A 72089-nucleotide genomic window follows, 5' to 3' on the forward strand; every position below is an offset into this window, starting at 1 on the left:
ATTTCTAGGATGTTATCTTTATTTTTAAAAATTGCTTAATGTTTATTTATTTTTGAAAGAGAGAGGAAGGCGACAGAGAGACAGAGATGGAGACACAGAATCCTAAGCAGGCTCCAGGCTCTGAGCTGTCAGCACAGAGCCTGATGTGCAGGGCTCAAACCCACAAACTGGGACCTCATGACCTGAGCTGAAGTCCGGTGTTTAACCAACTGAGCCACACAGGTGCCCCTGTTATCTTTATTTTAAAACAAAAGTCAGGGGGCGCCTGGGTGGCTTAGTCGGTTAAGCGTCCGACTTTCGCTTAGGTCATGATCTCGCGGTTCGTGGGTTCGGGCCTGGCGTCGGGCTTTGTGCTGACTGCCAGCTCAGAGCCTGGAGCCTGTTTCAGTCTGTGACTCCTTCTCTCTCTGACCCTCCCCTGATCACGCTGTCTCTCTCTCTCTCCTAGAAATAAATAAAACATTAAAAAAAAATAAAACAAAAGTCGGAGTATTCTTTTGTTTTTCTCTACTGCAGAAAATAACATTTTTACTTATCATGAAATCTATGCCTCTTCCAGTGTTTTTTTCTTTACTGTTCTAGTCAGCATACTAGTTTCTGTAACACCGCTCAGTTCTCCATCTGTACCATGCCTTTGTTTTATTGTTTAAAATTATTTTCTTATATTTTAAACTTGGATGTCATTTTATCATATAGTTAAAATAATATATATTTCAAGTTACTTACAAATTATAATTTACATAGGCTTCACTGTAACTCATGCAAGATTTTAGAATATTCAAGTAAACACATTCTAATAGAACATCTGTGTGTGTGGGGGGGAACATTTGAACTGAACCAAACTGTTGGCAGTAGCTAATTTATGATGCATTTATATGTAACTTCAGAAGGATGCACTCATCCCAAACACACAACACTAAAATGTGATATAATGGACACAGTGAAATGTAATCCTACTAAAACAAAGTTTTGTTTAATGGAAAAAAAGTATTTCACACTGTCTCAATGTTTAATATGTTAGTTCCATTAAAATTAAATTTAAAAATTTGCTCCTCAGCCACACTATTCATATTTCAACTACTCAAAAGCCATATGTGCCTAAGGGACTATTTTCTTATAGGTAGCTATAGAATCTTTTCACAGAATTATGTAATACATGTAACATGTGATGAAGAGTTCTGGGATTGAGAGGTATTTAAAAAGTGCAGGAAGAGACTGCAAACTTATCTCATTATTCAGGGCCATTTTTATATAGCTCATTATTTATGATTCCTTATACATTTTATCTCAATACTGTTTCTTTTATAATTCATTATTTTGAAATAGAAATGACCACAGAACAAAATAGGAGGGAGAGTGGAACATTAAGTTATTTAACTCCGCTTTAAAATTTTGTTTAATGTTTATTTATTGTTGAGAGAGAGAAAGTAAAGGAGGGGCAGATAAAGAGGGAGACACAGAAGCCAAAGTAGACTACAGACTCTGAGCTGTCAGCACAGAGCCTGACACAGGGCTCCAACTCAAGAACCATGAGATTATGACCTGAGCTGATGTTGGACACCCAACCGACTGAGCCACGCAGGCGCTCCTCTAAATTTGGTTTTATTTTTATTTTTTTAAATGTTTTTTATTTATTTCTAGGAGAGAGAGAGAGAGAGACAGCATGAGCAGGGGAGGGTCAGAGAGAGAGGGAGTGACAGACTCTGAAACAGGCTCCAGGCTCTGAGCTGGCAGTCAGCACAGAGCCTGACGCGGGGCCCGAACCCACGAACCGCGAGGTCATGACCTAAGTGAAAGCCGGACGCTTAACCGACTAAGCCACCCAGGCGCCCCTCTAAATTTGGTTTTAAATTGAATATTTCATTAAAAAAATTCAAGAGTCAGATTTTAAAGAATAAATTCCAGGGACTTTAATATGGAGGTAAAATCCTTCTATACCCAATTTGTTGAGAGTTTTTACATGTAAGGATATAAAGTGTTATCAAATTCTTTTCCTGAACTTATCAAGATGATATGATTTTTATCCTTTTTATTTTAATATGATATATCACATTTATGGATCTACATATATTGTGCCATTCTTGCATCCCAGGGTTAAACTCCACTTGACAATTGTGTATGATCCTTTTAATGTGCTATTGAGTTTGGTTTGAATTTTCTTTCCCTGTAATGTCCTCTTACTTTGGTGTAAGGGTTCATTTTGGCCTTATAAAATGATTTTGGGAATATCCCTTCCTTTCCAATTTTTTGTAAGAAAGTGAACAATATGGCATTACTTTAAAAAAAAAAAAGGTTTGGTAGAATTCACCAATGAGACAATACTGTTCCTAAGTTTTAGGTTTTTCTTGGTTAAGAACATTTTTATTATGACTTCAATCTCATTACTCATTATTGATCTGTTAAGATTTCCTATTTCTTCAAGGTTCCATCTTAATAGGTTACATGTTTGTAAGAATTCATTTCTTCTATATTGTCCAATTCATTGGTGTATAATTGTTCATAGTAGTATCATGATTCTTAGTATTTCTATGGTATCAACTGTCATGTCTCTTCTTTCATGTATAATTTTATTTGTGTATTCTTCTTTCCTATTCAAAATAGTACTTGAAGTCTTAATGAGACAATTAGGCAAAAAAAAAAATTAAAAAAGAAAAGAAAAGAAAAGAAAAACCACACATAGAAAATATCCAAATCATTTAAAAAGTCTAGTTAAAATGTTAACTAACAAATATCAGACAATTACATTGGATATCTGCAATGAATAAAATGCTGTATGTCTATTACACATCAACAAAAAGTAGAAATAAAATGAAAGGAGAAAATAAACTTGTTTCCATTTGCAGGTGACATGATCATATACTTAGAAAACCTAAGGACTCCACCAAAAATATTAGGAATAATGAACGATTTAGGTAGTTTCAAGATATAAAAGTAACATCCAAAAATCACTTTTTTTCCTATACACTAACAATGAATTATCTAAAAAAGAAATAAAGAAAATTATCATTTCAATAGCATCAATATCAATAAAACACGTTGGAATAAATTTAACCAAACAGGTGAAAGATCTATACATTCAAAATTTTTGAGACATTTTAGAAAGAAATTGAAGAAGACAAATAAGTGGAAAGATATCCTTGGTCATGGATTTGAACAATACTCTTAAAATGTCGATATTTCCTAATGCCCTCTAAAGATTCAGGGCAATCTTTATCAAAGACTCGATGACATTTTTCATGGAAATAGAAGAAAAATCCTAAAATTTATATAGAACCACAAAAGACCAGAAATAGCCAAAGCAATCTTGATAAAGAACAATAAAGCCAGAGACATCATACTTATTAATATTAAGCTAGATTACAAAGCCATAGTAATCAAAATTACATGGTTCTGGCATAAAAATAGACACATAATCCAATGGAATAGAATTGAGAGCCCAGAAATAAATCCAAGCACATATGACCAATTAGTATTTGACCAAGGATTTAATATTGTTATTTGACAATGTTAATAAATATTAATATAATTAAATATTTTAATAACATAAGTATGGTTAAATAAAATTTAAGATTAATATAGCCCATATATACAGATGATGCCTGACTTACAATGTTTGACTTGCAATTTTTCAATTTTGATAGTATAAAAGCTACACATATTCAGTAGAAATCATACTTTGAATTTTGATCTTTGCTGAGCTAGTAATATGCAGTGCAGTATTCACTAAAGATGGGTAGTGAGCCATAGCTCCTAACCAGCCATGCAGTCACAAGGGTAAACAACCAGTATACTTACAATCATTGTTTACCCATATAATCTTTCTATTTTTCATTTTCAGTACAGTATTTAAAAAATTACATGAGATATTCAATACTATATTATGAATTAGGCTTAGTGGTAGATAATTTTGCCCAAATGTAAGTGTCCTGAGCATGTTTAAGTAGGCCAGACTAAGCTATGATGTTCAATAGAGTAGGGTATGAAATGCATTTTTTATTCAGCATATTCTCAACTTATAATGGGTTTAATGGGTAATAACCACATCAACATTTTTATTTTCAAAACTTGCTGTATTTTGTTTCTCAGTAAGATATTTGTTATATGAAGATTTTGTATCCCTAGTTTCTACTTATTATGTAGCCCAGTTTATATAATATGTAATCCTGTCTACATAATCATAATGCATATGTGGAGCCCTTATCTTCTTTTGACATTTGTGTTTTTGGGTTATTGTGGAGAAGAAAAATCAATCCAGTTAATTCAGTTAGCTATATGAGCATAATATGAAAACAATAAAAACACTGTTTTGCTTTGCTCAAAATTCTATCTTGATGCAGGTTTAATACGAAATACAATCTCCTTTTTTAAAACATAATCCCATCCCTCAGAGAGGCACCATTCTTACAACATGATTTTGAGAATGTTACCAGTAATAAGCTTTAATACAGTACACCTGTTTATCTAGGAAAGAACTTAATGAAATGAAGGCTATGGGAAAGTTTAACTGAAAGGATTTCAGTCATAAAAACTAACAACTAAACTTAAAGAAATAAAAGACAAAAAATAGTTTGAGGATTAGGTATCACATACAAAGTAGAAAAAAAAAAAAAGATGATCTTGGCTAAACTGTGAGTTTGCCAAAGGAAAGAAGGATCTTCCTAAATAACAATGTTGTATTCCAAAAATGTGCGTACAAATTCAATTATTTAAAATTAAGTAGCAATTTTCTCCTATTTTATTTTTTTTAAATTGAAGTATAACAGATATACAAGAAACTGCACATATTTAAAGTACTTTGTAAAGTTTATTTTATTTATTTTAAGATGGAGAAGGCATGGGCAAGGTGGAAACAGAAGGAAAGACAGATAGACAGAGAAACAGAGAGAGAGAGAGAGAGAGAGTCAGTCCTAATCAGGCTCCATGCTATCAGCACAAAGCCGGACACAGGACTTGATTTCACGAATTATGAGATCATGACCTGAGCCAAATCAAGAGTCATATGCTTAACTAACTGAGCCAACCTAAAGTGGTGTCTCTAAATTATTTAGGTGCCTTTAAATTATTTTTTTCGTGAGTTTTCATAGACACACACACACAAACACACACAAAGCATTCACTACAATCAAGGTAATAAGCCATATCATACGTACCATCTCTCAAAGCTTCCTTCTGATTCCTGCTCTATTTTGTTATACTGTGGTAAGAATATTTAACATGCGATCTACCCTCTTATATTTTTAAGTGCACCATACAATACTGTTAGCATTACGTACAGTGCTGTACGTTAGATCTTTAAAACGTGTTCATCTTGCATAGCTGAAATTTCTTAATCATTGAAAGTCAAGCACCCACTCCCCTTCCCATTTCCTAGAAACTTCGATTCTAGTATCCACTACTATAGTTCAATTATTTTAGACACAACATATAAGCGAAATTGTGCAGTTGCTGTCTTTCTGGGTTATTTCCATTAACATATTGTTACCCAGGTTCATCTATGCTTTTGCATAAGGCAGTATTTCCTTTATTTAAAGGTCATAATAATATTTCATTGTACTTATATATCACATTTTCTTTATCCATTCGTCTGTTGATGTACATTTAGGTTGATTCCATATATTGGCTATTGTGAATAATGGTGCAAAAAACATGGGGGTGCAGATATCCTTTAAGATCCTAATTTTATCAGTTGCATCTTTATACATCAACAATGAACTATCTGAAAAACCAATTAAGAAAACAATTCCCTTTACAATGTTATCAAAAATAATAAAAAACTTAGGAATTAATCTTAACCAAAAAGATAAAACAGATTTGTACACTGAAAACTATAAGACATTGATAAATGAAATTAAAGATGATACAACTAAATGGGAAAACATCCCATGTTTATGGGTTGGAAGGCAATATTATATTAAAATTTTTAATGGCTATTTAGTTTTTAGAGAGAGAGAGACAGAGTGTGAGCAGGGGAGGGGAAGGAAGAGGGGGAGACAGAGAAACTGAAGCAGGTTCTAGGCTCTGAGCTCTCAGCACAGAGCCTGATGCAGGGTTCAAAACCACAAACTGCAAGATCATGACCTGAGCCCAAGTTGGAAACTTACCTGACTGAACTACCCAGGCACTGTTGGAAGACAATATTATTAAGATGCTTATACTACCCAAATCAAGCAACAAATTCAATATAACTCCTATCAAAATCCCAATGGCATTTTTTTATAGAATTAGGAGAAAACAATTCTAAAATTCATATGGAACCATGAAATACCTCAACTAGTCAAAGTGATCTTCAGAAAGAAAAATAAAGCAGAAGACATTATATTTACTGATTTAAGAATACATTACAAAGCTACGGATATTAAAACAGTTTAGTACTGACATAAAAACAGGCATAGAGACCATTGGAAAACTTACAGAGGACTTCTGATTCATTGTGGGACAGTCTGTCTCACTGGGTCTCAACTCTTTCCATTCTAATTTCCAGTTAGTACTACAGAGCATCAGGGCTGGTCTTCCAGTTTCTTTTGCTGACAAAGTGGTATGTCTCTCTGCTGTCACCCCATTGGGATGGAGTAAAAATATATACAGAAAATAGAATAAAATAAGAATAGAATATCCAGCAATAAATGTAGAGGATCAACTGATCTTCAATAACAGTGCCAAGAAAACACAATGGAAACAGACAGTTTTGTCAACAAACGGTGGAAGGAAAACTATATCCATACACAACAGAACTGAATTGGACCCTTATCTCATGCCATTCACAAAAATCTACTCAAAATAGACTTGAACAAAAACTTGAAACTACAAAACTCCTAGAAGGAATCTTGGGAAAAACCTTCTTAATATTGGTCTTGGCAATAATTTCTTGGATATGAACCAAAAGTACAGTTATCAAAGACAAATATAGGCAAGTGGGACTACATCAAACTAAAATACTTGTGCACAGCAAAGAAAACAAAGGACAGGATGAAAAGAAAACCTATGAAGTGGGAGAAAATATTTATAAACAGTTGTAAAACATATATAAGGCATTAATATCCAAAATATATAAATGACTCCTAAAATTCAATAGCAAAAACAAAACAAACAAAAACAAACAAACAAGTAACCCCAAATAATCTGATTTTAAGAATGGGCAAGAGACTTGAACAGACGTTTCTTCCAAGAATACATAGAAATTGCCAACAGGTATATAAAAAGATGCTCAATATCGCTAGTCTCTTGGGAAATGCAAATCAAGACCACAATGAGATATCAACTTAGAACTTTTAGGATGGTTTATTATCAAAGAAGCAACAAGAGTCAGTGAGGATGTGGAGAAATGTAAATTGGCACAGACATTATGTAAAACGGTATGGAAATGCTTCAAAAAATTAAAAATAGAACTACCATATGATCTAGCAATACCACTTCTGGGTATATATACAAAAGAATTAAAATCAGCATATCCAAGCGTTATCTGAAATTATTCCTTACAGGAGATATTATTAATAGAGATCAAGCTGTGCTCTTGAAAGAAATCTTGCCAAAACTTCCAATTATGAATATTTATACTTATTTTTCCTCAAGAAATCACAAAATGGTTTAAATATGGGGAACAAATGAAAAGGCATGAGAAAGAACAAAATGTTTTCTGTATTATTATTTTTCAAATTGAAGTACACTGTAACAATCACAAAAAAAATAATTCATGTTTTAGCCCTAAGAAGATGGCAAAATTATTTTTGATATGTTTATTTTTTTTCTTTCACCCAATATTCTATTCTTGAATGCCATGACAAAGGAAATAGTAGTGCTATCCTGATCGTATTTTGATGTACTTTGCAATGAAATGAAGGCTGTATAAATATATAAAATACGTATGCCAAGTCATTGCTTTGAAGTTCAACTCTAATGCACATAACAACAATCAAACAACAAAAGTTCTGGAAAGCCAATTCTGTGTGTGTGTGTGTGTGTGTGTGTGTGTGTGTGTGTGTTTATGCTCCTAGTAGTATAGGGGACATTTGGCGAAACTTTCCAAAGAATAAATTTTGTCCTGAACACTTTTAGCCAGTAATTAACAGGAGCTTGGCCTTAAATTGCCAAAAGCCAAAATAATCTGTATAGCTTTCTCCACAAGTTATACACATTTTGCCAAGATTTGAAGAAGAAAAGTATTCACAGTGTCTGCAAAGATCTGAGTACATGTTGCTGAGAGAAATGGAATTAGAAAGTTGTTTTGTTAAGCAAAGTTATGCAGACACTGAGCATTTGTTGCGATTAGTACACCAGCATAAACAAGCAAACAAACAAATAAATACATAAATAAATAGTATGACAGGGACCAGTATAGCTCAATGTGGAGCATAAAATTAGCTCATAGAAGTGTTTCATTAATTAGTCATTTGATCAATGCTACTGTGAACTTCATTTAGTACTAGCAATGCTCAGGCAAATAAATAGTTCCTCTTCTCAAGGTATTTTTACAATCAACAATGGTCCCCATCTTTTCTTCAGTGGGAACTAATACTCACATATGTTAGTCCATGGTTGTGAGCATAACCAAATTGGCTATAATCCAACATAATGGGGTAGGGATGTGTTATGTACTGAATTGTGTCCCTTAAAATTGCATATATTGAAACCCTAACCCTCAAATGGCTATAGTTGAAGATAGAGCCTTTAAGGAAGTAATTAAAGGTTAAATGACTTCACCATCAAGGGTGAAGCCCTAAACCAATAGAAATGGTATCTTTATAAAAGAAAGAGAAATTAGAGTGTGGTCTTTATCCCTACCGCTAAACAGAAAAAAAAAAAAAAAAGTGACAATATAATAAAAAGGTGGTCATCTGCAAGCCAAGGAGCAAGGTTTCACCTTAAACCAACTAGAATATATTAACCCCGATAGCATCAGGGTGCTGGACTTGTGACCTCCAGAAATCTGAGAAAAATACATTTCTGTCATTTAAGCCATCCATTCTGTGGTACCTTGCTATGGCATCCCTAGTAAATTAATGCAGGATATTTGTATCACAGCATCTCAATAATTTAAAACTTCCATGACTATGAATATTAAGTCATCATAGGTTGCTCACTACCAGATATATAATCAGTTATATGTCATATACAATTTCATATACTAGCTATAACCCCAACTTTCTGTTTCATACTGAGATGAACATTTCTGAAAAGTGAGTCAGTATTACTAAAGTTGATTTTCAATCTGTTGTTTTTACTATCAACTAATTTTTACAGATTAGAAAGAAAGAACATTAAAAAAACATTAAACAGAAAGAACATTTCAAGATACCTCAAATGCAAACCATGAGAGACTCTTGAATACTGAGAACAAACTGAAGACTAATGGGTGTGGGGGGGGAGGGGGTAGATGGGCATGGAGGAGGGTGCTTGTGGGGATGAGCACTGGGTGTTATATGGAAACCAACTTGACAATAAACTATTTGTAAAAATAATAATAGTAATAATAATAAATTTAAAAAATAAAAAAATTAAATGCACTAAAAAACCCCACCAATAAACCTTATAATATATACCCTAAATATTAATACCCTAAAAAATGATATGCCTTAATGACTGAAAATAAATAAATAAGCGTGTAGACAGAACCAGACCAAAAAAGCAAAGAATACATGGAGAAATATGTTAATAGATATGCTAAGCCTGTCCAAACTTACATAATAAAAAAATATAAACAACCACCTTTTAATTATACCTCTGTATTATGTTTGTTACACATTTTTAGACAGAAGGTCTCTCTTTTGTTCATGATATACAGATAATTATATAATCATAATTTAGTTGTTTGCAAAAATTTTTGATACTACAAATAATAACTAGGACCTGACTTACAAAGTATACAGTTACTGTACTGTAAATGTAACAGATAGTGGCCCCTCATCCATACAAGGGTTTAAAGCAAATAAAATATATTTTTGGTGTATCTCTTTGCTGTACTTATTTTTGTGTTTTTGCTGTACTATTTCATAATTCATTAGTAAAAAAAAAAAAAAAGTAAACTTTACTTTTAGAGATCCTCATTTTCCTGATCCCATGAACTTGCCATAAGTACTTTGCAAGATTGTTGTGATTAGGTGAGTCAGTACCTAAAATAATTTTTAGTCCAGAGCATCACTCAAAACAATAATTATCCTTTCTGTACTTTCACGGACGTTTTTTGCTGTAGAAGTCTAGAATTCCAATCCTCTTTTTCCTCTCCACATTCATTCATATAAAACTAATGCATAATATGGTATAAAGGACCAAATTTACCATCAGCTCTTACAAAATGTGAGGAAGATTTTGCTTTAGAGAGACAAGACACTTTCCTTGCCAAAGCAAATATGTAGTAGCTCATTGGGGATTTCTAACATCAATATAATAATGGAGGAGATTGAGGAGATAAGAAAGGAAGAAGGGCTCCTCGTATCTTTTTAACGTATATTAATTGTACTTCACAAATAGAGGGTTAGTTGCCCTAATCCAAAAATGTGTCATATTTATATTATAAAGAACACAGTAGTTGAAGCCAGTTGGCTGGCTGAATTCTCAGAATATTAACTGCTAAAACTGATTAAATCAAAACAAGAATAAACTACTACACAATTTTGTAAATACTAAATGGGAATATTAAAGAGGGGACCATATTAGTAATAGTTTCTCAGATTTGACAAATATACAAAAAAGCCTTCTTGTCATCATATTTGGATTTTTATTAAAGGAAATTAATGCTATTCTTAACTTTGCACAGCTGTCTGTTCACCAAGTTCTGGTCTCATTTTGGATTATGCTCTCTGATTTTCTTTATTTAAGTGTATGCCAAATGCTTTATCAGTTCCCAATTCTTCACTAGATACCTGCCCCTCCACCAATTTCATTTTCTTTTACACCTTGCATTTTCTGGTCTCCCTGATGTCTGTTTATTTTTATGCATTGAAATAATATGAAATCATTTGCAGATAATACAGAAAATAACACACGGTTATCAGACAACTACCAAATATAACCTATCATATTCATAGCTTTGTTTCATTCCCATTCCCCAGGAATACACACATGTATGTGCATGTCTGTGTGGGTGTATAGGCATGTGCACATATGCCAGTGTGCACACACATATGCACACAAAAGTCCCATTATCAAATGAAAGCTTTGCCATCTGGTTCATATGAAATACAGTAGATAAGCCCATTATTCTATCTGTAAAAGAGTTTCAATTTAGTTTTTGTTTTTTGTTTTGAGGAGTTATGGAACAAAGTAGCAAAACAAAGACCTTCTTTGGAGGTGAGATGTAATAGTTTTTTTTGTTTTTTTTTTTTTAGCTTTCTTGTGAAAAATAATGCTATTTAGAATTCTAGCCCCCACCAAAAATTCACAGAATTTCAAAATTTTATTAAATTTCATTGTACAAATTATTCTGCCCTAGTAAGACAATATGGTATAAGCACAAATCAATGCTAGTTCACTAAAAATGGTGGCTAAAGACATGAAGCCATCAAAATAATTATCTTAACTGTGGATTTTACTCTCAGAGTGGAACTGATCTTAGGCAAAATGATGAAGTCTGTCTTCAGAGACACCTTCCACACTCCAGATCTTCTCACCAGTTCTGTTTTCTGATCCCCAGAAGCAATCCCCTGGCAAAGACTCTCAGTGGAGACATCATGATGCTCCTCAGTTGTTTATCTGTAGACATTTCCCGGGCTCTTCTCCAAATCAGAAGTTATCTACCCAGTGCTCAGTCATCTGTCTGCTCTCTCAAGGTAAAAAAGGAAAAGAACAAAAAGACAACTTATGATAAAACATTAGTGTTAACTTCCTTTCATACTATCATACATTCATTTTAACATAGTGCTTCTAAAAATAAATGTGACAGTAATAGACATTTGAAAAAAGCTTTTTTGGACGGTCACCTATTCATCCAATATTCACCAACTATCTTACATAGGAGGTTTCCTACTCCCCCTGTGGTATGAGTAGATATATAATCTCATTAGCCGCAGTGGTAATATGGGGGTGAATGATATCAATATAAATTGAAAAAAGAAGGGTGCTGCAGAATGGGGCATATTGGCATAGTGATGAATCACATGGATTTTAAAATAAGTTGAATTAGAAACTGTCAGCTGGGTAAAGTATCTATAATGTTGGGGGACTTATTTGATCTCTTTAAGATGCAGAAAATGGGGAAAATTAAGGCATCCACACACATGATGGCTCTGAGGATTAAGTGGTATGATGCATTAGAAATCCTTCAAAATGTATTAACTAACAAGATACTTATCATTTTAGTTATAATCATTTTAAAACAGAATTCTGGAGCAAATAAAAATCTAGAGTAAACACTCTATTGGGCAATTTATAAATGTAGTATTGGTATATCACAATTATTAACCTTATTGTTTTTATGAATATCTTTTCTATCTGATCTATTATTATTAATTTAAAGTGTCCTTTAGCTTAATAAAGCCATACAGAGTGATTCAAAGAAATAGCTAAATATTTGTTGGGAAAAATAAATAAATGCATTTTTCCTTAGCAGTACTTTTTTTCTTTTCCTTAAAACTATGTTAGACTAGGACAGAGGAAAACAAGAAAGGTTAAGGGACTCAGAGAACACAGTATGGAGGGAACCAAATTTCTGATATGGGAACAGGAGGTAGGTATACCTGTGGTGAAGTTCATGTACTGCAGAGAAAACCAGCACCAAATTAATTTTGAGTATGTACCTCCTGCTGAAGCACCATCTGTGAATAACCTACCATTTAACTGTCCTTTACCATTGGAAGTCCAAAGGTTTTAGTCACACTGTGTGGACATAAAAGCTAATGGATAAACTTCAATCAAGACAGAATTAAACATATAATGTACAAATATTCCATTACTTGAGGAACTAGTGTATACCCATCACTTATGTATATATTACCTAATTTTATCTCCATAACAATATTAAGCAATAGATATTATTAACCTAATTACACAAATAAGTAACTGAGGCTTAATTTTCTTCATTTTAAGTATTTTGCTCGATGTCATTATGTAGTTTAGGTGGAGTAGACCTATGTGTCTAAATGATTCCTTGATGTGCTCAGGATTAATCCTGCATTATTGTTATTTTTTATCTTCAGAGAGGTAATGGTGACAAAAACCCTGGACATAAGTAGAGGGACAAAAAGAAAGATTTGGAAATTCAGTAGGATAATGATATAAATTCATATTAAAAAATATCTCAGACACATGAAGACTAATATTTCATGATTTCACTTACATGTGGAATCTAAAATAGTCAAACTCAGGCAGAAAGTAGATGGTGGTTGCTAGGCACACCTGGGGGTGTGGGAGAAGGATAGGGTTCAAATTTCAGCTATGCAAGTTGAATAAGTTCCGGAGATCTAATGTGTAGCATGGTGACTATAACTAACAATATCATATTGTAGACTTGAAGTTTGTTTAGAGAGTCAATATTTCAAAAAATGAAAGAAAATATTAAGTGTCTGATTTTATAGATATGATAATTAGCTTGATTATGGTGATGTCGACACAATGTACATGTATATAAAAATATCAAGTTGTACACCTTAAATACATACAAATTTTATTTGTCAATTATACCTCAATAAACATAATAAAATACTCCATGCTCCAAATGCATGGCTATTTTAATATGATATATATAAACTTATATTTCTAAAGGCATGAAAAGCCAAAGGCAAAAAGAATGGGAAATAAGACTACAGCAAAGAAAAACAAAAATAAAAATATAAGAATGAGAAAGCACATCTGAAAGAAACTAATCCTAAGATAACTTTTGATAGCAAGAAATCATCTCTCAAGGAATTGGTGACATCAGGTATGTCCTGAGTGATGCAGGGGTAAAGATGACAGTAGAGCCAAAAAGATTTTGGTACACATTTTAAGAAAAAATTCACCCCCTAGTTAATGATCTATTTTCCTTCTTTGCAGAGACAATTGACTCTATACTGAGTGACTTATAAATAAATAGCAGTATACACACACACACACACACACACACACACACACACACACACATTTCTCACAGTTCTGTAGGCTGGGAAGTCCCAGATGAAGGCATGGTCAGTCTGGTGAGAGCTCTCAACTTGGTTCACAGATGGCCATCTTTTCATTTTGTCCAGGCATGGTAAAAGGGACAGAGAAGCCCTCCAGGTCTCTTTCATGAGGGAGCTAATTCTGTTCATGAGGGCACTACCCTTATGATCTCATCACCTACCAAGGAACACACTTCCTAATACCATCACTTTGAAGATTGAATATCAACTTAGGAATTTTAAAGGGACACAAACCTTCAGTCTATAGTATTCTCCCTCTTTATTACTGGTATAAAACTAGGAAAACTATAAAATAGAGACTATGTAAATGAAGGAAATAAGATCCATTTGAAAGTGGAGATTAAATAATACTTTATATACTAAACATTGTGATGCCTAGGCATACTTTCTCACAAATCACAAATTGCTGGAAGTCAAGTAAGAGTTTGAAAGATTCTTCTCTGGTGAATATAGCTAGTTCAAGAGAAGATGTTGTATGCCAATATTGGAGTTCCTCTAATAAAACTACCCATAGCTTATTAGCTCCATATGCACAAAACTTTAAATTAATTTTCAGGGTTATTTATAAATATGAACACACAGGCCGCTATCACCTGAGGAATCTTCTAATAAGAGAAACAGGGACTGTGTCTGGGGAAAACAGAGAGAAAATGAAGTTGCATTATGTAAAGATAAGTCAATACTTTCATAAAGCGTTAAAGGTATCTCTATCACATGACCTGCCATTACTTCTGGACATACACATAAGAGAAATGAAAGCAAATGGTCATATGTAGACTAACGTGAACTTTCATACCAATAAATTATGAGATACCTATACAATTGAATACTATATAACAAGAAAAAGGAAAGAAACATGTGTTCATTTAAAAACCTGGATGAATCTATAAATAATTATGCTTAGTGAAATAAGTCAGACAACAGAGAACAGTGAAAGTAAATCAGTCATAGAAAGAGTGGGGGTCAGGATGGGGATTACAGAACAGGATGTGAGGTAGAGATTTTTAAATGGAACACAAGGACACTTATGGGGGTAATGGATAAATTATTTTGATTATAATGCTTATTTGAAGTTTGTGACAAAATTTATAAGTTGTATACTTTTTAAATTTGTGCAGTATTATTTATGCAAATCATACTTTAATAAATCTTTTAACAAGAAAGCACGTGAATTTCGTTGTGACAGTCTTCTAAACACAGATTTTTATAGGGGATAATATGTCAGATAGAAAGAAGAGGTGTACTTTGACAATAAGTTGGTGTTAAGGGCTGAACTAAGGTCCCTCAAAATTCAGATGCTGAAACTTAACAGCTCTATCTGTATTTAGGGCCTTTAAATAATGTAAATAATGTTAAATGAGGTCAGAAGAGTAGGACACTAATTCAAAGGGACTGGTATTTTAAGAATAAGAATACATCAGCAGAGAGGAAAGAATATGTGAAGAAACAATGAATGGCCATTTGCAAGCCAAGAAGAGAGGCCTCTGGAAAAAACCATAGTCATGACCATAGTCATCTTGGACTTCCAGGACTTCCTGCATCCAAAACTGTAAGAACATAAAATTTCTGTTAAGCCAACCATTCTGTGTTATTTCTTTATAGCAACCCTAGCAGACTGATATGGTTGGTGAAAGTGAGGAGGGGGAAATGAAGGGAAAATTTGTATCCTCCAAGACAAAAGATAACCAAAACCTTAAAAGATATAAGCTATCCTAAGAAAATATATTCAGAAAAGTCTTTGGATTCTACTATCTTGAAAAAAGAGCCCATCACTGAGCTGGATATATTAATATGTCTTAAGAAATAAATCATCTGGAAAAGGCAAAGTCACACTGATCCATTAACTAAAAAAATGAATAAAAACACCCAGAACACGCTAAATTAACCTTTCCTCCACAATATAACAATTAAGAAATATATACTCCAAACTGAATATATTCAAGCAAGCATTCTGAAATACAAAAAAAAATACTGTATCAAACATTTAATACTTATGAAAATAATTTTTAAATTGAATAATAAGAAAATATGAATACTGAGTGAAACCAAGGAAGAAACAGAAGAAAAATGACAGAAATAAAAAATAAACCAAGAGTTCAGAAAAGGAAGTAGATTCAAATTAGTAAGAAACATTGACATGAGGCAATAAATCAATCGAGACAATTAAAATTAGGTACAGAAGTAAAAACAGAAAGAATGTAGTAGAAATAAAAGCAATAAAATATGAAAAAAATTCTTATTACTTCATTTCCTGAAGAAAAGAACTGATATAATGCAAAACAAAATGAAAACAAAAACAAGAACAAAACCTAAATAACTTAATGATAATCTGAGAAAATTTTCCTGGAACAGTTAGATACCTAAGTCTACATACAGAAAGGATCTACAGAGTACGTGAAAAAAATTACTCCAGGAAAAAGAACCCTAAAACATACCCAAATAATCTATTCAACTTCAAATAAAAGGGAAAGAGTTCCTTCAGGTCTCCAGGCAAAGAAATCAAATAACTTACCAAAACATAAAGAAAAATTAGACTGACCCAACTTTTCCAAACAACACATAAAAAAAAAAAAAAAGTGACAATAAAGCAGGATTAAACAAAACAAAGTAAACACACAAAAACCTCATAGGAGATATTATGAAATAAGTATTATATATCCAGCCAAGCTGTCCTTTAAACATCAAGGTTAACTAAAATAATATTTTAAATGAAAGAAAGCAGACAAGGCTGCACCCATGAGCACTTCTTATGGAATTCACTAGAGAATGAGATTCACTCAATCAATTAACAATAGAGAAAAACATCAGCAAAAGGTCTGATAAAAAGCATTTCAGGGGCGCCTGGGTGGCTTAGTCGGCTAAGCGTCCGACTTTCGCTTAGGTCATGATCTCGCGGTTGGTGGGTTCGAGCCCCGCGTCGGGCTCTGTGCTGACTGCCAGCTCAGAGCCTGGAGCCTGTTTCAGTCTGTGACTCCCTCTCTCTCTGACCCTCCCCTGCTCACTCTGTCTCTCTCTCTCCTAGAAATAAATAAAAATATTTTAAAAAAAGCATTTTAATTTATGTAAATACTGATCAAAGACTAAAAGATAAGGGCAAGTTGGAAGCCCAATGTCCAAACATTACATGTTGTAACAAAGTAAAAAATAATGGAATAAAAATGGGAAGAGAAGAAAAAGGTAGAAAAGTGGAAAATTTATTGTTGTTTGTAGAGAGACAATGAGTGGATTTCAGAAGGTATTATCCAAAGTTGACAAACCTGAATGTGAAAATGTTATAATCCAGAACAGAATATATCTTAAATATTTATATTAAAAATATAAGTAATGTACATTTTCTATGGACATAAAACTAACTTAAAAAGGAAAGAATACACGGTTGGTAGAGAAAGAAACATCGCAAATAAACAGGTCACATAATTATAGTCACATACAGAGTAAGCATCAAACATTCAATTCATGTCAATAAATATAAATAGACTCAACTATTCTCTTCAATAGACAAGCTTCAATTTAGCATATAAAGCAAAACTCATGCTGTGCACAAGTCAAACACCTAAAATAAAGTTATAGTGAAAAGCTAAAAAACAACATGAGTAAAAGTTTGCCAGGCAAAGAGAAAGGAAACGGGAAAACAAGCAGACTCGCTATTTCTTCTGTTTTCTTTGCAGCTACAACCTCTAGCTTGGAAACTTCTACTTAGTCCTGCATATAGGCATGTTATAGGCAAGATTTACAAAAATTTTTTTTTCACCAAAACCTACCTCACCTGAGGAGATAAGGAAGTATGTGCAGAAATAACCATGCTATGTTTAAGATTTACAGGAGGGACATAGCCAGATTCTTTTTTTTTTTTAATATTTTATTTATTTCTGAGAAAGAGACAGGCAGCGTGAGCAAGGGAGGGTCACAGAGAGAGGAAGACACAGAATCGGAAGCAGGCTTCAGGCTCTGAGCTAGCTGCCAGCACAGAGCCCGATGCGGGGCTCGAACCCATGAACAGTGAGATCATGACCTGAGCCGAAGTCGGGCACTTAACCGACTGAGCCACGCAGGCGCCCTGGACATGGCCAGATTTTTGAATGCAAAGATCAACTACCCAAGGACAAAAAATACACAACCTTCCTCAGATATCTATAAACATCAGTCACCTTTTGACCCCTACCCCATCCTGCTTCCCCCTCTTCCTAACATAAAAGAAACAGATCTCATGCTCTGGAAGATGTTTTTTTGAGACAATAGTCCTCCATCTCCTCAGTTCATTGACTTTCCAAATAATATCTTCCTTACTCCAAAATCTTGCCTCTAGACTTGTTAGCCTGTCATTAGGTGAGAAGAACAAGCTTGAACTCGGTTACAGAAACTATAAGTACCAAGAAGTAATGAAACTGGTATCACACATAGATTTAAGATAAAAAGAACAATTGTGAAAAATAAGGATAGCTTTCAATGCTAAACGTAAAAGTCAAAAGAAATATATAGCACTCTATAAATAACGCACCAATTTGAATAGGAACTACTTTTATGAAATAGGTATTTTTAAATATACAAAGAAATATAAACAGAAATATCCTAATAATCAGAGAATTTAATATACCAGAACAAGAAATATTGCCTGGACAAGAAATATGTAAGGAACATAAAAGTTCTAAATAACACACTCAGATTGACTTAATTGATTTTATCAAACTGCATAAACTAAAAATAGAAAAGAGTTTAGAAGTGTCCCTCAAATAATTGCAAAATTTGGTCACATAGCAAGCTACAGAGAAAACATCAGATTCCATAAAATAGAAACATTGCAAAGAACACTATGTAGTCTTAAAGCAACAAAGCATGCAAGTATTAACTCCCCACCACCAACAAAGGCTCTTTTTCCTGAAAATTAATAATTTCCCTATCCCAGATTTATCCTAATCTCTTTTCTATGGCTTCTAGGCCACTTAATACTATCAAGTATCAACAAGACTTATGTTACTTTGGTGGGGAAAGAGTTGCAGAACATCACTAACAGGTACCAATAAGAAATGAGAGAGCATTTCTGGTAGCAGATCTTGAGGGTGTTATACCAGGGAGAACATAGTATATAATTCTGGATAAGGGAAAAAAATTTTGATATGAGGCACTTTCCCTTGACTCAGAAGTTAACATCCTGCAAGAACATTCAGAACTGGTCCCAATATGCCACCTGCTTAGTGACTCGAAGTATAGAAAAATGTGTTAGCTTCCCATAATTGTATTAGGAGCTAAAACTGACTGGGTATTAAAAAGGGGGTTGGAAAACTAAAAGACTTAGATATGCTAGAATAGATTTGTTATATAAGGACAGGTTATTAGAAGACAGTCCACTTACTAATTCAAAAAGGAATTTGCTAGTCAGAAAACCACTAATATCAATGTTGGTTGTAATCCCTTGCATAGAAAATGGTTGGCAGTAGGGGAATATTCTTTTGAACTGGACTTTCTGATGTCTGTGGAAATGATAGGCTTCTGGAAAAGCAGATGCCAAGTGACAGCATTTAAGTATAGGAGGTGAAGTGGATATGATTACTGTAACAGATAATAACAAAATGGCCTTAATGTATAGTCATCTGAGAATATCATTAATAGGTCAGGGTATTTTGAAGGGAAAATATAGATGGACAACCAACAAGAGTATTGCTTGAAATATATAATCAAAACTTGTCAAGAGTGGTTGAAATGTAGATGTTAGAACAAATGTCAATCAAATTACTGGATAAATAATTTTGATATGTACATTAAGTGGGAAATAATTCACCAATGATGAATGAATAACATAAAACAAGGAAGAAACTAAAGAACCTTTTGCAGACACATATCAGAGGACTATGCATTGTTTATTGTATAAAGGCAGCTGAAGGTAAATAATGTAGAAATACAGGATTTTAAACTATAAGAAAGCAAGGGCATGATTACACCAAAATTCTGAAAATGACGTTTCTTTTAATCACTAAGTAGAAGATATGTCCTGGGAAGAGCCAACAAAATGCTTCACAGTTATCTGTAATATTCTATTAATCTGTGGTTTTCAAATGTATTTTTAATTAGCATGTTAAAAACTAATTTGATATTATCAATATAATTAATATATAATAAATATAAATTATTTGGTATATATACAGTGTACATAGGTAATAATAAAGATGGATGTCAAGAGGAAAATAATAAATCAAGTTGTGCTATAGCCATACAAAGGAATATTATGCAGACTTTAAAAAGAATACTATATATTTCATTAAGAAGCGTTAATTTCAGTATTAATCAAATAAAGCAAGTAAAATAATTGTTTTTATAAGTGTTATTTAAGAAATTGAGGAAACATAAGTACAAATTGTAATAAGCATTAAATTCAAAAGCTATTGGAACACAATATCTAGTTTAAATTGGATAAAATTTTCAGGTATTGGTAGTAAAAAAATTACCAATAAACTAATATAGAAGAAAACATCAAATATTTACAACTAAAATAACATCAAAAGGTATCTGTATTTACCCAAAAGCTAAAGAAACACTTTTTAAAAGATTTGTTAATATCAGACTTTGCCAAGAAAAAATAAAAGTGTGAAGAAAGTATTTATACCCACTAATGGAAGGAATCTAAATTATAGTTTAGAAAGATTATTTGATTGAGTACTTTAAAAGTCTCCAAATCTAGAGTATATCTACAAGGATACACAGAAACTTTGATAATGCTTGTCTTAGGTAGGAGGACATAGGTGGCTAGAGGGTAACAAAGGGTGATAAATTCGCTCTCATTACATCTTCATTTGTAACTGTTTAAATGTATACTAATTATATGAATAGTATACTATAAAAGAGAAAAATATTAAAATGAAACAAATAAATGTACATATTCTTCTATTTTATGCTATATCCTAGTTGAAAATATAATGAGCATATTAAATAGACTTTTACAACATTACTTCTCAGGCTATGATTAACGTAAAATGTTTACTTAATGTTACTTTCAAAAAGTAATAAGAAAATGAGTATAGGTGCTATGCACACACAGCAAAAATTATGAAGTGTTTCTGCAAGTGATTGCAGATTTGAGTAATTCAGGAATGCTCTCTAGCAGCCTAATCTGCAATGCGTGTATTGTATTGTGGACTCATCCTATTAAGTTTGTTCTGCCATACCATCTAAGGAATTTAAGCTATTTAATGTCTTTACTGTAGATAATTAATTATGAGGATATTCTTTATGTGGATAATAGTATAGCTTCAAAGCCCTGTTTTGAAGATTATTTTTAAAAATTAAGAATTTAGGGGCGCATGGGTGGCTCAGTCAGTTGAGCGTCTGGCTCTTGATTTCAGCTCAGGTTATGATCTTGTGGGTTCATGAGATGGAGCCCTGCATAGGGCTCAGTGCTGACAGTGCCAAGCCTGCTTGAACTTCTTTCTCTTTTCCTCTCTCTCTCTGCCCCTCCTCCACTTGTGCGCTCTCTCTCTCTGTCTCTTTCTCTCTCTCTCTCTTTCTCTGTTTCTAAAATAAATAAATGAACATTTTAAAAGTAAATGAAATTAAAACAAATTATTTTTGTCTATGTGTGAAACATCATGAGCACAATTTAAATGTTAGAATTTAGGAATATAAATAGCATTTTGCTATTTTTCAACATTGTTCAAATTTTGCTTAAATTACAATTTTTTTAATTTAAAACATTATTTTTTAAAATGTGTGTTTATTTTGAGAGAGAGATGGGGAGAGACAGAGAGTATCCCAGGCAAGCTCCATGATTGTGGAATCATGACCTGAGCAGAATCAAGAGTTGGAGGCACAATGGACTGAGCCATCCAAGCACCCCTATTTTGTTTTGTTTTAGATTGTGATGTTCCAAGAAAAATAATCGGGCTTCATAAATACGTATAATATGTTTAATACTAATATTTTGAAAATGTTTAAATGTTTATTAACTTTTGAGAGAGAGACAGAGTGTGAGCAGGGGAAGGGCAGAGAAAAGACACAGAATCTGAAGCAGGCTCCAGGCTCTGCACTGTCAGCACAGAGACTGATGCGGGGCTCAAACTCACAAACTGTGAGATCACGACTTGAGATGAAGCCGGACACTTAACCAACTGAGGCACCCAGGCGCCCCAATACTATTATTTAATATTAGCATTATTAATCTCCAATTTTCTCATTGAGAAATTAATAATAAATCAATGGTAATCAACCACTGAAGGTACTATTTCCCCTACTTTCAGTTAAACCAAATGGGCCTAAATGAAATATACACTTTCCCTGTTAGTTAGCTCTTGAATTTGCAACAACTGTAAGGGTAAACCTGGGTATCATTTTTTTAAGTTTTATTTTTTTTTTACAAATAGTTTATTGTCAAATTGGTGTCCATGTAACACCCAGTGCTCATCCCCAAAAGTGCCCTCCTCCATTCCCATCTCCCCCCTCCCTCCCACATCCATCAGTCCTCAGTTTGTTTTTCAGCATTCAAGAGTCTCTCATGGTTTGCCTCTCTCACTTTCCCCCACCATTTCCCCCCTTCATTTTTAATCACTTATGAGATCAGGAAACCTAGATCTTACTGAACTCATTCTATATTTGTGGTAGCCAGTTTACCGAATCTAAGAAGAAATATAATAGATATTTCATGAAGTGAAGGTAGATATCTAGATTATTTTCTTGACCAAATTTGCTTTTGTACAAATCATTTCAAATCTCTAGACTAATTTCCTCATCTACAAAATTAGAGTTGGCTATATGCTATCTTATATCATTTTTATATCTAAAATTTTAAAAGTTGAAAGCACACATGCACACATAGTTAATATACACTTTGAACATAAATAAGCAATTATTGGGTGCAAAACATTTTTTATCTCAAACATATGTATCCAAACTTAAGAAAAAGCTGCTACAATTTCCTAAATGAAAATTTAAATCATTAGTTTTAGGTCTATCTCCATATTTTCCATATTTTGCTCTGTGTATAAATTTTGATTGGTTGTCTTGTCATTTTCATTTAGTTTTTAATATTTTAAAATTTCTCTTGAGAATTGTTTATTTACTCTTATGGGATTTAGAAATGTGTTGTCTGGTCTGCAAGTATCTTAGACTTTTAAACTATCTTTCTGTTACTGACTTCTAGTTTAATTCCATTGTGGTCAAAGAGTATATTTTGCATGGCATCTATTAATTTAAATATATTAAGGTGGGTTTTTATGGATCAGAAAGTGGTCTGCATTGGTTAATGTTCCATATGAGCTTGAGAAGAATGTATATTCTGCTGTTGTTGGAAGAAGTATTTTATAAATATCAATAAGATCCAATTATTGATGGTGCTGTTCAGTTTCACTATATCCTTACTGATTTTTTGCTGTTAGATCTGTCAACTATTCACCAAAGGGTATTAAGTATCCAACCCTAATTATGGATTGTCTCTTTTTTCTTATCTATCCCTTCTTGCCTCATATATTTAGACACTCTTTTGTTCAATACATACATTCTAAGGATTATTGTTTTCTTGGTGAATTGACCCCTCTAATATTATGTAATTCTCCCTCTTTATCCCATACAAAGTGAGGAGCCATCCCTGGTTTCCCCAATAGATTGAAAATTCCAGAATTAAAGTTTTTCCAAGAATCTATTATGTGTTTTAGTTAGTGTTGATAGCTCAGAGATCTGATAAAGGAATTGGATCACTGTTTCAGATCAAATTGATGTTCTCTGTCACATAATCATGTTATATAAGAGAAAAGAGAAACCAAGGGTACAAAACAAAATTCCTCAGTGAGTGTAATTATAATGTAGATTAAAATTATAATTAGAACTATTGATAATATAATTAAACAACAACTTTGAAAGGAAATATAAACCTCTGAAAAAATCTTCCACATCTGTTGTGTATTCACATAGATACCGAGTAAATGTTTAGTGGAAAACATTATAACATTTGCTGGTGACGTAAAATAAAATGAGTCACAGCTCACATTCTTAAGCATATTATATATTACTAAAATCAATATGCAACAAATAATATCAACACGGTATGAGAAATGCAATGATGGAAATATATACTTCTGATTTTACCCAAAAGAGAGTGATTAGGGACCTCTTCCTGTGGACATTTGGCTAGAATTCACAAATGACAATTAAAAAAACCTTTATCATAAATGTCAAGACGAGAACAAACATTTCAAGCGGAAAGAAAATAACAAGAAAAAGAACTTTTAAAATGTTACTCATTAATAGAAACTTTCTAATCAATTTGTTGGCTGATATAACTTGCAAGTTTTCTCAAACCAATCTTATCCTTGGTTATTTTGTTGGCAAAATTTGGGATAGGTATCCTATCTAGTTCTTAAGTTTGCGTAAACATTACAGTGATATACAATATTATGCAATTTTAGAGCATTTATATGTCATGGGTGTTGTACATGCCTTGGATTGGTTGCTTATCAATACTTTAAAATTCACTCATGGTGACTGACAACACAGTTGTTACCACAGCTCAGATCTGAAACATATGTTTGAAAATACAATAACACTGCGTGAATATTTCATGTTTGTCCAAGTTACAGTAAGATGGCTGATTTGGATTTATTTTTTGGATGAAAAATTTATTCCTTTCACAATCTTCATAAGTATTTTTTTTTCTGTAAAAGAAATGGAAAGTACTTTTAACACCATTAAAGAGGACTGATTTTTCTCTCTTTTAAAGCAAATGGCATTTTTATCTAACACAAGTTTACTAGCAATATTCTTTGATTTAGACATGTTTTATTCTAGAAGTCAGTAAACTCTTCTTTAAATATTTGAGGACTTAAAGTTATATGAACTTTGTAGAATCCACTCAATCATGGCACTATAGCACAAGCAAATAAAAAGCCATAGTTAATATACAAACAGTGAATTGCCTGTGTCACAGTGAAACATTATTTACTAAACTTGGTGGCTCCCAATGGAGAGACATGGCATCATTGCGGGGGAATAAGAATTTCCTACAATCATCCTTCCAAAGAATATCAATTTAGGCAATCATCCCACAAGTGAAAATGCCTTTTGAAATCCAAGGAGTCAAGAAGGGAAGTTCCAGCACACCACTGAAGCAAAACAATTTGAGACTGGATATACTGAAGATGGAAAGAGGGACAGTTTTACAATACTTTTGTAACTCTTTCCACAATGTGATACAGCTGAGTGCCTGGGGAGAACTTGGGCTATGATTTTTCCTATGGGGATAAGTAAGAGTATGTGAGTGAGAGCTATGCAGGGTGATGGCACAAAGACTTAGTGCTTTCTTTCTTACTTCTTTCTTTCTCTATCCAGCATATGGAGGTTTGCTGAGAGAATAACTGGGAGAACAACTGGGAAAACATGCAGATAGGGCATCAAAACATATGGCTCCTACTAACTGGATCATGGACTACATCAGGAATCCTATCCATGAACTGCTGGGGATGTCTCACTTCTGGATCATACCAACTGGCCCATGAACAACCTCAATAGATTCTTTCTTCTGCTTGATTTTGTTCTGTTTTTCTAATTTATTTCTAATTTCATTTATTATAGTTTTTAGGTCCATTATTTCTATTGGTCAATTTCTATTGTTGTTTTTTTTTAAATTGTCTCACTTTTGTGTATTTTTCTGTGATCTTGTTGAATGGTCTTTCTGTGTTTTCTTGTAGCTCACTGAGTTTCCTTAAACCTATTATTTTGATTTTTTTCATTGGTCATATTGCAGATCTCCATTTATTTGGTGTCAATTACTGGAAAATCAGTTTTGTTCCTTTGGCGATGTGATGTTTCCTTGATTTTTCATATCCCTTGAATTCTTGTGCTGCTGTTTTTGCATCTTAAAAAGAATTCACCTCCTCTATTCTTTACTGACTGACTTTTGAAAAGAAACATTTCCTTTAGCCCTTTGGAAGATAATGAAGCAATCTTAGAACTTTTTTATGGATACACTTGCTACACCGTCTTATTCTTTCTTGTGTTAGAATTCTAAAGATTATATGCCTTCTTTCAATCATACAAAATGAGGTAAATGCTGATAGTCTCACTTTTGTGTTGCAGACTTTGAATCTGGAGTTCTCTTGTACAGCAAGACAGTGGATGCACAATCTCTCTCCGAGAGGCTAATGTCTGGGAGGAGACAAGAGCCCTCAGTAAGGGTCCTTGCTCCATATTGATTAGGATGAGAAGGCTTACAAATGGGATAGACGCGCGTGCAGAAAGATACAATGAAACAGTGATTAGTAACTCAAGTGTGTGAGAGAAAGGGGGTTTCAAAGATATGCAGTGTTAGTGGTTTGGGTCAATACAAAACAAAATCCCAGTGCTGGGCAGATGGTTATTTATGGCAGGCACCAGGGGCTATGCCTGTTTATCTTAACTTTCCTAACAGGTGAGACAGATAGAGCATGCTACCTCAGGGTCAACAAGGCAGCCTTTACTTTTTGTTTTTGTTTTGTTTTGCTAATCAGTTCTGGGCAATTTCACCCTGCTACATTGGTCCTAAAAACACACAACCAAGCAAGACTGAATCATGAAAAAATGGAAAATCTGAACAAAACAATAACAAGAATATTGAATTCTTATTTTAAAAATTTTTACAAAGAAAAGCCCAGGAATAGATGGCTTCACTGGTGAATTATACAAACATCTTATTTTATTTTTTTAATTTTTTATGTTTTATTTATTTCTGAGAGAGAGAGAGAGACAGAGAGACAGAGCGAGAGCAAGCGAGTGAGCAAGGGAGGGTCAGAGAGAGAGGGAGACACAGAATCAGAAAAAAGCTCCAGGCTCCGAGCTGGCTGTCAGCACAGAGCCCATCGTGGGGCTGAACTCATGATCAGTGAAATCATGACCTGAGCTGAAGTCAAACGCTTAACCAACTGAGCCACCCAGGTGCCTCTATACAACCATTTTAAAGAAGTAACAACAGTTCTTTTCACAATTTTTCACAATTTTTCCTCACAAGAGGAGGGAATAGTCCCAAATTTATTTTTAAGACAAGCATTCCTTGAACTAAAGCCAACTAAGGACACTAAAAGAAAAAAGAAATTATAGGCTAATATCCCCAAAGAATATAGACAGAAATATCCTCAATAAAATACTAGCAAACCGAATTCAAAAGAACGTTAAAAGGGCCATAATGTTTATGATCCAGTGGAATTTATCACTGGGATTCAATGGTGTTTCAACATATGCATGTCAATAACTATGATACATCACAGTAACCGACTGAAGGATTAAAACATCAGATCACCTCAATAAATGCAGGGAAAGATTTTGGCAATGTACAACATATTTCAGTGATCTACATTCAATAAATTATTTATAGAGGGAGCATACCTTAACATAATAAAGACCATATATATCAAGTATATATATCAAGTCACATACTCAAAGGTGAAAGCTTTAAAGTTTTCCTCTAAGATCAGGAACAATACTGCTATTTCAATGAGATATCTGCCCTATCATTTTATCAAAACTTTAGTCACAGTAGCTGAGCCATGGAAACAACCAGTCCACCAGTAAATGAATAAATAAAATGTGATTATATGTCTATAAACATACATATATGGAATATAACTAATATAATAATAGTGATAAATGATATATTATTATATTATGAGATATAAATAGAATATAATTCAGCCATAACAACAATGAAAATCTTGCCATATGTGACAATATAGATGGACTATGACAGACTTATAATAAGTAAAATTAATAAAGACAAATACTTTTATAATTATATGTGGAATATAAAAGAACAAACTCAGAAACAGAGAGTAAAATGATGGTTGGCAGCTGCTGGGGAAGGGAAGATTGTTGTGGGGGAAATAGGGAGATGTTGGTTGAAGGGACAAATGTTCTGTTATAAAATGAATAAGTTCTTGGGACCTCAAATAAAGCATGGTGACAACAGTTAAAATTTCTGTATTATATACTTAACAGTTGTTATGAATGTGGATCCTAAGTGTTTTCATCACTAATTTAAAAAAATATATGAGATAATGGAACTATAAACTAACCTAACTGTGGTAATCATTTTGCAATACTCTATATACATATATCAAAGCATCACTTTGCTCAGCTTAAACTTTCACAAAGTTATAGGTCAATTATATTTCAATAAAGCTGAAAAGAAAATAAGTGGCTGGCTTGACTGGAGCCAATAGTTTGCCAATCCCTGCTTAATCTGCTATACGTCACCTGATGTGACACATGGTAATGGCTAATGTAGAAAAATTATCAGGCCCAGACAGTCCTGTAGGTAAAGGGAATTATTACAAAAATGGCTGAAATTATTTGTGAAAGATCATGATATGCTTGAAACCTGCCCTCACAAGGACATATTTTAGACTCTCACCACTACAAAAGCTGGGACTGTATCTTTTGTAATTCTAAGTCCCTGAAGTTATTACATAAAAATAGAGTATATGCTCAGTATTAGTTTTACATGATGTCACTGAGAAAATACAAAATTTCAAAGCAATATTTGTTGAAAATGAGTGCTGTTTATTATAATTAAACTAAGTCCACCAAAAATTCATAACTTTCCCTTTTGACTTATTTTATCCAGACCAGAAACTTCAACTTTATTTATGTGACTATATATGTATGAATAGTGAAAGAATAGGAAAGATAGAAAGAGATCATGTTGGCTTAAATAATAGTAGCTCACATCAATTCTAAGAAATTTTAGAATCAACTTTTCTGGCAAGACTCCACTGGTGGTGTTTTTCATTAAACTCTGATTCTTGACAGAACAGCTTACCAGCGGTAAACAAACAAACAAATGAACAAACAAACAATAATAAAGTGAAATACAGAATAGCTACCCTAGGTAGAATCATTTGAGTGAAAAAAATAAAAAATATGCTTTCAAATATTTTTTCTAGTACTGAATAGTTATTATCTAAAATGAATTTTGAATACCATACAGAATACATAAATTTCAGATTTGGAGTGAATCTTTTTAACTCTGAGATCACTGTTAGATTAATTTGAACTTCATGAAATTTGAACAAAGATGACAGTAATAATAAAATATCTAAAGATTAAAACAAAAGCAAAGTAAATTAATATTAACAGGTGAATACGATACAGAATAAGTTGATTGTGAACATTTTCACATTGACCATACGTCTGTGTAGTTAGCTGTTGGTAAAAACAGATGGTGTGGTGACTTAAAACAGCTAATGTAAAATATGTCATACAGAGTGTAGAAGTTCAAAGAATTCATCTGGGCCAGATCAAGATGTGACAGTAATAATGCATGTATCACACTATGTCAGAAATAAGTGCCAATTTTTTCTTTTCCAAAATAAAGCATATTTACACACAACCTTTCTATGGTGAGCACCTCCCCCCAGTAAAGATTTAATATGCCAGTTTCAATTTAGGCCATTTGTATTGTACTCAAAGCCTATAATCTCTGTGAGGTTTTCTTATATCCTGTGACAGAAATGAAGAAAAAAATATTCAAGGAGGGACAGGAGAAATGAGAATGTAAAAGAAAGAAAAGAAATAGTATAACAAATGGAGATGGAAAGGAAACTCTGTCCCATCCATTTTTTACCTTAGAAGCATAGAAACTAGACACATATGTTTATAAGAATAGTAGGAAATATCTTTGTTGAATTTGGTTATTTTATTTTCAAGATTTTATCGGCCACATACAGATGCTATGCTAAGAGGCATAGCAATGACATTAATTAAGAATTTACACAGCTTTTCAAACCTCACAATTAGGACACTGTTTTTTCAAAAAGCAAGACATGAAAATGGTCTTATGTTTGTCTAAGTTATGATAATATCAATGTAAAATAATCTAGATATGATAAAGGTAATGACTTGATGTAGTCCAGGAAGTTATTTTCCATGGAATGAGGATGTCTATACTTTTCTTAGTTTAATTTCTGAAATCTTTTTGTCCTCTTGCAGACTAGAAAGAGAAAACATGACATCCTATTGGCACTGTGGAATCTTTTGTTCCATGATGGATGTGTTCCTTCTAGGAAGAGGAGGACACTATTGGGTCTCATTCATTAAATTGATGTAATGGTGGCATGAACTATCATCCACAGAGATTTTCAATTGAATGTTATCCCACCAATCACTTTCCCACAGCCTAATGGAGTGTCCCTGACATCAGAGTCTGATAAATTGCCCAGTGCCAATTAAAAGAGAGAGTTTCCCTGTCAGTCATTTAGCTGCAATATTCTCCTTTACTAGATTAGGTTCCATAAAAATGACAAGAATGATGAAAGTTTATTTGTAAAATTATTCACTTTAATTTTTGAAGCTATGTAGGCTTCAGGTTTCCACAGTAGAGCCAAAGTCAGGAAGGGCACTTATTCATGTCATTAGAAAATCATTCTAAGTCGATATTATTTTAACAGAAATACTGAAAATACTGAAGGAACTAAATTTTTAGAGTAAAAATAAAATAATTGTTAAGAAAAATATACCCAGTATTGATAACTTGTAAACACCACGTTTTTCTGCTTTCTCAATAGATGAGTAGGCAGCATAAACTGTAAAGCTGCCTTCTGCCCCATACTTTCCACCCCTCCCAACTCATCCCAAGTTTGTGGGTTTTATAAAACTACACTCTTGCCTACAAAAAATTTTTCTACTTTATGAAGCACATTTTACTCATAATACAAGGTCTCTGAACATACATCAACCTCTGCTTTTTGAGAAGTTTGTTGTTGCCAAGCTTCTGAATAACAAAATTTAATGCTCTATTTTTCCTATCATTAAAATCCCTTTTAGGATATTTTAGCATTCAGCACACACAAAAAAAGGAATGCTTTAATGAACTTTTATCATGGGAATTCTTTAATGAATATAACCTGTTCTGTTGTTTGAGAAGTATCATACCACACTGGTTAAGAGCTAAGTGTCAGACAGAGTTTAAATCTCACCCCCATTATTCACTAGCTATTTGAAACTGGGCAAGTGACTTAACTGTTCTATGCCTGTATGCACTTCTAATATGACTATTATAAGATATAAAATATATAAATTAAATATAAATTTTCAAAAAAATAACAAGCACCTTATTGGCACTCGTTGTATGTTAACCACTATTATACATTCACATCAAATAAAAAAATTAACATCTCTCTTGAAACAAAGTAAATCTAAATGCAGTCATTAATTTATTTAAAAAGTATTTGGTATACTAGGCCATAGACTAGATATTGGGGATATTTAGATGAATAAAAAAATGCAAATGCTCTTCAAGAATTTATGAGCAATTAGAGAAATAGATGCATAAATGCAATGAAGTAGGTCAATCATAAGAATATTAATAGGTGCTATAGTCTAGGGTTAACTCTTTCTTCTCAAAATTTTAGATAAAAACACAGCTTTCTATAATTTATCTCTTTCTGTTGATCCTGTTATCTGTCCACATTAATCTAATTAAAGGAAACACTTGGAAGAACCATTCTTTAACTTTACCCAAAAAGATAAGATTCAGTCTAGGGTACTATGCTTTCTTCTTCAGCTATTTCACATAGATACTCATTTGAAACCTTGTATAAGACACTTGGTTTCACTTTCCCTTTGGGAATGTATATTGTTTTCCATTTTCTATTTTTCACTTCTACAAAAATATCAAATTAGCAATATTTCAAGAGTTTGAGTGACTTCCTATATCTGCCCATCATAAACAATTATAAAATTATGTTAAAATATATGAGGCATCTACTTTCAGGAATTAGAGAGCTATCCTAAGGCTATGATCCTAGAGTTATGGGAAATGAGCAAAGGTCTATATTCAGCCTATTTTTTGTCTATTTGTTTTTGCCTTTTAGTACTTTATAGTCAGCTGTGATAACCAACAGACAGAGGAGACTAAGATGACAGTTTGGGGCTGCTGAGGCAGCAGTAATATGTAGTATAAGGTAACAAAGGAGAAAACTGAATAAAGACACTAGAAATTTACATAAGAATCCCCTTGAGTCTTTTACCACATGTGTATGCATGCTGAGACCCAGATGCCATGAGAACTAGAAAGACAACAGCTCCTAGAAGGAGAGAGGCTTGGGAGCTGACACAAAAAAATCTTGAAATCACATGGTATTGGCAGAAACAGAAGTTCTAAACAAAGTAGTCAAGGTCAATAGATATTGGTGAATTTATCAGGCATTTAGTCAAGACTCCTCCCTCAAATTATACTTGATGAGTGGGGTTACTCTAGATCTACCATAATGAAACCTGAAAACAAGATTTGACAGAATAAACTGATCTTTCAGAAAATTAAACGCCAACAAGAAAAGACAAATTCACATTCTGAAATGGAATAAAACAAAATCATGACACTTAAAAATAGCATTTATACGTCCAGTATACAATAAAAAGTTACTAATTATGAGGATAAGTAGGAAAAGGCGCCTGATAACAAAGATATAAGCAATGAACAGAAACAGATCCAGAGATGACAGAAACATTGGAATTAGAGGATAACAAATTCAAGGTAGCAGTGAAAACACAGTTTAAAAATAAAACCCAAACATCTAACATTTTTTTTTAAAAACATGTATGAACAATCAGGAAATGCAAAGAGAAATCAAACACAAATCAGGAATGCAATGGAAAGTATGAGAACAAATCAAACAGAAAATCAAGATGTGGAAAACACAAAATTATAAATGATAAATCTAGGGATAGGATTGATAGTAATTGAACAATAGTTATTTAAAGACTGCAGAAGAAGAGATCTATGAATTTGAATAAAAAGCCATATAATACTACAAACTGTAAAGAAAGTATATGAAAAATTGAAAAGAATGAAGGCTGATCCATTGACCTAGGGATGATTATTTGGAGGTCTAACTTAAGAGCTTATCTTTGAACTGCTATATCCATGTTAGCTTAATAGTTATATGCTTAAATAACCTATAGGTTACTACAGGGCATCCAGTTCTAAACATGAAAATCTAACATAAAACTTGTCTATGTTGCAAGTTATTTAGAAAGTGGTTTAAAGAGGTCTGCCTGGCTTGGAGATAATAAAAATAATTAACTGCAGCCATGGGCTGAATAATCATTTAAAAGATGGATCACACAGTACTAGGGGTTTCAAATATGGAATATGTCATCATATAAGAATTTAATTCTTGGGTATCTCAATCTATAAAATTATTATTTTTGTTCTCCAACAGGGTGTGATCTTACTGTTATACATGAGTGTAGTCTCCTAGGGTGTATAGGTATATATTTCTTATTTTTAAAAATCAAAAGCAACAGAACTTATTTAAAATTGCCTTTTTAAGCCTCATCAAACATATGGATAACTCTAGAGATCCAATGCATTTTAGAATCATCTGATTTCTTATATTTTTAAACAAAATTTTTTTGAAATCTATCATTTTTGTCAATTTTAAATTCCACAAACTTTAAAATTTTGTCATCCTTTCAGATTTGTTTTGCTTAGCATATGTCCATCAGAGTGACATTATGTTTTATGCATAGTTTTTCAAAATATATTCTCATTGTTTGATATTTGAGGACTAGATTGAAAATTTGTAACTGGTTTAATGCTACAGTTTTGAATATCATAAGGAAAGAAATCCAACTGGCATTTATCAAGGTCTTCTCCGTGTCAGACACTGTATTCAAGTCTTGACCTGACCCTGAGGGTCATCTTATTATTAGTACCTTACCACAAAAGAAATTTCAAGCTACAAATTTGAACAGAGTCAAGTAGCCAATAAGTGACAAAATAAGAATATAAATTCCAAGGATCATACTTTATCCTCTGGAACACTTTTTCAGGAGGAAAGTGGGAAGCTATTAGTGACTTTGCTTCAAAGTTTTACAATAAGTTACTAAATCATACTCTTTTTGTTATATGCAATGAAACCCTCCCTTTTATTGGGTTCTTGTCTCCACCATTACCTGGGGAATTAGGATGACTATATTTTTAACTCAAACTAAGTTTTAGATAAATAAAAACATTTTACTGCATTTTAGGGTATGCATCTTCACCATGATGGCTTTTAAAATCTTTAAGCTCAAAGTCATACAGGACATAGAACCATATAACACCAAAAAAGTTGAAAACTTAGATTTAGTGAGGTGATCAAGTCAGTCTTAATTTAGAAGCAAGACTTAGGTCCAGAAATGTAAAGTTATTTTTTGTGCCAAAGGCACAAAGAATATTTAGGTTACAGCTGAGAAAAACTTTTCTTACATATTTCCATCTTTTTGCTTTTATTCTTTTTTCTTATGCTATCTCACAAATCAAAAGAAATATCCAATAGTGTATTTCTTCATAAATATTTCTTATTTGTAGTGATATTAAAAAATGTTGTGTCAAAATAGGTTCAGAGGTCATATACATTTGGTAAGTGCTGTCTTTAACAAAATCAAATGAATTTATTTAGGGAAGATCTGAAATCTTTAAAATGCTCATGTGCATTGTGATCCTTTGAACCATACACAAAAAGCAGGTCTCCCATGTTTATTTGATAAATCACTTTTGTGGTGGTTGGTCTTTTAAACTATTGTTTCAGGTAACAAACATCGTATTTTCTGAGTGGGTCTATTGATTTTAATCTATAGGCTAAAGTAAACTTTCCTTTTAGAAAAGAATTTCAAACAAGCAGAGTACTCCTATATATGACTCATAAGAAAAACTATTTTATATACATTACTTTAATTTAACCTACTCAGCACTTTGTCATATATTATGCCTCCATTTGACATCTGAACAACAAAGACTTATTTGCTGACTGTTAGCACATGAAATAGCAAAATGTACTTCTGCCTCGTCACCACCTCCTCTAAAAAATAGACATGTTCTAAAGCAAATAAAAAAGTATTCAATCAAAATAACAAAGCCTGTGCTAGTGGGTACAAAATACTGGCAGCCAGTACCTGTGTGATACTAGCATGTGACTGAAAAAAGAAAAAAACTAAAGAGAAATAATGAGGCTTTTGCTTCCACTAGGAATGGGAGGAGCTCATTAACAGTATGAGTAGCAATAGCAGGGGCCAGTTGGTCCTGATCACTGCTCCATTCCTACTCTTGGTCACTTTAGAGATAAACTAAAGACAGCCTTGGTATTGTTGATCATCCTCACTGTATCAACTTCCCTTGTCTGTAGCACAGGGATCCTGACTAACTTTCTGTTTCAGTGGATGTGTGTGTTTGCTGTCTTAGTTCTAACTTCTCATTTCCTTAAATATTCATCTTTTATCCAAATTTTTTCTTTGCTGCAAAGAAAAACATTACTCTAATTTTATAGGATCTGTGAATTAAGCTTCTTTGAGGTGCTTTGATAGATAAAGCATCTGATTGTTTCTGCATTGCGGGAGTGAAGCCAGAGGTGTTTCAGATATCATTCTACTTCATCTTCTCTGTGGGTATGTTCTGGATTGCTAATCAGACTGAGAGGTTTGAGGACTACACTATACAGCACAGAAGGATCCGTAGCCACCTGAGAAGGAAGACCAGCCCTAAAGCCTAGAGTACACACAACACACTCCAAAAACACTTCCTGAAGTTCCAGGCCCTGGAGTGTGTATGACCCCTTTTTAATATAGTACTACTCACAACTACAGAACACATAACAAGCTATTAAAACACATAAAAGAAACCTAGCCACAATATTAAATGAAAGATTCCTCCTCAAAAGGAGTTCCAGGAAGAAATGACAGCCATAGAATTGCTCTAAACACATATAAACAATATATCTGAACAATAATTTAAAATAATAGTCATAAGACTAATAATAGCTGGGTTTGTAAAAAGCATAGAAGACAGCAGAAAATCTATTGCTGCAGAGATCAAAGACCTAAGACATAGTCATGAAAAAATTATGATGAAGCTGAAAAATATAGGGAAAAGAAATTACTGGACCATGAGGGGAAAATTAGAGTCCTAAGTGATTCAGAAATGAAATAATATCCATATCATAGGAGTTCCAGAAGAAGAGAGAATGGGGAAGAAGGTTTATCTGAAAAATTTTTGGCTCAGAACTTCCCTAATCTGGGGAAGGAAACAGACATCCAAGTCCACGAGGCACAGAAAATTCCCTTCAAAATCAACAAAAGTAGGTCCACATCATGGCATATCATACTGAAACTGACAAAATACAAAAATAGAGAATTCTGAAAGCAGCTAGAAACAAAGACCTTAACCTCCAAGGACAGATACATAAGGGTAGTAGCAGACCTGTCCACCAAAACTTGATAAGCCGGAAGGGAGTGGCAAGAAATATTTAATGTGCTGAAGAGGAAAAATATGCAGCTGAGAATTCTTTATCCAGCAAGGCTGTCATTCAGAATAGAAGGAGAGACATAGGGCTTTCCAGACAAACAAAAACTTAAGGAGTTCATGACCACTAGACCAGCCCTGCAGGAGACCCTAAGGGGGACTCTGTGAGTGGAAACCAGTAAAGACTACAAAGGACCAGAGACATTACCACAAACACAAAACTTACAGATAACACAATGATACAAACTCTATCTCTTTCAGTAATGACTTTAAATGTAAATGGACTAAATGACCCAATAAAAAGACATAGAATATCAGAATGGAGAAAAAAAAAAAAAAGACGTATCTATATGCTGCCTACATGACACACATTTTAGACCTGAAGATACCTTCATGTTGAAAGTGAGAGGATGGAGAACAGTCTATCACACTACTGAATGTATAAGAAAGCTGGAGTACCCATACTTCTATCAAACAAACTAGATTATAAAACAAATAATACAACAAGAGATGGAGAAGTACATTATATCATAATTAAGGGGTTTATCCACCAAGAAGAGCTAACAATTGTAAATGTTTATGCCTCCAATGTGCGAGAACACAAATATATAAATACTTAATCACAAGCAAATAAATATATAGAGATAACACTGTAATTGTAGCGGACTTTAATACTCCACTTAAAGCAATAGATAGATCATCTAGGCAGAAAATCAGAAAGGAAACAATGACTCTGAATGAAACAGTGGACCTGATGGACTTAACAAATATATTCAGAACTTTTCATTCAAAAGCAGCAGAATACACATTCTTCTCAATCACACATAAAACATTCTATAAAATAGATTACATACTAGGTCACAAAATAGCCCTCAACAAATATAAAAGGATTGAGATCATACGATTCATATTTTCAGAACACAATGCTATGAAACCTGAAATCAATCACAAGAAACTTTGGAAAGCCCCCAAATACATGTATGGTAAAAAACTTGTTATTAAAGAATAAATAGGTCAACAAGGATATTAAAGACAAAATTTTTTTAAGTACATGGAAGCAAATGAAAATGAAAACAATACAGTACAAACCCTTTGGGATGCATCAAAGGCAGTCCTAAAAGGAAAATACATTGCAATCCAGGCCTATTCCAAGAAACAAGAAAGTTCCCAAATACAGAATCTTTTCTCACACCTAAAGCAACTAAAAGACAGCAGCAAAGAAAGCCCAAAGCCAACAGAAGAGAAAAAATAAAGATTGACACAGAAATAAATAATACAGAATAAAAAAAAAAAAGTAGAACATATCAATGAATCTAAGAACTGGTTTTTTAAAAAAATAAACAAAATTGATAAACTCCTAAACAGGCTTCTCAAAAAGGAAAGAGAGAGGACCCAAATAGATAAAATCATGAATGAAAAGAAGAGATTACAACCAACAACACTGAAGTATAAACAATTATTAGAGAATATTATGAAAACTATATGCCAACAAAACGGACAATCAGGAAGAAATGGACATATTCAGAGACAGCCACACACTACCAAAACTCAAGAGGGAAGAAATAGAAAATTTGAACAAACCAATAACCAGTGAAGAAATTGAGTTATCAAAAGCTAGAACTGATACATGAATTCAGCAAAGGTGTAGGCTATAAAACCCATGTAAAGAAATTGGTTCTATTTCTATACACCAATAATGAAGCAACAGAAACAGATATCAGGGAGTTGATCCCATTTGCAATTGCACCAAGAACCATATAATATCTAGAAATAAACCTAACCAAATAAGTAAAAGATCTATATGCTGAAAACTATAGAAAGCTCTTGAAAGAAATTGAAGAAGACACGAAGAAATGGAAAAAGGCTACATGTTCATGGATTGGAAGAACAAATATTGTTAAAATTTGACACTATCCAAACCAACCTACCTATTTAACACAATCCCTATCAAAATAACACCAGAATTAGTTACTGAGCCAGAACAAAGTATCCTAAAATTTGTAAGGCGCCGCAAAAGACTCCGAATAGCAATGTAATGTTGAAAAGGAAAAGCAAAGCTGGAGGCATCACTATCTAGGACTTTAGCCTATACTACAAAGCTGTCATCAAGACACTATGGTATTGGCACTAAAAAAGACATGTAGACCATAGGAATAGAATAGAGAACTCAGAATTGGACCCACAAATGCACGGCCAATTAATTTTTGACAAAGCAGGAAAGAGTATCCAATGGAAAAAAGACAGCCTCTTTAACAGATGGTGCTGGGAGAACTGGACAGCAACATGCAGAAGAATGAAACTAGATCATTTTCTCACACCATACACAAAAATAAACTCAAAATGGATGAAGGACTTGAATGTGAGACAGGAAACCATCAAAACCCTAGAGGAGAAAGCAGGAAACAACCTCCTTGACCTCAACTGCACAATTTACTTGACACATTCCCAACGGCAAGGGAATCAAGAGCAAAAATGAAGTATTGAGACCTCATCAAGATAAAAAGCTTCTGCATGGCAAAGGAAACAATCAATAAAACTAATAGGCAACCAATGGAATGGGAAAAGATAGTTGCAACTGACATATCAGATAAAGGGGTAGTATCCAAAATCTATAAGGCACTCACCAAACTCCACACCCGAAAAACAAACAACCCAGCGACGAAATGGGCAGAAGACAGGAACAGGCACTTCTCCAAAGAGGACATCCAGATGGCCAACTGACACATGAAACGATGCTCAGCATCCCTCCTCATCAGGGAAATACAAATCAAAACCACACTGAGATACCAACTCACTCCGGTCAGAGTGGCTAAAATGAGCAAATCAGAGGACTCTAGATGCTGGCGAGGATGTGGAGAAACAGGAACCCTCCTACACTGCTGGTGGGAATGTAAACTGGTGCAGCCCATCTGGAAAACAGTGTGGAGGTTCCTCAAAAAATTAACAATAGAAGTCCCCTATGACCCAGCAATAGCACTGCTACAAATTTACCCAAGGGATACAGGAGTGCTGATGTCTAGGGGCAATTATACCCCAATGTTCATAGCAGCACTCTCCACAATAGCAAAACATGAAAAAAGCCTAAGTGTCCATCAATGGACGAATGGATCAAGAAGATGTGGTTTATCTATACCATGGAATACTACATGGCAATGAGAAAAAATGGAATCTGGCCATGTGTAGTAACATGGATGGACCTTCAGGGTGTTATGCTGAGTGAAATAAGTCAGGCAGAAGAACAGATACCATATGTTTGTACGTGTAAGTAGATTGGGAGGAACTTAACGGAGGACCATGGGGGAGAAGAAGGGGAAAAATAATTGGAGAGAGGGAGGGAGTCAAACCAGGAGAGACTCTTGAATGCTGAGAACAAACTGTGGGTTGACGTAGATGGGGGAGAGGGGAAGGGGGGGTGATGGGCATGGAGGAGGGCACTTGTTGGGGTTAGCACTGGGTGTTATATGGAAACCAACTTGACAATAATCTATTTAAAAAATACAGAGAACAAACTACGGATTGATGGAGATGAAGGGTGGGGGTGGGGAAAATGGGTGATGAGAACTGAGGAGGGCACTTATTTAGATGAGCACTGGGTGTTTTATGTAAGTGATGAATCATGGGAATCTACTCCTGAAACCAAGACTACATGCAAGTCTAACATACAAGTCTCACAAAACTGTGTGTTAACTAACTTGACAATGAATTTAAAAATAAAAAAGGATTGTTTCTTACATTTAAGTTTTGAGTGATGCTAATATATTCTGGACACAAATTTACTGACAGAAATATGGTTTGTAAATATTTTCTTCCAGCTAATTCTTTCATATCACTTTCAAGGAACAGTTTTTACTTTAGATAGACCCAGTTTATATATTTTATTATTTTATAAATAATGCTTTATGAATGTTTAAAATTTTTTTTGTATATAGAAACAAATATTCTATCCTCCAAACTTGCTTACTGTCTTTAGCAGCATTTCTTCAGATTCTATAGAATTTTATGTATAGACTTGCACGTGAACATGGGCATTTCGATTTCTTATTTTCTATTGTGAATAATGTTTATTTCTTTTTCTTATTTTGTAGCATTTCTTATATCCTAAAACGTCCAGATCATGTGTAATACAAGAGATGAGAGCAAACATCCTTACTTACACATCTTAGGAAAATTACATTAAACTTTTCACTGTTAAGCATCTTCAAAGAGATTTTGTTTCATGAATTTAATAAATTTAATAGGTGCATACATGTTAGGTTTTTTTTTAATTTTTTTTTAATGTTTTATTTATTTCTAGGAGAGAGAGAGACAGCGTGAGCAGGGGAGGGTCAGAGAAAGAGAGGGAGTCACAGACTGAAACAGGCTCCAGGCTCTGAGCTGGCAGCCAGCACAGAGCCCGACGCGGGGCTCGAACCCACAAACCGCGAGATCGTGACCTAAGCGAAAGTCGGACGCCCAACGGACTAAGCCACCCAGGCGCCCCTACATGTTAGGTATTTTTATGTACACTTTATTAAATGATCTTCTTTATCCCTGATAATTTACTTCGGTGCAAAATTTACTTGATCTGATATTAATACAGCACTCCATCTTTTTTAAATTAGTGTTAGAATGGTGTTATCTTTTTACATTCATTACTTTTAACCTATTTTTCAATAATCACACAAAATTTTCCATTTATGTTGAGTGCTTTGACCTTTTAAATTTAAAATAATTATTGATATTATTGGTTTTAAACTTAAGAAAATTTTGTGGGTTTTTTTTTGTTTTTTTTTTTTAATGTTTTATTTATTATTATTAGCATTTGGTGTTGTCCTTTTTCAGGATTTTGGCCACTGTGATGAGTATAGAAAGAAAGATCAAAATTGTTTTAATTTTTATGTTTCTGATGACATGTGATGTGGAACATCTTTTCATATGCTTATTTTCCATCTGCATATATTTTTCGGTGAGGTGTGGGATAATATCTTTGATCATTTTTTAACCTAGCTGTTCAATATCTTACTGATATATTATTGATGAATGTATTTATTTATTTATTTATTTATTTATTTATTTATTTATTTATTGTTGAGAGGGAGAGTGTACGAGCAGATGGGGGACAAAGAGAGAAGGAGAGAAAGAGACTCCAAATTCAGGTGGGGCTCAAACTCATCAACTGTGAGATTATGACCTGAACTGAAATCAGATGTTTAACTGACAGAGCTACCCAAGTGCCCTTCTTATTGATGAATTTAAAAGTTCTTTGTATATTTTAGACACCTTAACTTCCCTATAGCAAAATCAGTTAAATGAGTTAATGTAGGTGAAATGAGTTTATAATTGGCAAAATGTATGAATGTAAGAAAGTGTACATAAATCTAAACACAAAATACATTTCAGAGGTGATTATATTCTTCACTAAGAAAGTTATTAAGTATTGTAAACATGATTTGTTACAAGATTCCAGTGAATGATGTTCATCTAGATTGTTTTGGGAGAATTACTTTATTTATAGATTCTAATCTCACTTTTAAAAAGAAGTCCCATTATGTAAACTGGTGTAGAAAATTATCTTTTACCTGAAGTGATAGAGAAACTTACCTTTAACTATTCTCACATGATGATTTTTCCTCATACCATCTAAATAGATAACTACAGGGTGAATTTTCTGAATAACTAAGGCAATTGATTAGTTCTAAAGATCCTAGTGTACACTCCGTAGATGATGGCTATATGTTAATGCCATCTGTTTAATTAAGTCACAGTTCTAGGGTCAAGAAGTTTGGTCAATTATCTTCCTAATATTTTAATGATCTACACTTATACATTGGGCCAGACTGAATTTTCAGGTGATCTAGTTCTGTCATTAACTCTGCCAAAATCACTGACTCAGCCATTCTTCATTCCAGAGCTTTTGGTCACATATTCAGTTTTAAAGTGCTTAAACTTTTCCAACTCTCAAGTTGTAGGAAAGGACTATTACTGTCTCTAGTCATAACCTAATTCCTCCTGTTCATGACAGGGTCTGTTACCTATTTTAGGCCTTATCTTTTCATCTAGGCTTATAGGTATTTCTTATTTGGGTGCTATTTCTGGCACATCTTTAACCTTCAGGGTATGATTTTAAATGAAAGTGATGATTTTTCAAACTTGCCTGTAAGTGGTGCCTGTCATGTACATGCTTAAGGCCATCCACTTTGTGGTTCATGACATTTCTGGAGAAAATAAAAATTGTGATTTGTACAATTCTTAACTTAGAGTTTCTCCCAGTATCTTTTTTCTTGTGGCACAATATGACTATTATATATGGAAAATACTATGGAGAAGGTAATTAATATTTATTTTGAATAATGTATTAGGTGTTAAATAAAGCATTGGTGTACAATATCACATTTAAATCCTAAACTAGGACTCTTAGATAAATATTATTCTCCAATTTTATACGTAAGGAAACAAAGACTTTTAACTTTCTCATGATAATACAGCTAATAAATGCTGGAGCATGTATTAATCCCAGGTTTATCTGACTCCCTTATAACCTCTATTGCTTATATTCATCCACAGAAAAATCTTACAATTATCTAATACTTTTAATTATAATTGACATACAATAAATTGAATATATTTAAAGTGCAAAGCTTGATAAGATTTATAATGAAGAAACCTTTGGAATAGCAAGAAGTCAAGAAAATGAACATATCCATCCTACTCTCAGAGTTTCCTCCATATCCTTTTGTAGTATTCCCTCCATCCCAACCCCTCAAACTCCAGATAACCTGTTTTCTATCATTATATAGTACTTTGCATTTCTAACATTTTCATTTAAATGAAATCAGATGATGTATACTCTCTTTAAAAAAATCTGACTTTCTTTACAATCTTTCTTCATCCATATTGACGTTGGTACCAATAGTTCATTTCTTTTTTTTTTTTTCAGAGTAGTGTTCTATTACAAGGATACACCGCAAGGATTTATTAATTCACCTGTCTATTGATTCACATATGTTTATCAATTTACATGTTATTTGAACACGTTTTTTTTCTGTTACTGTTATTATTGTGACTGTTACTTACAGAACTAGTATTCTATTCATGTACAACTCTGTGTAAGTATTTGTTTTCGTTGATGGGCAATGATATCTAGAAATAAAATGACTAAATCATATGACAGATAACTGTTAATTATTTCAAGAAACTACCAACTATTTTTTCAAATTGGTTAAATACTTCACATTTTCAGTAGAAGTATGTAAAAGGTCCATTCATTTAAAATCTTTGCCAACACTCAGTAGGGTTAGTCTTTTTAATTTAGCCAGTTCAATATGTGTGTAGTGGTAACTTATTGTGCTATTAGTTTGTATTTCCCTAATGACTAATGATGTTGAAAATCTTTTCACGTGCTTATTTCAATCCCTGTATTTTCTTTGGTAAAGTGTCAGTTCACAACTTTTGCTCATTTATTTACTGAGTTGTATTTTTCTTAGTATTGAGTTAATTTTCTATAAGTTTTACATAGAAATATTTTATCTGAATCAGTGGCTTGCTTTTCATTTTCTTACTAGTGTCATTTGAAAAGTAGAAGCTTTTAATTTGGACAAAGTTCAGCTTATTGTTTACTCTATCAGTCTATCTTTATACCAATATCAAACTATCTTGATTATTACAGTGTTATAATAAAACTAGGAGTGCAACTAGGTAGTGAATAGTTTTTCTTTTCCAGATTTAGTTTGAAATGTGAAGAAATGACCAGGGGGAAAGTTTTGAAACTTAGACCTTTTTGATCCATTTATCAAAATTGTTTACAAGTTCAAATCAAACAGAATTATCTTGTAATTTCAAATCTTGGAGAGGTAAAACCCATAAAGTTCATTCATTCCGACAAATGCACCCAGATCTAAAATTGCCCTTGGCTTCTCCAGTAGTGGCTAGATATCATTTCAATTCTCAGTCAGCTCGAGAAATCCAAATGACTCAGGTTTCTATTAGGGCTAAGTGATCTCACAGCCATACCATGCCAGGTTGACATTTTAAACAAATAAAGAAAAGTATCAAAAGCTGAAGCATTCAATGACAGACAGGTTACCTTTGAGCCAAGAGATATTTATGCAGTTTACACTGACTCTGTTTTCCAGTGTCCTGACACAACTTTTCAATGGTTTGCCTCATAAAATTAAATGCATCTTGGTGAAGTGTCTTTAAGGAACTAATATTAATTTCAAAGGGACCCAAATGAAGTACAGAGGAATTTAACCCTTAGGTATTATGGGAAAGCACCAGATGCATTAGTATTAAGTAGTCATAATGTCTATTCTACATGATTAAAAACAATAGAGTAACGATCCAGTTCAATACTTTGGTTTTAAGAATATAGTCAAACCAGGGGTGCCTGGGTAGCTCTGTTGGTTAAACATCCATCCAATTGTTGGTTTTGGATCAGCTCATGATCTCACAGTTCCATGAGTTTGAGCTCCATGTCAGGCTCTTTGCTGGCAGTGTAGAGTCTGCTTGGGATTTTCTCTTTCTCCCTTTCCCTCTGTCCCTCCTTGACTCATGATGTTTCTGTCTCTCTCAAAATAAGTAAATAAATAATCCAAAAAAAAAGAAATATAGTCAAATCCTTGACTACTCATTTTCTTTATATTGTCTATGACTAGAGCCATATGTTATACTTAAGAATAATATGGATCATGGTAAACCTATTTACACATCAAAAATAACCACTTTATTAATTTAATGAAGATTTTATTGTAAATTATTCCAGTGTAGCTGAGTAGATATTATCATTACCTGCTTTTAATAACTAGCCATAGGGTAAATGTTCTCTAATAGAATATTCCACATACAAAAGTCTGTGTCATCTTATTTTGGGGCTATAGGAATCTAAAATAATTTTTGAAGACAAGCAGAATTCCAGAGGAGGTAATTGACATAAAATTTTTGGATCTCATTGTTCATTAATTTATTTTCCTCATTGTTTATTAATTTAGATTTATTTTTACCTCTAACAATACATTCAAAGATTATGAACTATTTTTTGTTTTAAAAAATATCTGATCAATATTTTCTTTAAAATGAAAGAAAAGAAATGAAAATCTACATTTTAAAAAATATATAGATTTAGAAAATCTGTATGGATATTTTCCATTTATTACATATAATCTACATATAAATTATGCTGTTATCTTTTAAATGCTGAACAAGAACCATGAAAAATCATTGGGTTTTTATTTAGTCTCAAACTGCTTTGGATAGAAATCAAACTTTGCTAAAATGCCTGAAAAAAAAATGCAGGCCAAGTAGTGGGCACTGCTTCTGACCTGTTCTTCCTCTTCCCATGGAAAAAAGGAATTTATTGATTAGGAAAAAGAACTTTGTAATATGATACTATTACTTACCTTAATATTCTTTGAACTTATAGGAACTTCTTGTGAGCTTTACATGAGGATCCTTATAACTCTGAAATAAAATAGGCTAATATAGAGAAAGAAGCAGTGACTGGCAGCCTTTAATATTGTTTACAATTCTGTAAACAAATCTGGTGACTATAGCAATACTTTGACAAGGCCATAGATATGGCACAGTGCCTGTGACTACTGAGTATAATAATCTGTCCGTTGACTTTCAGCTGGGAAGGCTGGTGACTCTAAGTCAGGTTTAAGAGTAAAAGGTCCTAGGAAACTTATAGTACCCATTGCAACTAAACAACAGGATAATCACCACCATAACCATATCTATTCCCACAACTTGATTATTTACAGCCATAAATCATAATAGTTATGCTGAGATATTAAGTGTTACATACAATACATATTTAGGCATATGTGTCTTTTAACGTATTGCTAGGAAAGAAAATGTGAAAGCATAATCCTACACATATGTCACACATTACCTAAGATCATTTAGATTTTGCAATTTGCAGGGGGGATAAAAAACCTTGAGCAAATTATAGGCTTCTCAACTTGCTACAGTGTAAGCAGTTTTTCAATAAATATATCCTAAACGCATCAAGGATTTCACATATAAATTTGAGACAAATCATATGTTCTTATCAACCCTGGACAGTATGAAAAACACAAGTCTCACCTTTCTCTAATAAAACATTTTGTTGATTTGCTATAGCTGGTGTCATGAATCAATGACAGTAGTAATGAACAAGTATTTATTTAACCGAATTAGGCTCACTAAAGATAAAGAATATTTTAAAAGATAATTACTTACATTAAATGCATATGTAACTGAAAAAGATGCTGCTGCTATATTTTAGAAGAAAGTAATCATTTGAAATAATCTGTCTTACCTATTTCACCTTGAATTACCAAGAATATAGTACAACTCACTACTAAAACTAATAAAGCCCACTTGTTACTTTTTTGTGTCCCTCTGTAAATTAAGTTGCTTTTTCCAGGACATTCTAATTATAAAATCCAGGTTTCAGTTATTCAAGTCAACTGTGAATAAGTGGACCCACTTTAAGTCTGATTTCACCAGCTGTATTAATTTCAGACCTTGTGTCTCCTTTCTTTGCTTTCCTCTATTGATTCTGGAAAAAGAGAAAGGTATTTGATTAGAATGGAAGTGTATACTCCGGGGCCAATTTTGATATTTCATTTGCAAGTGACTTCATGTAATGTCCTTCTCCTTTGATCTAATAATGAAAATGTGTCAGTATATTCTCATTACAGCAACAAGGTAAAGCAGCCCAAGCCTCCTGGGGCCAAAAGGACTATGCTTTGTGAATTTAAAATGGAAAGTTATATTCCCAGTGCTTGGTAAAGAGTGTGCTGGCAGACCTATTTTCTCCCTTCAGCAACTGAACCAACTGAGAATTTTTAAAAAGATGCCACACAAGTGTTCTAATACTGAGGAAGTGGGGGAGAATGAGAATACAATTATCTATTAACAGTTTCCTTGAAATTTTCTGCTTACTGTGGAATTATGTTAACCAAAATAATTTAAAAAAAAAGTGAAATCATTGGTTGAGTATACAGTTTATGGTCACTGTCACACTTGAAATAAAAATCAGGACTGTATTTTGGTGTTAAGACTATTCTGAATAGCAAAAACTGACAATGGATTTGAACAAATAATGAATATAATGCTTAAAACATTTCTCCCTAATTTCATATAAAAATAAATTTGAATAATATTTACTTCTAAAATGCTGATAAGACATGAATATATCTGGGTAGAGCCAAATTCAATATAGTGGGTAACTGGGTTTTGATAATTAGATGCATCTAACAAAAATGTACATGCGAATGTAGTTAATATCTTTCAAGTTAGAGAAACATTTAAACTCTCAAAAAAAACCTAGACATACTATCTTGTTTTAGCTTTGTCTGAAAAGAAAGTCTTGAAAAAATATGCATAAGACATGTAATTAACATAGTTATGTCTATGTTAAATGTCTACATGTCTTTCCTTACAGATATATCTTTAGCATTTAGTGATTTTAGTGCATTGAATAGTGTCCTTTCAAAAGATATGTCCACATCCTAACCCCGCATTCCTGAGAATGTGAACTTACTTGGATGCTGGGATAAGGTCATCCTGGATTTAATCCAATGATGAATCCCTTCATCAGAGAAAAGAGAGAGAGCTTGGCAACACAGATATAAGAGAACAGCCATGTGAAAAACACAGGTTGAGACTGAAGTCATACATCTAAAAGCCAAGGAACATCAAAGACTGCCAAGATCCCTAGAAGCTAGGAGTGAGGCACTGAACAGATTTTTCCTCAAATCTTCCAGAAGGAAGCAACTCTCTGACAACTTAATTTCAGATTTCTGGCCTCCAGACTATGAGAGAACAAATTTCAGATGTCCAAGGCACCAAATTTGTAGTAACTTACTACTATAGCCCTAGGAAATTACTAGCAGAGTGATCTAGTATTAAGTTAAAGACCTCTGATCAAGATTTTAATTAGCAACTCTCTGTAATGTCAAATATAAAGGATAATTATAAATAGCAATCCAAATGATCCAACAGGAATCATCTCCTAAAGTATACAATACTTTGTCTGCAGAGGTGAGGACAGAGAATGTTTCCTGAGAAAATTCAAAGATAGCATTACATGTATTTCAGAAAAAGCCCACATCACGTAAGCAAGGGAAAGATAAACTAATTCCACAGACATTTAGTGTTCAGAAAGTGAGTTGATAATTTAACAGGAAGTGTTACAAATCTGCCTTGGATCCTTTAGGAAGAAAGAACTCATTGGAAAGAAGAAATTCTTACTGCTTTCAAATAATTTGGAATCTGCCCCTTTGACCAGATTTATACTTTTCATTCACCTACTTTCTCAAATTTGAGCCTAACATCTCTTACCTAAAACACAGATGCCCAGGTTATTCCCCAGAGAATCTCATTCAGTACCTGGAGAGATGTGAGTTTGCTGCATTTTTTTACAGTCATTTAGAGAATTGTAATAATGGAGGCACTGGACAACATGTTGAGGTCTCTGCTTAGAAAAAATCATAATTAAACTTAAGATCAAACTTGCAAAAAGAAAAATGTGTTCCATCCTTACTCTATCATAAAAGATACCTCAACAAATCTATTTGAAAATATGAATTCTTCAATTCCTACTGATTTAGAATCTGCTATTTGTAAGACCTGATGTGATTATTATGACTAGGCAATTTTACAAGACACTGGCTTAGAACCAAAAATCTGACCTTGATTGACTTTGATCCATGCATTTACATTAATATAAAAAGGTAGAGTCTTTAAAAAATGCAACACCATTAAATACCATATATCACAGGATATTGAGTTTTGGTAAACATAGCAACCTGATGTTCTGGTAACTGAAAATTCAACTTTTGTTCACAAGTACCTTTGAGGTCAATGTTCATCCTAAAGTCTTTCTCGCATCTGCAGATTCCCTCAGCCTGCTGCTTGAACAGTTGCTAATGAATGAAGATCACCCCAGCCTGCCCCCCTGCTGTTGCTCATTTGCCCATTAGCATCTGCTTAAGCAGCAGGCTGGGGGAAGCTCTGGTGCCCAATCAGTGTAGCTGATGAGGGCTGGGGTAGGGAGGCCTCTGTTGCCAACAGAGCCAGAACATAAATCAACTCCAATCTTGGCAAAGGTTATTAATCTTAGAAAGGGTGACTTATATATCACAGTGTAGGGATGGGGAAAAGCTATCCTTGACATTTATGGGAAACAGGATAAAACTAGAATATTATTTGTATGCTAACTTTAGCAAATATTTTGAACATCAGTTAAGTCTCAGTTTCCTTGCCTAAAAAATGATTTACAGTAAGGTTTTCTCTTGTTCAAACAGTATCTGATGCTAGGTTTATGCCCAGAGATACAAAAACACATACATAGAAAAGCACTTTTTTCTAGAGTTATCTTATTATTTTTACCTAAAGCAAAAAAATCACTTGATTGTCAAACTCATCAAGGAAAGACTCATTCCACTATCACAGTCCAACTGACTATTTGTTCTTTCCAAACTGGAAATCAAGCAACTTAAGTAATACATTTATAATAAGAGAAGTTGGATGGAAACTAAAAAGAAAAAAATACCTCACTCTAACTTTACCTTCATCTACACAGGATGATCTACTATAAGTACTCTGAACAGAGGAAGAATGCCTGTCCAAGAAAGAGTTATATGTGGCAGTGTAATGAGAAAAGGAGGGCTTGCATCAATTAGAGTGAGATTACAGTAGACTATTGCCAGTAAAAATAAGCAGAGTCTTAATTACACAGAAAATAAGGAATATCAGTGCTACAGTGTTTGAAAGTCTTTTGCACATTGGAAAGTGCTAAGTAAAAAAAAAAAGGTAGGTCTGTGAATGAGATGGTAATACTATCTACTGTGACAGATTCCTAAATGGCACTATAAGTAATATTCAGCCAGATCCACTGAGGATTGAGTGTTAAGTACTTTACAGATAAAAGGTACTTCATAGAAAAACCCCTCTACATTTTCTGCATCCACTGTAAACCAAATGCAGTGCTTGGGTTTCACTTGGGTATATTAGAGAAATAATAAACAAGATTCCTTTCTCAAGAAAGAAATCTTACAGGCTGTTAAGATGTCATTCATATAAGAAAAATAAAATAATTTTTTTGTAAAATTTGTATTTTAAAATACAGAAAAAGTGTACCAAAATTTGAGAAACAACAGAGAACACTGTTGTCAATAAAATCAACTTTCAGCCCCACAATATTGTCTAAGATGATGTATGATTTACATAATTTATCTCTATAACATCATAATTTGCTTCGAATACGTTGCTTCCAGAAAAATTCCTATAATTGAAAATAAGTATCTATCATATGCAATATAAAAATGGCAATTCTACTATTAATAGCAGAGTATTATTAAAACCACTGAAATGCCTGTATAATAGTATGCAGTGGAAACAATTTATCTTGTCATCCACATAATAAAGTGTAAACATTTCCAAAGCAACTAGAGTTTTGAGAATTACAGCATCTGGACATCAATGCTTATATTTTCCAACTGTTTGCCAAAAATTAGTATATACGGCCACTAACATCTTTAAGTGACTTTGGGAATCAATTTCACATATAAAATACTCAATTAAAAAAATAAACAAAAATATGTAAGTACTCTAAGCGTTGTTCCCTAGAATATTGCAGATTTTTTCATTGATCAAAATACAATCTTATACTGAGAATAAAAGTACATCAAATAATTTTCAAAAAATCATAGAGTATCCAGACATATGAAAAACCCCACCACAATTCAAAAGAATAATGTTTCAAGTATTCATAAATATATGAATGCTTTAAAAGAATCTTAAAAAGCTACATAGCATACTAATTCAGGGATGAGATCTAAGTTTGAGCAAGGTCACGTGAGAATTTTTACATTTTATTAATTTAAAAGTATTTTATACATGTATTCCTTATGTACCTAAAAACATAATTAAGGCGTGGAGTACTGAGACATTTTATAAATTAGTCAAATCGAAATGACTGATAACTAAATCAGAAACTAAATCTATTATGTGTAGCAAAATCAAAATAAATGTTCCATATCTGGCCTGACACTGGACATCCAAATTGAAATCTATGAAGCTGACACTTTCACTACTTCATTGTGTGATTTTGAGGCATGTTAACATTGACAACCTAAGATCTACCCAAGCCAGGAAAAGGGCAGCTGGGTCTGTGAGGCTGAAGATCATTATCAAACCCAGGTACATGTCAGCTATTACCTGTACCATGAATTCCTCATAGACCTAGGTGCCTCCATCCCTCCTCCCCTCCCTACCCCCAATTCCCAGAAACGGCTCTTCTTGAGTTACATGACTCATCAAGAAAGCCCTTAACTAGTCCTTACATTGGTAGCTGGCCAGGGTAGAGGATTATATCCACTATCTATAACAGGCAAATTTTGAAGAAAAAAAAGTGAGATTCTGGCTAGGCTAGATTTGAGAGCTAAGTATAGTAGCTTGGATCTAGGACACACTTGCCTGGAACTAAGAAGCCTCGGGCTTTCCCATGACAGTAAAGGTTATGGAAGTCTATTTTTGTTTGTTTTAGTCAGAAGTATACTGTGTGAGGAGATCTCTACATGAGGATTAGCCGGCAAAAGTATTCCCCTTAAGATATCTCTTCTCTAATCAGTGAGTTAAAAACCTCTGGAACACTCTTGGCCTCACCAATTCACTTGATGCACTCTGGGGTCAATCATCCCTTTTCTTGACCAGTTCTAGCATCAGTTCTCTTGGGAATTCCAGGAAATCTACTTCAAAACTCTGCAAGTCTTTGAGACACAAACCTGTGCTCCTATGACTTGTATCTATATAGTAGAAGAGTTTCTGTTTCCAGCTTACCCCCAATTCTCTCTGGAGTCAAATGCCTTTTCTATTTCATTTCCAAAATCGGGGATCATCTCCCAATACCCTGCAAGAATATCCACATTTGCCTCTGACATAACCCCTTCCATTACAAACATCTGTTCCTTGACACCCATTCACAATTGCAACAGCTATGGAGGGATTTTCAATCTGCGTTACAGAAATTCAGAAACTCTGAAGGAGGGAACTTAGAATTTTTTAAATTTCATTTATTCATTAATTTATATAATGAATGAAGGAAATTGCAGGAGCATGCCTGAATGGCAGAGCTCACTGTGGCAATTGAGAGTGTCATGCTTCAAGTCAAGAATTTCAGTTTATATGGTTCTTGTGTTGAGTTATATTGTGTTCATTTAAAATGCATAGTTTGAAGTATGTAACCCCTTATACATAAGAAATGTGACCTTATTTGGAAAAAAGTCACTATACATATAATTAGCTAAGATGAGGTCAGACTGGAGTAGAATGAGCCCCTAATTCAATATGACTGGTGTTCTTATAAAAGGGGAAATTTTGACACAGATACACAGAAAACTGCCATGTGAAAATGAAAGCAGAGATCAGAGTAGTGCAGCAGAAGCCAAAGAACACTAAAGATTCCAATAAACCACAGAGCCAGGAGGGAGGTTTAACAGATTCTCCCTCAGAAGGAACCAATCCTGCCAGCACCTTGATCTTGGACTTCCAGCCTACAGAACTGTGAGACTAATGTTTCTGATGTTCAGTATTCCCAGTTTGTGCTACTTTATTATGAGAGCATAGTAAAATAATATGCCTTGATTTTAAGTTTAGGGATCTTGATAATAATGACAAAAAAAAAACAACCTTTATTTCATGTACTAGACAAGAAAATTAGCCTATATTACAGAATGCAAACTGTTTGTGTTTTATCCAAAGTCCCAAATTATAGTAAGATTTTAAAAAGATATCTGGAGAAACACTTCCCCATTCTTTATAGACTATAGGAGAGAATTGAATGTAGGGGGTCTGCAGCCTAAATTTTATCCCCCAAATAATTTAACTTTCTTTATGTATTATGTTTAAACACTTAACATATCTGAATGCCTTTAGTTGGGAAATATATATTTCAGTTGTATACGGATGCCACCCCATTCTTTAGCTTTATGCTCTGTAATTTTACAAATTCGTAGAGGCTTCTTGGTACTTGAATTTATTGTCTTGGCTCTGAATAACTTAATCCAAGGATATTTCATATAAAATATCAATTAATAGCTTCCACTGAAATGTGCATTCACCTATGTCAGGATTACACTGAGGGATATCACTTAATCATTAGGCTATTGCTAAGGACATTGCTCACTCTATCATTCTGTGACAATGGTTAAAAAAGCATTATTTCTTTATACAGTTGACCTTTGAACATGGGTGTTAGAAACATTGGCCCCCTGCACAGTCAAAAAACAATGTATGCCTTTTGACTTCCCAAAAACGTAACTACTAATAGCCTACTGTTGACTGGAAGCCTTACAGGTAACATAGGCAGTTGATTAATACATATTTTGTATATCTATTATATACTGTATTCTTCTGACAAAGTAAGATACAGAAAAGAAACTGTTATTGAAAACAATAAGAAACAGGAAATATATGTTATATACAGTACTGTAAAAAATCTAAATACAAGTGGACATGCATGGTTCAAATACATGTTGTTGAAGAGTTAACTGTAAATGCTAGTGAAAAATGAAAATCATACAACTAAATACGGGTTCTCTTTTTAAACCTCACTAGAAGGGTATCTGGGTGGCTAGCTCAGTCAGTTAAGCATCTGACTTTGGCACAGGTCTTGATCTCGAGGTTCATGCGTTGGAGCCTTGTGTCAGACTCTGTGCTAACAGCTAAGAGCCTGGATCCTCCTTTGGGTTTTGTGGCTCCTTCTCTTTTTGTCCCTCCCACACCTGCATTCTGTCTCTCTCTCTCTCTTTCTCAAAAATAAAGAAACATTTGAGATAAATAAATATTAAAACCTCAGAAAATTTTTAAAAAGGGGCGACTGGGTGGCTCAGTAGGTTAAACGTTGGACTTCAGCTCAGGTCATGATTCACAGTTCATGGGTTCGAGCCCTGTGTCAGGCTCTGTGCTGACAGCTAGCTCAGAACCTGGAGCCTGTTTCAGATTCTGTGTGTATGTGTCTCTCTCTCTGACCCTCCCCTGTTCATACTGTGTCTCTCTCTTAGAAAAAAATTAAAATAGAAAATTTTAAAAACGTGTTTTTGTTATTTTATGCATTATAATCTTTTTTGCATTTTACTCATCAAAACCCTTTTCATATTAGTGTGAAGTATATGTACAAATAAAACTAGCAGATGAAAGAAAAGCATGGCAATAATTGTATTATATAATGGGGACATATTCAAATGGCATTATTTCAAAATAGATCACTATTTTGGACAGTATTGCATCTCCTCAAATTCCACAGTTTCAAGGTTAACCCTCAGTGTGACTGTATTTGGAGACAGGACCTTAAGGAGGGTATTAAGCTTAAATGAGGTCATAAGCATAGGGCCATCTCAATCCATTGGGGCTGCAGTAACAAAAATAGCATTTAGTAGGTGGCTGACAAACACCTGAAATTTATTTCTCACAGTTCTGGGGGCTGGGAAGTCCAAGATGCTGGTAGATTCGGTATTGCTCAGGACCTGCTGCCTACTTTTCAGATGGCTCTCTTATTGTATCCTTGAATGGACAAAGGAAAGAAAAAGGTTCTTTCCATCTCTTTTATAAGGATGCTAGCCTCATTCATGCAGGATGCTTAAGACCTAATCATCACCTCCAAATACCATCACACTGGGGATCATATTTTAACATATTTTAAAAAGAAACAAATATTAAGTCTATTGCAGGCCTTAATCCAATAGGGCTTGTGTCTTCATACGAAGAGACATCAGAAGTGCTCCTGACAGAGTCAAGGCCATGTGCGAATACACTTGAGAAGGTTAGTCTGCAAGCCAGAAAGTTCTCACAAGACACCAACTCTGCCAGCACTGTCATCTGAAACTTCTGGCCTCCAGAACTGTGAAAAATAAATTTGTTGTTTAAATCACCCAGTATATTATTTTGATATAGCAGACTTAGTTGGCTAATACAATAACCTAACATAGTTTAACTTTCAGTAATGATGTTTAAGTATAATATAATCATATAAAAATGTTATTATATGTAAAAATTTACTAGGCATTGATTAAATGTGTTAGATCTTATAATCACACAAACAAAAGTAAAAATATAATTTATTTGAATTTTAAATTAGGAAGAAATTTTGATGATGAAAAGACAAAAGCTACAGAGAAAAGGTGAAAGAATGCAACTTGAATATATTGCTAAGAAAAATTTCCCTTTATATACTCTTTTCTCCAACACTATCCCTTCTTAATGTTATCCTTCTCAGCTCCCTAGAATAGGAAATTCATTATGAACTTATTTTCTATTATTAATAAGTTAATTTTATTTTTACTTATAATGCAACCAAAAAAACAAAGGATTCAATGAGAAGAAGCTGAAATAGGTGTCTTTATCAAGTACAAAAATAGTACACAGAAAACCAAAACCAAATATTTTACAAAAAGAATTTAGTTAATAATTTTATAGGACTCATAGCAGTATGATGAACATAATATAAAGTGCTATAATTAGTATTTTTGAAAAGCAGCCAAAGCTTAGTTTAGACATAGAAACAGATAAACCAAACATTAAAGTAGTCAGTAGTATGTTTGTAGCTGAAATCTTCTGACAGTTGGTTCTTTAATAAGTCATAATTACTTATTTAAAGCTACCTACAACACACTGCTAAAAACATATTAGAACAATTTTAGAAATAATTTAAATAATATTCAGAAAATCACACCTAGAAGATTTAGACATATAAGCACTAGAAAACTTCTTTTGACCATTAATTATGACCAATGTTGTTTTTGAAATATTGACATTAGGGGTGCTTGTGTGACTCAGTTGGTTAAGTGTCTGACTCTTGATATCGGCTCAGGTTGTGTTTGAGCCCCACTTTGGGCTCTCTGCTGTCAGCATAAAGCCTGCTTCAAATCCTCTGTCCCCTTCTATCTCTCTGCCCTTCTTCTGCTTGCGCTCACTCTCTCTCTCTCTGAGAATAAACAAACATTTAAAAAAATCTAATAATTTCTAGTGCAGACATTACCAGTTACTCAGAGACACCTTTTCTGTTTAGAAGAACATGAAGTATCACTTTCAAAACCTTTTCTGTTTCGAAGAACATGAAGTATCACTCTCAAAACCTCATCAGAGATAGTAATGGATATCAATGTTTCAATGATATAGTAGGTGAGTAGTATGGAGCTGTCTTTATTATTCTTCATGAACCCTGGTGTTTGTTGTTTTTAGAACTAAGATGGAATACCTGAGTAACTCAGTCAGTTAATCTTGATCTCATGGTTCATGAGTTTGAGCCCCATGTTTGGCTCTATGCAGACAGTGCAAAACCTGCTTGGACTTCTCTATCTCCCTCTCTCTCTCCCTTCCCTCTCTCACTTTCTCTCTCAAAAATAAATAAAAACTTACAAAAGAAAAAGAACTAAGATCATACAGGGCATGAACATGTGGACCACAGAAGGACTAGTGATTAAGGGAGAGCTGGTCATATCCGTAAGGATAAAGGTGTGGAAAATATTCCTTTTGAGGAATGAGATTCAAAACCCTGTAAGTTTTGCAACAGTAGAGAATTAGAAAGTATGGGTCATTTTAAAAAGTGGTTATAGTTTTACACCTATTTTAAAATTTTTGAGATGATTATAAAGATTGGAATTCCTGTTTGGACTATCCTTTCAATAGGGCAGTACCACATTAAATTTTAGAAGTAACTTTTTTATTAATATTTTTCCTGGATGTAAGTAAAAGATGATCTCTGCTGTAAAACTTAATTCAACAAATTATGATTTTTACCAAAGGAATTGAAGGCTGGGCGCCTGGGTGGCTTCGTCGGTTAAGCATCCGACTTTCACTTAGGTCATGATCTCACGGTTCGTGGGTTCGAGCCCCGCGTCGGGCTCTGTGCTGACTGCCAGCTCAGAGCCTGGAGCCTGTTTCAGTCTGTGACTCCCTCTCTCTCTGACCCTCCCCTGCTCGCGCTGTCTCTCTCTCTCCTAGAAAAAAAAAAATTAAAAAAAAAAACAAAGGAATTGAAGGCTATACAAAATAATGCAAAAAAAAAAAAAAGGACAATGATAGATCAGCAAGCTGGAAGATGGAGAGCAACAAAGCTGAACAAGAAAAAAAAGAATAATACAAACTGAGATTAACTTAAGGGAACTCAATGACATTATCAAAGGTAATAGCATTTGTGTCGTAGTGATATCAGAAGAAGAGAAAGAAAAGAAGGCACATTATTTTTTGAAGAAATGCTAGCTGAAAAATTCCTTAGTGTAGGAAAGGAAACAGATAATCTATTCCAGGAAGCATAGTGTTCCCAACAAAATCAAATCAAAAAGGTCCATGACAAGATGCATGATAATTAATATTGCGAAAAGTCATAAAAACGAGAGAAAGAATTTTAAAAGCAGCAGGAGAAAGGAAAATATTTACATAAAAGGGAAACCTCACTAGGCTATCAGCTGATTTTTCAGCAGAAAGTTTTCAGGCTACAAGAAAGTGGAAAGATATATTCAAAGTACTAAGAGGAAAAAAAAATGCAACCAAGAATACTCTTTCCAACAAGATTATCAATCAGAATAGAAGGAGAAATCAGTTCCCAGACAAACAAATTTACCACCAGTAAACCAGCCTTATAATAATGTTAAGGAGAATTTTTTAAGGGAAAAAGTCACAGTCAGAAGTAACAAAATTAGGAAAGGAAAAAAGTTCCACAGTACATACAAACATAATAAACATAGTGTATTAATTACTTATAAAGCCAGTACAGAGATTAAAGGACAAAAGCAGTAAAATCAATTACATCTATAAAAATCAATCATGAGATTCACAAAATAAAAAGATGTGAAGTATAACATAAAAAGTGAAACATGGGGAAGTAAAAATTCAGTGCTTTTGAGTGTTATGTGGAAACTAATTTGACAATAAACTATTTGTAAAAAAAAGAAAATTCAGTGCTTTTTGAATGGGTTCAAACTTAAGTGACCATCAACATAACATAGATGGCTAAATGCACAGGATGTTATATATAAACCTAATGGTAGCCAGAAATCAAAAGCCTGTAATATAGGCAAAAATAGAGAAAGGAATCCAACTATATCATTAAAGAAATGTATCAAACCATAAGAAGAGAGCAAGAGAAGAAACAGAACTATAAAAACAACTCTAAAACAAATAACAAAGTGGCAATAACTACATACCTATCAAAATTACTTTGAATGTAATTATTATAAATGAACAAAAAAATCCAATCAGGACATAGAGTGACTGAATATATAAAAGCCAAGCCCCATGTATATATGCTTTCTACAAGAGACGCACTTCAACAAGAAAATATAATAATCACACATAGTTATGCACCTAACGTGAAAGCACCCAAATACATAAGGCAATAATTAACACACATAAAGTAAGACATCAATAATAATACTATAATAGTTGAAGACAGGAATGCTTCACTTACATCAATGGATAGATCATCCAGTAAGAAAATGAACAAAGAAACAGTGGCTTTCAAAGACACATTGGGCCAGATGGATTTAACAGATATATTCAGAACATTCCATCCCAAACCAGCAGAATAGATATTCCTTTCAAGTGCACATTGAATATTCTCCAGAAGAGATCACATACTAGGCCACACACAAAAAAGGCTCAACAAATTAAAAAATATTGAAATCATATCATGCAATCTGTCTGACCACAACACTATAAAAATAGAAATCAACCACACACACATACACATAGAAATAACAACAAAACACAAATACATGGAGGTTAAATAACATACCACTAAACAATGAATGGGGTAACCAAGATATCAAAGAGAAAAATTAAAACAATACATGGAGACTAATAAAAATTAAAACACAATTGTCCAAAACCTTTGGAATGTAGCAAAAACTCTTCTAAGATCTTGGGAAGACTATAGTAATGCATGCTTACCTCAAGAAGCAGGAAAAATCTCAAATAAACAACCTAAATGAGCTAGAAAAAGAACAAACAAAATCCAAAACCAGAATAAAGGAATTAATAAACATAGGAGCAAAACTAAAAGACATAGAGACAAAAAGCAAAACAAAACAAAATAAAACAAAACAAAAAAACAATAAAACCCACCAATGAAACTTGGATCTGGTTCTCTGAAAAGATCAACAAAACTGATAAACTTTTAGCCACTCTTAAGAAAAAAAAAAAAAATACCAGAGACAGGATTCAAATAATAAAATCAGAAATGAAAAAGGAGAAATAGCAACTGACACTGCAGAAATATGAAGGATTATAAGAGAATATTATGAAAGATTATATGGCAAAAAATGGATAACTTAGAAGAAATGGATAAATTCCTAGAAACATATAACTTCCTAAAAATGAATCAGAAAGAAATAGAAAATTTGAACAGACTTAACACCAGAAATGAAATTGAATCGGAAAATAAAACTCCAAACAAACAAAGTTTAGGACCAGACAAATTCACAGGTGAATTCTACCAAGCTTTAAAAAAAAATAGAGGTACCTGGTGGCTCACAAGCTTAAGTGTTCAACTTTGGCTCAGGTCATGATTTCATGGTTTGTGGGATTAAGCCCTGCATCTGGTTTTGAGCTGACAGCAGAGCCTGGAGCCTGCTTCAGATTCTGTGTTTCCCTCTTTTTGCCCCTTCCTCAGCTCACACTCTGTCTCTGTCTCTCTCAAAAATAAATAAACATTAAAAAATTTTTAAGTTAATACTTATTCTCCTCAAACTCTTCAATAATAATAGATAATTTGAAATACAGGAATATACTAAGTGATCAAGAAAAAATGTGTTGAACAGAACCTCAGTAAAGGAAAGGTGATATCAACTCACTAAATGTAAAGTGTCTGATTAAAATAAGAGTATTTTTCCTTAATGGCCAAGTTGTTTAATAGACTTTATATAAATAAATTAAGAAATTTAATACTGTACTTTGACTATTTGGGATTGTTCAAAATTAAACACCATATCTGTCCACCTCATTCTTTTTTTTTTTTTTATTTTTTTTTATTTTTTTTTATTTTTTTTTAATAGTTTATNGTGTCCACCTCATTCTTATAGTCACTCATTCCAACAAGTACTAAGAACAGAGGAATGTAAGAGAGATTTAACACACATACTTTGTTCACAACCTGAGTTCTGAATTGCTTCTTTAACATATTCTCACACTTCATTTTGAGTCAGTTCTATCATTCCATCCATTTATAACTGGATAAGTTTTCAGTTCCACTTCACTATAATTCTGATTATATATACCACTATGTTTGCCTTCACAACTGCTGGTAAATTAGTACGCAATCCCTTCTACTCACCCTGTATTTCATAAGTTGTGTTTCCACTGTCTTTATGCCAATCCTGCAAAGAGGGTAGGAAAGTACATTCTCATATTTTATTTCCCACATGATTTCAGCAAAAGTACTAATTTCTGTGAGAATAGGTGTTTATAAAGAGTGGAGAGATTTTCAAACATTAATAAAGGGAACACTTTCCAGGAGTGAAGGAATTCTTCAAAAAACAAGCTTGTCAGATTTTGTGGTGAGGAAACATACAAAATTAGACAGAGAGCAAAGAACAAGAGAGCATGCTATCTTTGTCTCCAGCATTAACATGACAGGTAGTAGAAATGGAAGCAACATATTAAATCATCAAACTTATATGACCAGCATGGAATAAATAATAGAAGTCATAATTTCTACAATTTCACCCTTCTAAGCTTGTGAATATTGTTATTAACACAATGAGTTCTATTATTTGATCTATCAAAATATTTTAAAATTCTACAGATTACATAATTGCTTCAATATTCTCTAAAAGCAATGGTTATATCTCCTCAATTAAAGTGTGCATCACATGAAAGGTAAACAAACTGTCCTACTGGAAATCAAGCTAAATCTGTCAAGGGTTGATAGGTCTACTATGAACTCAAACTCACCTAATGATAGATAAGGAAGATAGGTGTATTTGCTCTGTCTGCTACTGTCATGGCAGGATTGTTTGATAAGTTGCTTTGAGTTATTATCTGCCTCTTCGAGAAAAGACAAATGGATTATGTACCATGTCAGGGTCTTGTCATTTGCATAGATATAAAATATGACAATTACTAATTTAAAATGTCTCAGAGTTTGAGACAGATATAATCTTTCTTTCTATAAGCTTTCCACATGTAATTTGAAAGAAGACATGAGTCATATCCTTCATATGTGTGATATTTCTTAAGGGAAATAAACGCTAAAATTTACTTGATGCAGAGAGACTTATATCATGAATGTGATATTTTGAGGTTTAAGTAGAGTAGTGATACATTTCTTGAATTTTTAAAGACTGCAATGTGAAAGTCCCCAGAATAGAATCTAACTGTATATTCCTATGAGCATCTTATCATCTAGAGCCAGCATGTATTTCAGCTTTATTTTATTTCATTTCATATCTATTGTATTCTAGTCCTGAATCTAAATTAATTTTATCCAAAATTGTTGGACTGGCATTCAAATTTTAAAAAGCTCTCCCTTCCACATTTGGAGTTTTTCCAAAAATAATTTTATAATCATAGGATTATGTTTAAGGGGATATTCAAATTTAAAGTAGCTCATCTAGTTTAGTCACCTAGACAAATTCTTTTTTGCAGTATCACTGATAGATGTTCACTCATTTTCTGCTGAACTACTGCTTATCATGGCTGGCAATCTATATCACTTTTGAACAGTGCTAATACTTAAAAATTCCAATAATATGTTCATCCTCTAATTGCCAAGTACTCTTTATGATACTATACATCAGAGCAACGCAAACCAATTTTATTCCTCTTCCTGCATGACAGATTTTCAAACATATGCATTCATTAATAAACATACAATGAGTACATATTATGTCCCATAGGCAAAATTAGTTGAGTTCTCTACATTCAGAAACATATTCTACAAGAAATAAATATGTATAATGAAATTTTAAGCATTCAATTTATATAAACTGCCTTATGAAAACACAGTGCTCTCTCATGATTTAAGTGTTTTTCTCTCTTCTTTAGGCAGATTGTGTACAAACTCTTCATCTTGCATGTTTAGAGCTAAAACACTTTTAGCATACATCCCCAATAATGTCATTTATTTTTTATCTATATTATGTAAACACAGTAACTTTCTACTCTAAGATGAAATTCATAAATTATGTAAAAAATCACAAAAATAATAAAAATAAACAGATATGAAAATTTTGATATTTTATTCTCAAACCCAGATGATCAACTTCTACAAGTAAAAATGACATTTCTTAAACTTCTAGATACTGAATTTTTCAATTGAGTTATTTTTGCTTTCCTTTTAACAGATTTGCATGAGAGAAGTGAAAAAGAGGGCATGCTTCTGCCCTTTTCTGATGGCAAAGGTCATTGTGTGTCTGGTTTCTGTGGTGGTATCCTCATAATGACCATTATCTGATAGTGGTGATTTTGTGAGCACACTGATTTTCATAGAATAAGCAGCTTTCTTGGAGTTCTGGTCAGAAAACATAATTTTTGGAGTCCTACCCTCTGAAAGATTAACCTAAAGTTGTTTTCTCCATCTTCCCAATAACTTTATAGCTATTTAGTACCCAATAGGATATCCTTTTAAACTAGCTAGAATAAATTTTATTTCCTATGATTGGGGCGCCTGGGTGGCTCAGTCGGTTAAGTGTCCGACTTCGGCTCAGGTCATGATATCATGGTTCAGGGGTTCAAGCCCCACATCGCTGTGCTGACGGCTAGCTCAGAGCTTGGAGCCTGCTTCAAATTCTGTGTCTCCCTCTCTCTCTGACCTTCCCCTGCTCACATTGTGTGTGTCTCTCTCTTAGAAATAAATAAAAACATTAAAAAATTTATTTCCTATGATTTAATCCTAAATGATACATTGATATGTTGATATTATTCTTCCCAGTGTTGTTACATCTTTTTTCTTTTTTTAAGTTTATTTATTTTGAGAGACAGTGAAAGAGAGAGAGTGTGAGCAGGAGAGGGCCAGAGAGAGAGGGAGAGAATCACAAGCCGGCTCCATGCTGTTAGCATGAAGCCTGACCTGAGCTGAAATCGAGAGTGCGAAGCTTAACAAACCAAGCCACCCAAGCGCCTCTGAAAAGTAATGCATCTTAAATTTATCAAATCATTCAACTGAAACAATTTTTTAATTATTTAATTTAACCATTATTTAATAGGGCACTTGCCAGGTACCTGACACTGTGGTTGGTATTAGGAATGTATCTATAGACAAAACTCAAAATTTCTGATTTTAAATGCTAATTTTGTTTTATGTGATTTTGCATTTATAATGAATTTTACTAATCTACATGATTATGAAATTTTAAAGATTATTTTAAATTGCCCACCAAATAATTCTCCCAAGTATCTCACTTAGTTTCTATTGAGATGTATTCTTTTTTTTTTTTTGAAGATAAATATTGTGGAATTTAAATATTGTGGAATATATTTTAATTACAAGTGTTAATTTAATGAAAAGTTTTAACGAAGGTGATAGTTTGGTGATAGTTTAATTGAGAAGAAGTGCTTATGTAAGACACAATAGAATGAATGTGAATGTACAAATATAACATAGGCTCTTAAACAGTCTATATTTTAAATGACAAAAAACTTTCATTGAATTCTAATGTCTGAATTTTCCATAACTGCCCCAGTATAAACTCAGTTCTTAAACAAAGAGATTTTTATATAAATATACTAATATGATATTCTTCAGGCCTTTCCTACATTTTTTTTCTTTACCCTTTTCAACCTGTGTGTTTCAGGAAGTATTCACAACTACTAAGGGCAATGTCCTTTGAATGACCATTTCTCCTGTTATCTAATAGTTTTGAATCTCTAATTCTCTTTCGTGGATTTTAGTGAATTACTTTGCCTGTATTATAGGCTTCTACTCTGGATATACTTAAAAACATGCTAAGTGGCACATTATTTTCCTGAGATTTTCCTAAGTTATCAAATATGCTAGCATTCCTCAAGGTCACACTTGACTTTCCTACCTTCTGCCATCTCTTTTCTAACATGACACTATAAAATAATATAAAGTTGCAACATACTTTACTCCCTTCACTGATTAAAAATTTATTTGAAATTTCACATCTTTCAGGACTCTCCCTTAATCCTCCTTCACTATACACATACCTGGCCAAGTATATCAACTGTTTATTCTTTGATCCTTTTCTTAATGGAACTAATATTTGTTGGAAATTATATGTGCATGTTATTGGTTTGGACACACCAACTGAATGCATCATATTGAGATGTATTCTTATAATTTACACCTTTTTTGAAACACTTCTCAACTTCTAAATTTACCAATGTAAAAGATAAAGTATAACTTCCATAATAAATAATTAAAAGTATATATTTTAATAATCCAACAATTGTTAGGGGATTCACTAATGATATTAAGGTTAATATTGTTTTTTTGGATTAGGATAAATATGATACACTACAAAACAATAAGATTGAATCTTATTATTTTCACTAATAGATTTCAATGTTAGGCAGCCAAGTTTGCTGAAATATAACAAATACAGTTACATCTGAACTCTAAAATTCACATATTTGAAATATTAAAGTTTGAGTGAGAAATATTATGCAGGTGTTAATATTCAAATCTCCAAGGTAAATATAAAAACTGAAACCTCAAAACCTGCATTTCCAATTCTCATAAATATCTAGAAATATTTGATTTTACTACACTCATCGCCATTTCTTCTTATTGCATATAGAGGATCCGTTCTTATAAGAGAACCAAACAACTATCAACTTTGATATTCTCTTATTCTGCTTAGTAAATATTTTATTAGGCAAACCATAAATTTTTTTAAATACTTATTTTTGAGAGGAAGAATGAGGTGGGGGGCAGAGAGAGAAAGGGACAGAAGATCTGAAGTAGGCTCTGCAATGACAGTAGCAAGCCTGATGTGGGGCTCAAACTCACAAACCCTAAGATCATGACCTGAGCTGAAGCTGGATGCTCAACTGACTAAGCCAGGTGTGTGAAATAAATTTTTATTGTTTATAAGTCACCAAGTCTAGGGTATTTGCTAAAGCAGCCCTAATGAACTAAGATATCTGGTTATGAGCAACCACTTAATAAATACTGTTATTAGTAATGTTTTTGTTATTATTGCTTATTATTATTTTGCATTTGGTGTCCTCCCAAGAGTTTGTTAGAAAGAATTATTCAGAAAATCATTAGTCATCATTAAATAAATAAATCATAAGTCTTTCTTATCCCAAAGTGCACTATAAACACTTGCCCAGATTCAGGTGGATTGAAAAACTAACGTAATTCAAAATATCTATATTCTTGACATTTTATTCATGATTTATTTTTGTAAGCACTGTTATTTTACTCTGGCCATAGCATCTTAATGACCCTTGCCTATTTCTCCTGATATGGGGTCAAAACAGCTTTTTAGAGTACATCAGTTTCAGCTTTCTAGAAGGTATGACTTTAATATGACTGCCCCATAACAATTGTGAGTACACCTAACTGCCTATTTCCTTTTCCCATAACCTCAAGATAAAAATGAATCAATCTTAATAATTTCTATATGTTCTCTCTCTCTCTTTCTCCTCTCTCTTAGAAATTTTATTTTGGGAATTGTGTAGAAATAGTAGGTTGAGTAAAATCTCTTAAGATCATAGAAAATGTAATTGAGCTTATTAGTATAAAAAACAGATGAGTCAACATAAGCAAACTAAAAGATGTGATAAATCTCTAGAAAGTATAATTTGATAAGATCAAAGTAAATCATAGCCAAGAAGAAACATATAAGACAAAAATTCTCTAAGTGGTCTAGAGAAACTTTGAGTTCAGTGTAAGCAAATGACAAAGATAAGGTGTTGGAAAAATTATCAGGATAATTTATTACAAAATTATATTTTCAGGCTCTTGGCCTATTTGTTCTTCATCTATTTCTTTTGCAGGATCGAAAATATCAAGAATAAAAATTATGATCTATGCTCTAAGAGAAAATGAACCACCAGTCTGGTGTGAGAGGTTTCTAGTGAGGGTAGATATAAGGCCCTGGGAGCAAACCAAAACTTGAGATTGTAGTCACCTCTTCACTGTGGAAATTTAGGGGAGAATCATAAGAATGAATGTTGATGGCAATGTTATTGGTAGGAAGGAAACACACTGAAGAACCCTCTTCTGCAGCATAGTCCAGACTGTTTACTTAATTTATAGACTAAGAGCTACAAATTACCAAAAAACATATCTACAGATGATAAAAATTCCTTAATAGTATTGAAGGTGAAAAATAAATCATCAATAAAATATTTTTTCATCCATTATATTGGCTGAAGTAGTGAAGATATTCAGCAAAATCACAGATTCGCTTCATACTATACTGAGGGAAATGCCAAAAACTGACATAGCAGCTTAGCTCTTGGGTATCTATTCTACAGAAATAAGAAATAGTTTCATATATTCCTTAAATGGCATATGCATGTTTGTTAATTACATTATTGCAAAATAATTAGAAAACACATTTAAAACAGACCAATCAAATAATGGTTAAATAATGTGTTACATTTACATGAATCCATTAACAATACTGAAGCATATGTGTATGTACACAGAAAATATTCCAAATATCATTAAGTAAAATAAAATGGTATCATACATATGTATGGGAAGGTAGGATACCATTTATTAAAGTGTTTTACATTTTAATTATATGTCACTATATCCTACATAGTTTATAATTCTATTAAGATTAAATATAAAATGGGTCACCTGGGAGGCTCAGTCCATTGAGACTCCGACTCTTGGTTTTGGGTCAGGTCATGATCCCATGGTTCAAGCCCTGCATCAGACTCTGCACCCTGCTTGTGATTCTGTCTTTCTCCATATCATTGCCCTTCCCCCATTTGCACTGTTTCTGTTTCTCTCTCAAAAAAAAAAAAAAAAAGATTTAATATAAAATTTTTAAAAAGTTACATTCTTTGAGGATTTTGAAAAGGAGGCAATACTTAATTATCTAAATCAGATTTTTAAAAACTTTTTAATGTTTTTGAGAGACAGAGACAGGGTGTGAGTGGGGGAGGGGCAGAGAGAGGAGACACAGAATCTAAAGTAGGCTCCAGGCTCTGAGCTGTAAGTACAGACCCTGATGCAGGGCTTGAGCCCATGAACTATGAGATGACCTGAACCCACATTGGACACTCACCCAACTGAGCCACCCAAGTGCCCCTAGATCAGGTTTTGATTTGTAATGAAGATTCTCATATGTTTCATTTCTGGTTTAATATGCAATGATTTCATAAAATAAAAGTGGTTGTTTCCCAAGCCCCTTATGAATACCTTCATTCATTCACTGTAATTAATATTCAACAAATATGCTGCATTTGTTCTATATCAGACTGTTATAGGTCCTCAGAAACAGCAATGAACAAAACAGACCTCTTATATCAGTGTATATACACGGTGTAGTGTGAGGAGATGTCTCTATCTGGGTATTACACCAGCCAACATTATTCTTGGCCTTATTCTATTGAGCGAATTGGTAGAAGGGATTGGGATGCATAGCTTGTCGGAGGCCGGCTCCGGCAGGTCCAGGGGTCCCTGAAGGATGGACGGTGTCGGCGCGAGAGAGAGAGTAGAGAGTCCCGAGATCCTTTCTGATCACCAGGCAGGCATCTCTGTCCTGTCGGTTTTGGTGTCTTTATTGGGTCAAATGTTAACATGGCACCAGGAAATGGAATTTTTACAATGGATATCTCTTTGTGATAAGGTGTTTTTGGAAAATGTACAGAAACAGGTTTTACAGAAGTCTTGCAGAACTGCCCCAATTATAGTGAGGTTGAGTAACTAAGAAAATAACAAGGTGTTCACATTTTAATAACGCTAAGATTAAGTCATAGGTTTGTAGATACTCTTATCCATCCTCATCACAGCGGCCAGGGTAAGGGAAGGTGTTTGTGGAAAGTAAGCCTTAAGGAAGGGGCTGCTATACACCATCAGTTAGCAAAGGTGTATGTACTAACTTATCTTCTGTCCTTCTCTCTAAGTTAGGCTCTTGGTCTCCAGGCACGATTTGATTTTCCAGTTATATGCTTTATGGAACCAGAGAGCCAACCATACCTTTAAAGAGTTTAGCTTATTTCCCATACATAGAATAGCCTCTTCGAGTGCATTTATCTTTGTGTCTACTTTTATGGTTTCTTGAATAGCTAGGGCATGAGAGACATTTTTGGTTAGTTGATTTACATGTTGAGCTGTATGAACATCCAGGACTAATGCAACGGTAGAAACAGAATTGTACATGTAAAGGTCAATCTTTTATGAGTAAGGGTCATTAGCCTGTTCATAGCTCAAGGGAAAGTATGGAGGGAAACAGGACCTTCTGGAGACACGATGTCTGTTCCCATAATCAAAAGAAGAAGTTCCCACAATAAGTTCCTTCACAAGGTGCAATCATCATACCAGGGCTGAAATAAGGGGACAAGTCACTCCCGATATTGATCAACAAGGTAACTTAGGGGTCAGTGCTTAAGCAGAAATAATTGAGTGGGGGTGGATATCGGTCATCATCTGATTGGCAAGAGACCGTGCAAACTTGCTTTAACCTCACCAGGAGTTTTCTCGACTAGTGGGCTCAGAATGGCTCCCAACAGTAGCTCATACCTCCCATCCCCAATCCCTCACACTTTATTCCCAACTCTGGGATAGTACTTTTTTTTTTTTTTAATAGTACTTACTATTCCAGTAAATAGTAAGCCTAACTTGGCTGGCCCCTCTGGGCTCAAATCCTGTCTTGGAAAATAATTCTAATTCAAGTCATGGGGGACATGTAAGTAAGTCCTTTTGGGAGCATGTAGGCACATCTCTTATAAAAGTAACATTCGGGGGCACCTGGGTGGCTCAGTCAGTTAAGAGTCTGACTTGGGCTCAGGTCATGATCTTACAGTTCAGAGTTCATGCCTGCATGGAGCTCTCTGCTGTCAGCACAGAGCCAGCTTCGGAATCTTTGTCCCCGTCTCCCTCTGCCCCTCCCCAACTTGTGCTCTCTCTGTTTCTCTCAAAATAAATAAATAAAAAAAACTTAAAAAAATAAATAAAAGTAACATTTTGATATCCATCTGTCTTGTTATTTTTTTTGTACTCTTCACTTGATTATCAATGTAGGTGAGGAAAATAATGAGGCACTTATTGATCTTATTGAAAAAAGTGATTGTATAGTGCTTTATTAGATAATGAACTAAAAGAACAATTTTACTTCAACTTTTATAGAAATAATTTTATTTTAAGTTTGCCTTTTCACAGATTTCCATAATAAAGTTTAGTTAAAATGACAGGTCAATAAACACTCACGAGTATTGCTCTTTCATTATTTATTCATTCTACAAATGTATTGATCATGGATTTTCTCCATGTTTTATTTACAATTTTTTATTTATTTGCCAGGAAACTCTTCCCTTTTCACATTCCTAAACCTCAAATTACTGCATAAACCTCTGAGCCTGACTGCCTTCTGGACTGTCTAGCCAGTTCTATAGAACTTCATAAAAAAAACTAATAAAATGACTGAAAATAGAATAGGAGAAAGGATACATTGTCCATTTTCTCTTATTTCCATGAATGTGGAATATAGGAAAATAAACATTGTCAGCCAACTTTGTTTACATATCTAAAAAACATATTGATTTAAAAAATATAAATCAATTGTGAATAATCAATTTAGTTGTCAGTTGACTATAGTTAGTACTACTTATTTGTTGAAAATGAATTATGATTGACTAATTTAATTTCTGTAACAAATTGGAACATGTAGACAAAATAATTCTCATTAGGGCATAAATAAGATGTGACAGGTTAAATCTTTATGAGAAGAAGAAATTAACTTGAACTATTTATATTATAGATAAAAAATCTGGAAAGTCAATTTTTATGAAAGATTATACTACACATCCCACATATGGCACAGCAACCTATAATTGGATATGTGCAACACAAACATATTCTATTTAGAATTAAAAAAAACAAAATACAAATGCAATGTGTGTGTGTGTGTGTTTTCACACAAAAAATTGTGGATTTAGGTTAGGTTACAAAAGATTTGTCTCACAGTAAAGACAAAAATAAAAATCTTCCTGAAAATATTCACGGGTAAATTGTATTGCCTTATGTGCATAAGACGTGACATTGTGAATTCTAGATACATACTTGGTAAATCAAATTTTCCCCCCAAGTTTAAAAATAGAAGAAACACTTAGATGTTTAACAGTGATTTACTAAAGGCTGACTCAACAACTTTTATTTCTGTGAGGGTTACAGTAGAAAAGTGCAGGCTTTGGAGTCTGGAAGACATGGAAATGGATCCTAGCGCCGCTCTTACATCACATGTGATCTTGTATTTCATCTTCCTTATTTAAACAAAGATGCTAATAACGGTACCCATTACACATTTTATTCCTCACAATTCTATAGGAATTACAGATGAACATATACAATAACTAATTACATACTATGTTATAGGGAAGCTTAATAAATCCACTAGATCATTTTTGTGGTCACCATTATTTTCCATCCCTGAGCACACTCAGGAAACAAACTCAGAGCTAACATCAAATGTCAACTTTATAAATCCACCCAGTATGACCTGGCAGTGATTTTCTTGACATTATTCCCAAATGCAGATTTAATAACTAGTGTAAATTGGATATGCAAATTACTATCTGATAACAACCTAAGAATTTCCTACACTTTACCAGAAGAGGAGCATAGGAATTTGATTAAATGAGAAATGGAGAACATAAAAAAATACAAGACTAATTTCTTTTCACTCTCCTATATCACCAAATGCTATATAAACAAATATAAAATAAGTGATTATTTTAAAGGATGTAAAGCCACATAAAATTGTGCAATCCTCTGTGAAGTCCATTTACTTCTTCATACCTTCTATAATATGACAAACACTTGGCTATTTGAAAGCTGGAGTAAATGGAAAGGCATTTAATAGAGGAACATGAACTAATGGATATAATTTTGATTTGTAAGAGAGAGGCTATATTTTTAGTCATAGATGCAGGGATGAATGTGCCTTATAAGAATGGCTAACTCATGCTGCCTCCTGGGATTTTTGTTTTCCTAGGCATGATATAAACTGGTATTAAAAATACCACCATTTTATTCTGGAATAGCAAATTTTGTAAATATTTTTGGTAATGTCAGAGACAAGCAAAAAGGAGTCTTATATATGACATAAGAGTTTTGCAAAAATTATATAAAGTGGTTAGCTAATTTTTCTGACTTCATATGGAAGGCTTAATGTATTAAAATATATATTACTATGGTCTTGTAATCATTTTGAACCAAAAGCCCACTCCTAAATGTCCCCAAGCACTGCTTTTATGCCATGACCATTTGGAAAAGACTTAGCAGTTTCAGGTGCAGTGGAAGCATTTGGTCTGTCAGGCATCTTGCTGACTCACCCAAGTTACTCCGGAAACTCATGGGGTGATGATGGAAAAATAATTTATCTTCTTTTATTCCTTAGCTTTTTCATTTCTTAAAAATTTAATGACCCACAAATGGTGAAAACCCACAAACTGTTGAGATCATGACCTGAGCTGAAGTGGGACACTCTACCGACTGAGCCACCCAGGTGCCCCAAGCTTTTTCATTTCTAACTTAAAAGAGTTAAGGGGAACCTGTGTGGCTCAGTCACTAGAGCATCAACTCTTGATTTCAGCTCAGGTCATGATCTCAAGGGTGATCCAGGGTTGTGGGATAAAGCCCCACATCAGCATGGAGCCTTTTTGAG

The sequence above is a fragment of the Crocuta crocuta genome, unplaced genomic scaffold, assembly GCF_008692635.1.
Source record: "Crocuta crocuta isolate KB4526 unplaced genomic scaffold, BGI_CrCroc_1.0 scaffold199, whole genome shotgun sequence".
NCBI classification, from domain to species: Eukaryota; Metazoa; Chordata; class Mammalia; order Carnivora; family Hyaenidae; genus Crocuta; species Crocuta crocuta.